The sequence below is a fragment of the Rhipicephalus microplus genome, chromosome 2 (assembly GCF_043290135.1).
Source record: "Rhipicephalus microplus isolate Deutch F79 chromosome 2, USDA_Rmic, whole genome shotgun sequence".
NCBI lineage: Eukaryota > Metazoa > Arthropoda > Arachnida > Ixodida > Ixodidae > Rhipicephalus > Rhipicephalus microplus.
The window spans coordinates 164,749,573-164,821,661 of record NC_134701.1 but is presented as its reverse complement, the minus strand read 5'-3'; positions in this window follow the sequence as shown (position 1 = coordinate 164,821,661).

Below are 72,089 nucleotides of genomic sequence, written 5' to 3'. Positions count from 1 at the left end.
TTAAGTATTCCTTTTTCCCCGCACTATAACCGACTAGAATAACCTCTCGCATGAAATTCTTTCATCTGAAAATGTGCTGAAATCTATTGATCAAATGTTTGACTTGTAAAATTTTGTATTATTATTTTACAGTGTTTTCAAAATATTGTGTATTGTCCTGTTTATTGTTTTTACCTCGCTAAAGATTGTATAATTGTTCTAACGGCTCTGTAACACCCCCACTCCTGCTTGGGCCCATTTGTGGCCTGCAGTATTGTATAAATAAATAATAAAATATCTTGCTGGGCCACGAAAGAGGCTCAAGTGGCCTCTCGTTATATAGGCATAGGGCAGACGATGCCACACACAAAAAAAAAAACGAACATCGTTCAAACTGCTTCCGATTAGTATTTTAAATGCGAAGCATTTCTTAGCGCGCTTCGGCGACTTTGAGCGTATCTATCTATCTATCTATCTATCTATCTATCTATCTATCTATCTATCTATCTATCTATCTATCTATCTATCTATCTATCTATCTAGCCGCCTACGACTTTTAGCTGTCCTGGCCGTTTAGTTAATGGTATCAATACCAAATCGGGTGCGGCATAACGTGACTGTATGACGAGCATAATTGACTAGCCATAACATGACTATTATGACATGTATGTCATTATTGCAATGATTTATATTTCAAGGTCTTGCTGCTCTTGCGGTGGTTTCATTCACATGGCATGTTGCAAAACTGTCATGGTATGACATGACTGCATGGCGAACACAAGTGACAGACTCTAACGTAGAAATAATGACATGCGTGTCATGTGTCATGATTCATGACTACGCACCACGCTGATGGTACACTCACAGTCGTTTCGCTAGCTTCACATATACCAAATTTGGTGTTACGGATTGTGAATGGATGACGAAGGTATGTGACTGTGCAAACATGTTAATCATGAGATTTGTGTCATGTAACAACATGACTACCTGCCACGCTCATGATGCGCTTGTGGCTGTTTAGCTAGCTTCACATGCACCAAATTCGGTATTATTACGTGACGCGAACGGGTGACGTATGTAAATGACGCGTGCAAACATGATAATCATGACATGCGTGTCATGTAACAAGCCTACATGCCAGTCATGATGCACTCGCGGCCGTTTCGCTAGCTTCACATATGCCAAACCTGGTATTACGTCCCGTGAATGGGTGGGGAAGGTACGTGACTGGTGCAAACATGGTAATCTGGTAATCATGAGATGCGTGTCATGTAAGGACATGACTACGTGCCACACTCAAGGCGCCAAAACACTTCGACAGAACCCGGAGCATGAGAGTTCGTTTTGTCGCATCACGCTGGCGATGCCACGCCAGGCGCCGATTTGCCTGGCATATACTCGCCGGCGCACGCCGTAGTGCGTTGCCATGACGCATGCGCGTTTCAGCGCGCCCTGCGTCCTTTTGTCACGAAGCTATGCAGATGCTGTACTGTCTAGGTGACATTGTCGGCGCGAAATGAAGCATGTCGCATTTTGAGACGGTTGCCATCGGGCCTCGCTGACAGACGCTGGTCGCGCCTAGTGTCAGAATAAAGAGTGCTCGAGTTTTGCTAGCGTAGCGTCGCTGCGCCCAGCGTGAGCGCGCGTGAATGTTCCGTGCGATCGCCGCCGTTTCGCTAGCTTCACATATACCAAGTTTGGCATTACGAGACGTGAATGGACAACGAAGGTATGTCACACGTCCCAACATGATAATCATGTTATTCGTGTCGTATAAAACATTACTACATGCTACGTTCATAGCGTGCTGGCGGCCGTTTCGCTAGCTGCATATACCAAATTCGATATCACGTGACGTGAATAGATGACGAAGGTAAATGACACGTCCAAACATGATAGTCATGACATGAAAGTAACGAACGGCATCATTTACTTCCGCCTCGTATTGTTGTGCTGATTTTAGAGTTGCATATCAAGCTTCCTCTTTCGTGCTTCGCATATCGGCGATTGCCACACATGTGGGATCTGCCAGTTTTTTTTTTAACAGTGAGTGCTCTAATTCAGAAAATATGTCCATATTTATAAGAAACTAAGCACGCAATGTACACAAACATCGTCCAGATGTTTACGGCTTCTATCCGTTAGCTTTTTCAGCTAGGGAACAACTTTGCATAGCAAAATTTAGAGAGCGTGCGTGTGCGTTTTACTACGTGGTTTTCATAACTTATTATTCGTTTTGTATATTGTGATCACAACTATTCTGCTAGAGAAAATAAGTAGCCAGTGCCATGCTCTGGCGCCGACCTCTCTTTATAGACAATAAGCAAAAGAAAAACTCTGCAATGTAGCTTTCAAGCGTTTTTCTGAGCACTTTGCGCCCAATATACTACCGTATATGGCTGTTAGGGAGCACTCAGCTTCGCTTCTCAGAATAATAGCACCGCTTTACAGGCACACTCCTTCTTTTGCCCTGACGATAATTAGGAAACTACGCATTAGCCGAAACGATTCTGTGTAGGAGCACGAAACTCGTCCAGGACCTCTAAACGTTGAAATTAAAATCAATTCTCTGTTATATATATATATATATATATATATATATATATATATATATATATATATATATATATATATATATATATATATATATATATATATATATATATATTGTTACGGTGCATCATCGACAGGAGCAAGCGTGGCACTTAGCGAAGATGAAGAAGACGCCTGTGCGTTAGGCGCTTGCACGAGAGGCAACTCAGACATCTTGTTCGGCTGCCGACTCTCGGTGGACGCTGTCCTGTAAGCCAAGACCTCGCTCCGTCACATTTGGTGGAAGTGCTGGGCAACCGACTCGCAACGAAACTTCGCAGCGGCCGACGTTTGAAGGGTCATTCCACAACAATAACGGAGAGTACGGCGTCTGCATCTGCTCCTGGTGTTCCTGCGGCCGGAGATGATGCGGTAACTACATCTCCTTCTGCGACCACAACCTTTGTGCTCGAACCCCCGCGGGATCCTGGCACGTTCAGCGGTTGCGGCGATCCAGATGAAGTTGACGTTGAAGATTGGCTGGCAGAGTACGAACGTGTGAGTACTCGATACCGATGGGGCCCGACTCTTATGCTGGCAAACCTGTTATTCTATCTTAGGGGAACCGCCAAATCGTGGTATGAGAACCATGAAACAGAACTTGTGAGTTGGGCAGTGTGCAGGGAGAAAATGCTAGACCCGTTCGGAAAGCCGATTGGAAGAAAAATGGCCGCGAACAAAATGCTCACGTCTCGGGCGCAGACCTCGACCGAGTCTTACGTCTCCTATATAGAAGATGTGTTGTCGTTTTGTCGCAAAGCCAATGCCGATATGCCGGAGGCTGACAAGGTCGGGCATATTCTTAAGGTGATTGCGGATGACGCATTCAACCTCCTCATCTGCAAAAAATTTTCTACCGTGGACGCCATTATAAAAGAATGTCGGCGCTTTGAGCAAGCGAAGAGCCGGCGGATTAACAGCGTGTTCACCCGCCTTCCGAATACGGCCGCAACGTCATCTTGCGAAGACCGTGCAAGAACACAGCCACCACCTCTAGATGCATCGGATCAGGTGACCCGAATTGTACGGCGCGAACTTGAAGCCATTGCCTCTGCTCCGGCTCACACCGCTGCAAGTGACACCACCCACCTCACTGCTAACATGGTTCAAGCCATCGTCCGCCAAGAACTCGCCAGCATAGGTATTCCCTCGGTGTGCGCTTTGCCCAGCCCGCAGCGAGCTTCATGGCGTCCACCCTCGTCCTATCGCGAGCAGCAGTTCACGGCCCGATCTCGTGACCCTGCGGCGTGGAGAACCGTCGACAATCGACCAATTTGTTTTCATTGCCACCGTATCGGTCATGTCGTCCGTTACTGCAATTACCGCTGGTCCTCGCCACCTCGGACTTCATCTCAACCTCACTACCGACAGGACAGCACCCGCTTCGCGTCTGCCGTGCAGCCTTCTCCGCAAAACAACTACAGAAGGTTCAACAGCCGATCTCCGTCACCGCATGGTCATCAGTCGCGTTCGCCTCCAGGACGTCGCCAGTCGTCTCGCTCACCGCAGACTCGCAGGCCGTCATCTCCATTCAACCCCGCTCCTGCCTACCCGGAAAACTAAACGGTGCAGCGCCCGGAAGTGACGCTGCATCTTCGACTCCCTCCACAAATCCTCTCTTGACGCTTCCGACGAGACAAAATTTGTTAGACGTTGCCGTTGACGGTGTGCCTATTTCTGCCCTTATAGATACTGGAGCGTACATTTCTGTAATGAGTGCGAACCTTCGCCGACGCCTACATAAAGTGCTCACGCCTGCCGCTTCCCACAAACTTCGTGTCGCTGATGGGAGGACCCCTGATGTTCAAGGGATGTGCACGGCCCGTGTGTCCATTGCTGGTCATCCTACATTAGTTCAGTTTGCCGTCATTGAAATGTGTCCTCATGACCTAATACTTGGTTTGGACTTCCTGTCACGTCATTCTGCGCTCATATATTGTGCCACTGGTGCTGTTCAGCTTGAACTGCCGCAGTTTGCCGATTTTCCAGCAGACTATTCTCCCCGTTTACGCTCTCGTCACCACGTTCGCTTGCCTCCGCAAGCTGCTACATATGTCACTTTGTCGTGCTCACGTCATGTGCCCGACGGTGACTACCTCGTCACTCCTATAGTCGACGTACTGATGGCCCGAGACGTCGCCCTTGCTCACACTGTTGTCGCCGTCGCTAATAATACAGTGGTTATACCACTACTCAACGTGAGTATCTTGACTCAAGTTATTCCGCAAGACATGTCTTTGGCCACTCTATCTCCACTTGACAGCTGCAACGTTACTGGTTTGGACACCGATACTACATCCCCCTGTCTTGGCCGCAATTACACTCTGCCTGCAGATGACAATAACAAGATGATTGCTCCCGACCTCACTGCAGTGCAAGCTGCCAGGCTCCGTAGTCTGCTAACATCATATAGAGACGTTTTCGACTTTGACCACCGCCCTCTCAGCCAAACAACTGCAGTGACTCACCGGATCAACACTGGTAATGCCAGTCCTATACGGCGGCGTCCATATCGCGTATCTCACAAGGAACGCCAAGTAATTCAAAATGAAGTGGATAAAATGATTACTAAAGACGTAATAGAACCCTCATTCAGCCCCTGGGCCTCCCCAGTCGTGCTCGTTCAGAAGAAAGATGGCAGCTGGCGCTTTTGCGTGGACTATCGCCATTTAAACAAAGTGACCCACAAAGATGTCTACCCTTTGCCTCGGATTGATGACGCCCTCGATTGCCTCCATGGTGCCCAATACTTTTCGTCTATCGACCTTCGATCCAGCTATTGGCAAATTTCCGTCGACCCCATGGATCGTGAAAAAACCGCTTTCGTTACGCCCGACGGCCTCTACCAGTTCAAAGTCATGCCGTTTGGACTGTGTAATGCGCCGGCAACTTTCGAGCGCATGATGGACTCCCTTCTCCGAGGATATAAGTGGTCCATCTGCTTATGTTATTTAGACGATGTCATCGTCTTTTCGCCCACCTTTGACAGCCATATAACACGTCTGTCAGCTGTTCTGGGTGTTTTTCGGAGAGGTGCTCTCCAGCTCAATTCTGCAAAATGCCATTTCGCACGTCGCCAAATCACCATACTCGGCCACCTTGTCAGTGCCGATGGTGTTCAACCAGATCCCGAAAAGGTGCGAGCAGTACAACAATTTACTGAACCACGCTCAACCAAGGACGTCCGAAGTTTTGTAGGGCTATGTTCCTATTTTCGTCGATTTGTCCGCAACTTCGCCGACATCGCTCGACCGCTTACTGATCTCTTAAAGAAGGACGTTCCCTTCGCATGGGGTATAGAGCAAGCGGACGCCTTTTCGGCTCTTATCCATCTGCTGACTACGCCACCAGTACTGGCCCATTTCGACCCAGCATCACCTACAGAGCTTCGGACCGATGCCAGTGGCCATGGAAATGGAGCGGTCCTTGGCCAACGACAGCACGGGAAGGACCGCGTGATTGCTTACGCCAGTCGTCTTCTTTCACCTGCCGAACGGAAGTTCTCTATCACTGAGCGTGAATGCCTAGCTTTAGTGTGGGCCGTGGCGAAATTCAGGCCTTACCTGTATGGCCGAACTTTTTCCGTTGTTACGGACCATCACGCTCTTTGCTGGCTGTCATCGCTAAAGGACCCATCTGGACGTCTTGGTCGCTGGGCGCTCCGTCTGCAAGAATACACATTTGTGGTCCACTACAAGTCGGGACGCCTCCACACAGACGCAGGCTGTTTGTCACGTTATCCGGTTGAAACGCCCGACTTGACAGACCTTGATTCAGACCCCTGCGTTCTCTCCATCCACGCTTTGGGTGATATCTCCACCGAACAACGACGTGACCCGTCGTTACTCTCCATTATCGAGCGTCTGACCTCTGCTCCGACAGACCCTTCCGTTCGCCTGTTCGAACTGCACGACAACATTCTGTACCGTCGCAGCTTCAACGCTGATGGCCCGGAATTACTACTCGTGCTTCCCCATCACCTGCGTACCAGCGTTCTCGAACAACTACATGACGTACCTACAGCCGGTCACCTAGGCGTCTCTCGTACCTACGATCGTGTGCGACGTCGCTTTTTCTGGCCCGGACTGTATCGTTCTGTGGTTCGCTACGTCACTGCTTGCGACCGCTGCCAACGCCGCAAGCGCCCCTCTGTGCTACCATCTGGCCTCCTACAGCCCATTGACATACCAACGGAACCATTCTTCCGTGTTGGCCTTGACCTGTTGGGCCCGTTTCCTACGTCCACCTCCGGAAATAAATGGGTTGCAGTCGCCACAGACTACGCCACACGCTTTGCCATCACTAAAGCACTGCCGACAAGCTGTTCCACTGACATCGCTGACTTTCTCTTGTATGAAGTCATTCTTCATCACGGCGCTCCGCGGCAGCTGCTTACTGATCGAGGAAGGTACTTTCTTTCACGTGTTGTGGATGATATTCTCCGCGCCTGCTCCACTGAGCACAAGCTTACCACCGCTTATCATCCACAGACAAATGGATTGACCGAGCGTCTGAACCGAACGCTGACGCAGATGCTGTCAATGTACGTTTCGCCAGATCACCGTGACTGGGACAAAGCACTCCCCTTTGTCACGTTCGCGTAAAATTCTTCACGGCATGACACAGCTAGTTATTCGCCGTTTTATTTGCTATTTGGCCGACATCCAGCATTACCATGTGACACGCTCCTTCCTTCGGCTGCCCCCTTGTCTACTGAGTACGCCAGCGATGTCGTTTCTCGAGCCCATGCAGCCCGTCAGCTTGCCCGTGATCGGCTGCACTTGTCGCAAGCGCAGCAAAAAGACCGCTATGACAGTCGCCACCAAAGCGTGCACTTCTCGCCGGGGTCTCTGGTACTTCTCTGGACACCAAACCGCCAAGTCGGCTTATCAGAGAAGCTACTATCGCACTACCATGGCCCCTACAAAGTGTTACGACAACTTAGTGACGTGAGCTACGAGATCGCACCCCTAAACAATGCCTTTTCGACCACCTCACTCCAGACAGACGTTGAACACGTTTCCAGACTGAAACCGTATCACCCTCCTCGTTCGTCGCCGCCGTACTAAGCGCCGTGACGGCGCTTCCGCCGCAGGGGAGTGATGTTACGGTGCATCATCGACAGGAGCAAGCGTGGCACTTAGCGAAGATGAAGAAGACGCCTGTGCGTTAGGCGCTTGCACGAGAGGCAACTCAGACATCTTGTTCGGCTGCCGACTCTCGGTGGACGCTGTCCTGTAAGCCAAGACCTCGCTCCGTCACAATATATATATATATATATATATATATATTTATATATATATATATATATGCTTTTGTTGTGTTGCTAGCCTGGTTAGTCTCTCTTTATTACTCCTGTATACAAAACAAACAAGCAAATCAATAACTACATTACTGGCGCTTCCATGAAGAGCAACTGAGGTACCAACCGAGGGACCTGCTGACCTCTTCGCGGTTGCTTAGCTCGTTTCGCGAGCACAAAACCAATTACGTCAGGCGCTCCTGTCACGATCAGTTTGCTCTTCCATCACCTGTAGTGAAACCTCGTTAGCGATTTATTGCGGTCCTTCACTACTGTAGTTTCCATTCCGTTCCAGGCTGTCAAGCATGGTCGTATATACTTCCTCGCTGTTAATATGGTGGTGGCCTATCACATACGTGCCAATGCTTTGCGTCGTGTCACCGCAAAATGGACCGACCTTCCGAAAGCTACCGCGTGAATCTGGACAGATATGTATGCGATACCCATTCTCAATTTTATAGACGACTGCCAACGACGAAAGGAGAGAGAGAGAGAGAGAGCCAGAGCAAATAGAGGGTTGGTAACCACTCTGTACCTACCCAGTGTGCTACACTACACGTGAGGAGGGGGAAAGGTGAGGAAAAGAATAATAAAAAAAGAGGAACGAATGAGAGAGCAAGTGCTACGCCGGCACACATATCAACTAGAATTCACGTGTGAAATAAACGACACTCCGAGATCATCAGTGCTGAGCCTGTCTAGCGGATTTGCCACAGTAGTAGGCCACTAGTAAGTAGCGCTGTCGCAGCTGCACAGGACCGAATGTTTAACGTAGCGATGGTTCGCAAACATATTACGCTTTGTCATTACTTGCGCTGTAAGCACCGTGCAGCTGCTTCTTCAATGGAACACAAGAATTTAACTTCCCATTAAGTAGCGTTTTTGTCCCAGCCATGATCAGTCTAGCAGTGCGCAATTTCCTGCACTCGGATGTCGCAGGCTCGATCAGGCAATCGAAACAAGGATATGGACACGGGTACGCTTTTCACAACGTCGAAATTGAGAAAATTTGTGAAACAATAACGTCGTTCGGACAGCACCGGTGAAGTTCAGGAGAAGTTAGCGTGGACTGTAGTCGTAACTGCATATCTCATTGCTCTAACCATTTCACTTCGCTGGTCGTGCTCAAGCGTGTTGGCGGCATGCGGCGCTTAGTAATATCCACTTTAATTGGAATACATTCAATGCACCAGAAAAAGTATGCTTTTATTTTGAGCTCACTGAAGGATGTTATACAATAAATACAATCAAAGTGACTTGCGAGCGTGAAAAAAGATTAACGCATGACGGGACCTGAAGTGCAACTCTCTGCTTGTGAGCTAGCAGCTGCAATCGTTCATCGTCGCTGTCACTCTCAGCGCGTTGACAACCATCTACGTTCAGTAAAAAAAAACCTCGACCTCAAGATGGTCTCTTTGAACAACAGTGCTTAAAGTAATCTGAGGAATTCTCTCCGCCGAACGACTTCGATAACACCAACAACGCATCATTCACCACGCACAACCCCACCACGGCGTCACTCGTGGACGTTTACCTGGGCGCGGAAAACATTTCGCTCCAATACCCGGCAAAAAAGGAAACACCTGCAGTGTGCTCCCATCTGTCAATGAACGTAAAAGACAAGCAGCGCAACGTAGGCCAAAGTTTACCCCTGTATTCACAAACACTCCTTCACTCAAGGGCTCTCCTCGACTTGGGCAAGTCGATGGGAGCGCCGCCTCTTGGCGGACCAACTCACTGCAAATCGGCAATATTCTGCAGCAATTCTTGAGAAGTGCAATGTCAATTTCAGTGTAGCAGTGGCGCAGTGCTCAACTCAGTCAAGTGAAGGATGGAATTCGAGTCGAGGAGCGTTTCTGAATACGGGGGTTAGAAACGCAAATCGTGAGCCTGCGCTACTTTCCGCGTACAATCATTGTTACGGGATTCATGCACTATAAAAGCACTGATTGATGCTATAAGCACGTAAAACAAGGTGAGTTTTAACTAAAATGGTCCAACGTTAACATTTAACTATCCAAAGTGGTGCAGAAAATCTCGCGAAGCTGATATGTGGACTCTGCGCGCTATAATCGAAGGCGCGAGTTGCCACGTAGTTTCCGGAAAACTTCGCGTCTCGCAAGAACGAATCAGATTTATCGCGTCACGGACGGTCCGGTATATTCACTCATGCACGAAACATACAAAGTGGTTTGTGCTCGTTTCTTGCTAACGCGTTAACACTGAGTCAAGCACCGCCGAACAAGCGAGCATTGGGAGCGTCTGCCGACTGATCATCCTTGAGAGGACGCTCCTGAATTCCGCCAGGCGGCGTGACAGTCTGCGTACATTGCGAATACTATCATATATGCACACTAGCACGCACACACGCTTAACAGCCTCTCCGAGATGTAAAATCTCCCATTAGCCGGAATAGTATCCCTGCTTACTAACACTACGCTTCATCCATGTGTGGTATTTGTACTGCAGAGGTGCAGTCCTTTATGATTGTCGGTCATCTGCTCTTTGAGTAGTTTATATGCTTTATCAGTTCTCCAATGCGCAACAGTTTCGTGATCGGCAACGGCCACTGTTCTCTCTTCCTCTCTAGCGACAACACTTAATAAAACGATTGCGCAATCTCAGAAGTCGTTGAAGCGTTATCATAAAGACAAGGACAAAGAATGACTTTTTTTCTTGAGAATTTAAAAAGCATACGCACAGGCATATCCGAATGATTCTAGATACACGAAAAACATGTGTGCCAAAGTGTAAGCGCTATGATAGCTTGCCCATTACACTTGATGCAAATGCAAACAATCAGGCGCAGTAGAGAACAGGGACCAGAGAAGAGTACGATGATACAAGCGAAATTTCTGTAGTCTCTGTTCTGTACTGCGTCCAATTATTTACATTTGAAATGAACTGTTACCTAGATGGCCGTTTTGCTATAATGCCATCTGTTACGATTGCCCTGCTTAATTTCCAGCCATAGCGAGCACACTTACGCGTGGCACCGAAATGCAAGAAAAGCCATGTACGTTTAAATGCAGTTACTCGTTGCAGAAGCCAAGGAGGTCAGAATATAGGGTGAGCCTCAACACTGCCCGCTTCTTGCTGGGAAAGTTCGGGGAATTGTACGGAATACGAAAGAGAAAATCAAGTAGCGATTTTGGCACGCCACAGACCAGAATGCAAACGTGTCAAAATCTACGGCATTTCTTATTTAAGCACGAGCTCACAAGTTGCGTCTTAGTAGTATTAGTTGTGACGACCGCATTCCGATTGATCTAGCAAAAGCTCTCGCTCACATAGTTCCTTAATTCAATTGCAATTTCCGCAGGCAAGAGTCAATTCCCTATTTTATATTGGAAATCTTTGGAAGAGATAACCTCTTTTCTCCCCTTCATCCCTTCCCCAGTGCAGGGTAGCAAACCGGATGTGCGTCTGGTTAACCTCCCTGCCTTTCTTTGCATATTTATCTCTCTCTCTCTCTCTCTCTCTTTGGAAATAAATAAAAATTGACGAAAACACAAAGTGGCAGAAACTTAGTCACCTAAAATAGCACTAGCCCAAATACAGTGAAATTTTTTTTCTAAATCGCAGACATTATTCCCTACTTCGTACTAGATAATAAAAAAATCACAGCATATTCACGAAGTGAATCATGATGAGTGAGGTGAAGCTTCGAAGAGTTTCATCGGCAAACCGTGAATCATCTGCTGGCCGCGTCCGTCCCCCAGTCCGTCTGTCTCACTGTTCATCCATCCGTCCATCTGTCTATCCATCTATTTGTCTCTCTGTCTGTCTGTCTATTCCCATGTTTGCTTGTCTGTCCATCCGCCCATCCATCCATTTATTCATCTAGTGAACGCTCCAAATACCACCATCTCGCATTTTTTTCATCACTTATTCATCATTTACAAGCACGGCTATCCAACGAACATTCCAAGGACTAAAACGTGTAGTGGCTACTACATACAGGGAATGCACGACTCACGCCATTAGGAGCTTCGCCGCAAAAACGCTGTAGCTTTTCGAAGGCGCGTATTATTTTGTGCTGGAAAAGCTTGCGCTATGCCATCAGTCGAAGTTGTATGCACAATTTCTTTAGGGCACAATTTATTAATTTATCCCGTAGAACTTTATCGCATCACAAATGCAGAATGTCTCTGATGAATTCTCAACCAGCGTGCGAATGTCTCTGATGAATTTTCAACCAGCGGCAGTGACTGCAATAATTAATGTCAACAAGTTTGCTCGCTTCCCCGCAAGTTTCTCAGTTACGTAAGAAATGTTTATCGAGATAATTGCGCACTAACCTAACAGTGACAGTGGAAACTGCTGAATTGAACTGTGCCACAAGAAAAAAAAACTGAAGAATGGCGTTAAGAAGATTACGTAATGCAGTTCGTCGTGAATAAGGCTGTAAGCATGTCGCAACACAGCACGCACAATCACGGCCAAAGTTGTAGAACTACATTTCCCCCATCAACATTTTGTGTATGACTTCCTTTGAAAGCATCTTGTTGTTTAATAAACAAGCGACACCACCTATACAGTTCTGAGTACGTACGTACATCGTAAGAAAGACAGGCTTTACAAAAGAGCCCTAATTTTCATCTCACGTATCGTCTTTCTCGTAACAATCCTTTTTATGGAACCAATGCTCGAATCGATTTAAGTACTGCGTCATACGTGCGGGAATAAGTAGACATGCTGGTCATTGTTACAGCAGCGTCTCATTTAAATGTGTTTTGCTTTTCGACACAAACGTCTGTAACCGTTAATAAAAGAAATCTTATTTATTTTGAGACGCGAAAAAAAAAAGAAATTCTAGCAGAGGACACGGGACAGAGCTCCTAACAGGGATTTCTGGAAGGGTTCTTTGTTCTTTAGTAGCACGTTCTTTCACTCATTTCTGAAAAGTTCTGAAAAGTCAATATTCTTCACGCCATATCACACAGGCAAAAATACAAGATAGGAAAATAAAGCACGGAAAAGGTGAATTTCAGGTTTAACAGTTGTGCGTACTCTACGAAAAATTCGTGAAAGATGAAATGTGTCACTGAAGGTCATTCTAGGCATCCCTCTATTAGCCACCTGGTGCTTCTTTTCCTTTATCTATTGCGCTTATGTGTTCTTGTTTTGTTCGTTTTTTTTCTATCCTATCTCCTTTTTTCTTCCTTCCTGCCTTCCTTTCCTCTATGTATCTCCTTCCCGAAGAACCAGGCAGGCGTAGTGCCCCTATAAGTGGCAGTCGTCAGCCTGATTTCTCCCTATGTTTTCTGTGTCTTGTGTTTTGTGTGTCGAATAACAATATTGCTCTAGATTTTACAACGGCACTGTGTTTTGGTGCTAACTCTCGTCACTTAGGTAGCCTGACATTGCGGACTTGGCAGAGGAAGCAAAATATATGTGCTACGTAGATCTGTTGCTGTCTTACTAAGCGAGTACATAAATACCAGATTAAAATGAAAAAAGGGTGAGAGAGGGAGAAAGCCCTTATACGTATACATTACGCGTGACCTATGGGGTGGTGCAGAGCGTTGAGCATGCAACGAAGAGCCTGAATGCGTCGGCAGCTGGTTCTGGTATAGACGCCAGCCGGTTTCATGCAACCGATAGCACCTTTTCTGGTTTCTAATGCGTGTCAAGCTAATAGAACACACATGCCTTCACTGCAAACCGAAAAAAGTAGATTTCACACAACCTCACAACTATGGGGACAGATAATTGTTTTATATTGCGGCAGTCAGTGATTGACTAAGAGTGCGAAAAGTTGTGGGCTTTTAATACTTGTTAGGAATGTCGGCGTTATTAATTGTTCGCCTGGGGAAACAAGTAGCATACTAGTCACCGAATGCCGATAGATATTGTGCAAGCTCTCATACATCAATATGCAACAGGCAAATAGTTTTAATTCCTGTGAAGCCACTAGTGAGTTCCGTGTTGAACTGATTTCCATCACTAAGGGATCAACTATATTTTTTTTCTCCGTTGGTTTTATGTCTACAGTCGAACATGTACATGAATAGAACACTAGAGTAAACGCGTTATATTCCAGAAGAACACAAATATACCTGAAATAGAATATCATTCCTAAAACCCAGAAGACACATAAAATTATTATTGTTTAAACACCTTCCTTCTATGTTTCAGGTAATCGTTTACCCAGCGGATGATTACTTTTCCCCAAAAGACGTAAAATAACATCTTCGACCTAGCAGAAGCACAGCACTTAGTTTTGAGCTTGAGGTTCTTGAGTTTCAGATAACATACTTTCCCGATCACTTTCACCTCAAAACTTCAACCTTGCATTCTTTTTGTATGTTTTAACTCAATTCCGAACTTTCCAAAGCATTTCAAGAATGGCGCATGATGAATGGGAACTGCCCAGCAAATAACAATTCCAAATGAAAATTAAAGGTGTGTGGGTATCGAAGTGAAAGAGAGGTAATGACAGGTGGTGGGATACGGATTGACCAAAACGAAGACTACCTGTTTTCCAACTTTTTTTTTGCAGCTTACTAAGAAAAGGCTTCAGCACATCTGTTTGGGCAGCCGATGTAAAAGAAGAAAGTAAAGAACGGTTCCACCTGAAATTACAGTCTTTCTTTCTCTCATCCTTCCTTTGACGCATACGCGCAGTCTACGCTTCCGAATGTGAAGTGGGCTCCACGTCAATGCACTGATGGACGACACACGCTAAGCTTCTCGGCCGCCACGCTGTCCTATTTTGATCGTGAAAAACGACGTCCGCGTCGGGAAGCAAGTTAGCGACCGAAAGCGAGGAGTGATCGACCATGCTCGGGGGCTATAATAACGCATAAAGCACTGGTTGAACTGAGCGTAGGCGTGCACAATTTTTCCCATTCGCGAAGGGGAGGGGGGGGGAAGGGGGCTTGGGGGCGGGTAACGGGTAAAGTTTTCTCTCAACTCCATCTCCGCCCCCTGTTGGTCTAGTGCAGAAGACAACATGCCTCCCAACAAATAAAAAAATGATGCGATGAAGTTCTGCCTTTGGTTCGTGGATTTCTCGAAGATGGGAACATAGTCTAATAAACCTTTTTCCTTGGCTAGTTGGTGCACAGCTATAGTGAAAAAAAGTGGCCCAACATGGTACAAGGACGATTGTGAGTGAACAAATACAAGCGCGCTGTGTGCAAGTACACTGCGCTTGTAGTGGTCATCTCGTCTTTGTCTCGTGTTTCGCCACTTTGGAGTATTATAAGATGCGAAGTAGTAAACAGTTGAGGGAGTGGGACATCAAACTATTTCTGTTTATGGAATCTTCAAAAGCCTCGGTGGACATAACACAGCTCTTTAGGCTCTAATTGAAAGGCTCATTTGAGCTAATATTTTTACACCACGGTTTGAGCAAGCATATGTGGGCAGACTTTGACACCTCCTTCTCCCATTTTCGTGCGCATGAATTTACCACTGAGTACCCATTGCCATCGAAAAACCCAGTAAGACTGTAAAACCCAGTAAAACCAGGAAAAAAACAAGCGGCCTGTTTGTCCCCTCCCTTATTCATCCTCTCCCTCTTATTTAACAGTGACGGCTTTTTATAACTATCAGCACATCACGTGAGATGTAAAAAAGTTCGATAGCCTGCGTTCGCCAGTGACCACAATTCAGTCGCTGAAACAACCGGGGGGGGGGGGGGGGGGTCTCGAAGTTGGGTAAATAAATAAACAAAAACAATATGAATGAGTTCAACGGACCTCAGCTGTTCTACTCGATTCGGCAAGGATTTTCATTTAAATGTAGCGGTTCACAGCGTGCGGTATACAGCGTAAAGACACTTATATATAGAGAAAAAACTAAAACAGGTATTGTGAGGAACCGGTTTATTCAGCCAGGCTCGAGCTAAATCACGCTGGTGATGATATTTTCAGATGAAGAAGATGTACAGGTGATGATGATATCAAAGAGAATAAAGAGTCATTCGCTTGTCGCGCTCACACTAATTGCCCCGCGCGGTGAAAGCGGCCGCCTGTTCGCTTGACAGTATTATGAAATGCGTGGCGCATAAGGCTTTAAACGAGATACGTGCACTATCTCTGTTCCTCGGCAACGATGATCAGGACAAGCGCTAAGAGGAGAAACGCGGTAATTGACAGGAGATGTCTGTTCGACCACCGTGTACGGCCCAATGAAGCGACTGATGAATTTGTCGCATAGGCCGGGGACGCGTAGTGGGGTCCATAGAAGAACTTCGTCACCACGGGAAAAACTCACAACACGGCGAGACGAGTCGTAGCGAGATTCTCGAGTGTCTTGAGAGTGGCCGGTGTTAACACGGGCCTGGTGACGGCAGTGTGCGAGACGAGATAGGAATTCTTCAGAGAAAGGAGCCGTCGAGGGTGTAGGGGCCGAAAGGAAAGAGACATCCAGAGCGAAACTCGGCGAGCGACCATGGACGAGAAAAAAATGGAGAAAAGCCGGTAGTGCGTTGAGCAGCCGTTTTATAGGCGAATGTCACGAAGGGTAGAATTACATCCCAGATCATGAGGTTGGGGTGAATGTACATGGTGATCATGTCCGATAGGGTCCGATGAAACCGTTCAGTCAATCCGTTGGTCTGCGGGTGGTAGCTAGAAGTGGTCTTGTGAACAGTGTTCGAGGCACGCAAAACTTGCTCGACAATAGAAGATAGGAAGCCTTGGCCACGATCACTGAGGAGAATGCGTGGAGCTCCATGACGCAAAAACATGTGGCGAAGAAAGAAATCGGCGATCTCAGTGGCAGTCCCAGATGGTATAGAAGCTGTTTCTGCGTAACGGGTAAGGTGGTCGACGGCCGTGACAATCCAGCGATTCCCATTTGATGATATAAGAAGAGGGCCATACAAGTCGATTCCAACGACTTCAAAAGGCGAGGCGGGACAAGGAAGAGGTTGCATTAAGCCAGGCGGAGCAGTTGTCGGTCGTTTTCGCCGTTGGCAATGGACACAGGAGGCGACGTACTTAGCGACGGCTGAAGAGAGGCCAGGCCAAAAACAACGACTTCGTATTTTGTCGTAAGTCTTGTGGTAGCCTAGATGAGCGGCGGTTGGATCATCATGAAAGGCTTCCAGAACTTCACGTTGCAGAGAACGTGGGATGACGGGTACCCACTTGTTGCCATCGATGTGGTAAACGTAGCGACATAAAGCATCACCGACAAGCTTAAATTGTTTAAGTTGTCGACGGAGTCTGGCGTTTGGAGGAGTAGTAGAGCCGGTCAAGTGGTCAACAATGGTACGGCAGTATGGGTCGACACGTTGTTGTGAAACAAGGACGGATAGGGTGGCAGGTGATGAACTTAGCGCTGCAATTGGAGAGGTGCTGTCGTTTTGGAGTATCAATGGTGAGTGGCTTCCGCTGGACAAAGGACAGCGTGATAGAGCATCAGCATCTTGATGCTTCTTCCCAGATCTGTAGGCGACGTCGAAATCATACTCTTGCAAGTGAAGCGCCCAGCGACCGAGGTGACCCGATAAGTTTTTCAGCGATGAAAGCCAGCATGGGGCTTTATGGTCGGTCACGACGGTAAAATGACGGCCGTGAAGATATGGTCGGAATCTTTGCACTGCGTAAACAACATCAAAGCACTCCTGCTCGGTGATAGTGTAGTTCTTTTCTAGAGCGGTAAGAGCACGACTTGCATAAGCAACGACGCGTTCACGTGAGTTTTTGTCACGCTGCAAGAGTACCGCACCAAGACCATGACTACTTGAGTTGGTGTGAAGGATGGTGAGTGCGATGGAATCGAAGTGGCACAGTACCGGATCTGCCGTGAGGGCTTGCTTCAATGCCGTGAGAGCGCTTTCGCTATCTTCGGAACAAATGAAGGGGACGTTCTTTGCGAGGAGTTGATGGAGCGGAGACGCAAGTTCCGCGAAACCACGTATGAAGCACCGGAAGTAAGAAGATAAACCAAGAAAGCTGCGCAAGTCCTTTTGACGTAGTGGACGAGGAAAATCGAGCACAGCGGCAAGCTTCTCGGGGTCGGGCCAAATTCCTTCTTTGCTGACAAGGTGGCCGAGAACCTTGATTTTCTTGCTAGCAAAGGTACATTTCTTGGTGTTAAGCTGTAGACCGGCTTTTGTATGGCATGTGATGACTTCGTCAAGACGTTGTAGATGCTGCGAAAACGTGGATGAAAACGTGGATGAAAGTATGAATAATACTTCTCTGTACTACTGTCGGCTTTATCGTATACAGATGATTTATCTTTCCGCGTTTGTGGTCAGACTGGCTTTTGGACGTATTTTCCTGCTTGTAGCATGCACGCTGTATAGTAGCCATCTACATGCTTGCTTTGGGGTATGGTTGAAGGTTCAGGGAAGAAGAGACGAAGAGGGGAGAGAATTTAACGCGAGCCCACGCACTCTGTACATGCTACCGTTGCAGCGGTTACAATCTTCATCATGTAGCACAGTCTTCTTTTTTTTAAGTGTCTTCCCGAGAAGCATTCTGCTGCTCATATTATATCCGTGACGGCCATCTTCTGTTCTAACAATACGAAAGAACGACTCCGCAGTGATACGTTTTGGCGAGTAGACGCAAGCAATAACAAAACTAAGAAGAATTTTGAAATATCGCTATAGTACAACACGTTAGATTGGCTCTAATGAGGCTCAGTTTCTCGTGCGACGCTTCACGTTATATTTAGTTCATCACAGCACAAGAAGCATGAACTAAGAAGCAAACACAACGAATATCGCTGTAACCTCAATTGAACCCCACTAACTATAGCCCAGTTGTCGACATTGTTTTGGTTAGTTTCAATGTTCTCGAAAGTGCTGGAAAGCAGGATTGAAATCGGGGAATAATGTAATAACGACAAAACACGTGACTTGGGCCGTACACTTTTTGCGGAATTTTTGTTTCTAAAAAGCAATGCAGAATCAACGGTGTTTGCCAAAATCATACTTCGTAACGCCTCGCATGCGACTCACTGTAGAGCGTTCATTGCTGGCCAACGCGAATAGTTTAAAAAAAACAGGGTCACTTCTGCATTCAATAAGGTGTCACTTCTATTAAGATGGGTAGGCGACCTACTAAAAGTGTTGTATATTACCGGTATTTCCATTACGTAGTACTTTGAAGATGCCATATTCTATTTTTTTATTTTTCCTTCTCTTCCTGTTCTTACCCCTTTTTTTAATATCTCTTTCCTGTCATCTTTCACTCCCCTTACCCCTCTTCCCAGCAAAGGGTAGCCAGCTGGTCCAAGAACTGGCGAACCTCCCTGTGCTTCCGCTTATTTCTTCCTCTCATGCGTAGGGGTTCGGGCAGTCATAAGCTGTCATCGTCCTGTGCTGTTGTAGCTTGGTTTACCACAGGCAATACCATAGAGCATGACCACCTGTAGCATATTGAGAGCGTGCTCTCACGAGGGAGATGTTTTTACAGGCGAAGCTCCTTATTGTCGAGCCATGTACCCTGTCCGTCGGCGTGACCTGCTACGTATATCCATATAAATATCTATATCCATGTGGATTGCCATATCCATATGACTATTGACATTCATATGAATATCCGTATGATATTCATAGAAGTACCCATATGATCATTCATATGACATTCATATGAGAAAGAGAATTATTTTAAGTGGGAGCTGGACATGACTTCCATATGGACATCTGACGAACGAACACGTATTGTGATTAATAAACAACTTTGTATATGGTGTAGACAAGTGTTGTTACGTTTTTTTTATAATCCAGGGGGCAATGTACGCGAGTTATTGATCCCCTTGGGGCTTAGCCCACTCGTCATTATTCACAACGTGGATGTGCTGCGATCCCTTTTTCTTCTTGTTCTTCGAGCACCCTGATCACGTTAAGGGAGAAGCACTTTACGGGCAGGTGCGGTCGTTCACTGTCGCTTGCTGTCTTCGCTCTTCGGATAGCGGAAGCAACATTGAATAAAAAATGATGGAGGAAGCGACACGTAGCACGAGATAGAATAAAAGAGCAAAAATACGAAGAGATATAGATATACATTGAAATAAAGAGCGGAAACAAATGACACAGGAAACCAGACAATCGAAAAAGAAAAAAAGGAGTTAAAAAAAGAGAAAACCAAAAAAACAAAGAATGTTGTGTAGCTCCGCATTACCTTCTGGTTTGCCAACACCAGTGTGAAGCTGCATTGATTTTTTTTCTATACTTACGGATGCAGTAGGATTCGACAGAGATTCCACGAGACTTAACGAAAACGACCCTAACAGATACGACAACAACAATCAAAAGTGACTCTCTTCACACACTTACGTATACGAAGGGACATCAACGTGCTTTATGGCTACCAAACTTAGCGACGCACTCAACGACCATTTGCTCGCAGAAAACGAGTGGGCTATTATAGCTTTCTTTTGTAAACAATACTGACGCCGGTCTTCTTCACACTTTAGAACTGAGAGCTCATCAACTTTCTCGCGGCGTACCGCACTTTGTCTCAAGAATTCTCGCACTGCACTGCGCTGAGGTGTACGACACCACTTCCACGCTTCAGTACAAAAAAAATGAAAGTAAAGAACTCCTCTGCATAAGAAGCAACGATGCGCCTTTCGCTTCTGCGCTGTCTCGGCGCTAAGTGAATCTCGCACCCGTTTATGTCGACGAAGGGAGCTTTCAGAACCACCGCCGTTACGTCCGCGACGACCGCGCACCATAACGGCTAAGCTGGCTCTGGCGCTCGCAGTACGTGCCACTTATGGCTGAGGACTTCCTTTAGAAGATGAGGCTTGGCTTGAGTACTTTAGTACTTTGGTATGAAGGATCGGTGCCAAGGGAAAGAAAAGTCCTTGTACGAGAGTCCTAGGATGGCGGTAGAGATAATACTTCGGCGGAAGTTCGGAGAAAAACTTAGGCACACTACGGCGAGGAAGCATTTATGTCGATTATGCCTGATAGAACAAAAATCAGAACAAGATACCGAATCATTCATCGTCACGTTCTTCCACGACTCTCTATAGACAGGAGACCACTTATGCAAATAGAGTGAAAGGCTGGCATTGTTTATTAGGGGCGAGAAAAAGTCACCCCTAAAAAGACAATGGGAAACCAGCGGCATCCACGTCCACTAACTAGGCAACATTTTCGCTGACGTCAGTCTGACAAGAGTAGATCCCGCAAGAACGATTATCCTGGAAAAGCGTCCGTGTGCGATATACTTATCGAGGCTTTGCCTCGATAAGCGTCCGTGCATGTGTACTACTTTTAGGCTGACGTAACCTAGCCATTGTGTGGTTGCTGGCGCATCAGAGCTACATTTCATGGCTACTTCAAGTAAATAACACTTTGCTAACACACGTTATTAAAAAAGAAGGGTGGCGGTGTTCATGTTTTTTTCCGTCAGAATCGCAGACACTATACAGGCAAAGCAGTCACAGTGATTGTCACCTGGCGTTGTAACTGATTAACAGAAAGAGTTAGTAGTCCCGCTTTCTAGTGTCAAGGCACTGCGATAGACACGCGTAAACCACACAGAGAATAGGTTGGACTGAGGGCGAATCGAAAAGCGCTTCAGAAGGAGTGATTATAAAAATAGCTGAAAAAGATTCGCACGTTTTACCCCAGTATTTTGTCTGATACGAGAACGAGAGGCAATAGAACAAATGCAATTGGTTGTTGCTAACGCTCATTACTGCGCATATTAAAACGTCTACACACTGAAGATGTCTCCATCATTTTGCACGACAGCGCAGTCATGTCACATGTCCGTGAACCACGTATTGGTCGGTTTGCGATACAACATGCAAAACAGGCGCAGAAGGACAAAGAGGAAAGGCCAGGAGGTTAACCACACTAGTTTCCGCTCTGCTACCGTATACTGTTACTGAGCTTGATGAACAGATGAAAAAGAAAAAAGATGTACGATCCTAGAAGGCGCTTTCACTTTGCCTTCAAAAGTAGAATGCGATAGTGCAGTCGGGCCCTCTTAGCCTCACCTTCTCGAACCGCCCTTGCTTGCCTCTGACGCGCATGCGCGGCTCCCTGACGACGTTTTTTAGAAACGATCTGTGCAGTGCCGCTACCAACCCCGCCTCTTTTTTTCTGGCGGCATGGGTGGTGCCAGTGGCACAACCATATACATTTATCTATAAATCTGGTTCTGATAGCTCGTTGCCAGCAACTAGTACAGCTTATAGATGCACTTCAAAAGGCGCACCCAGGAGCAGCATTTTTTTTTAAAAAACGATAGTCTTTTTTGGGGCCCTTCGACGCAAAAATTTTTGTCTGCCTGTCTATCTATTTGTGTGTACGTTTGTCTGTTTGTTCACCCTTAACGATACCATACACGGCACCAAAGCAGCCAAACGATATTCTAAACAGCGGACCCCATCCGCAGAGCCCACAAATATTGCTCAAGGTTCAGCGTTCATACTTGTGCGATTGTCAATTAAAAAGCAATTATTACGCATATCGGAGGCACCATAACAACACCTCAATATTCTATATGTGTATGTTTTTACTAGAAAAGGCATACATAAGTAATTCTAAGGACCGTAGCGTTATCACCCTGCGCTGACCATGCAACGCTTGCACGATAGGGCAAGTGTTTCCGACGCTTCGCTAGGACGACACGGTGGTGGCATTTATCCATCGCCTTGCGTTCTACACCTTATCACCTCAGAGACAGGCGCGCACGCCACAGGCTTCGTTTTCCAGGATAACTGCTACATAGCGCTGATGTCTCACGTGTGACGTCACTTGATGAGCTCGTTCGCCTCCACTCTACGCTCAAGGCACTCTAACGAGTGCCTCCGGAATACCATTCACCGATTTTCTTGCGCAAAACATACAATAAACGCTTTGTTCGCTCTATCCAGACGCAGGATCTTTTGACGACATTTGCAGTGTAACATGCAGATCCAAGACCATTTTTTTTACTGCCCATCGATGATACGCGACTATCAGCACTTCTGTGCATGTGTCAGGCAGTGAGGTGTTAAAACAAAGGCGGCAATGTGTGTTAGATTTCAATTCTGCAACGCACTGTGAAAAGAATTTGATTAAAGGTGTGGGTGTGTGCTAACTGAATGGACTTGTCACGTTTCCTGCAGGGTGCGAGACAAGTGTGCGCTTTGTGTCTGCAGTGCAGTAGTGACGACGCTTGAGCTACGGTTTTCTTTGTACGATATGTTCTCTTCATCTGTTTTGGAATAACAAGAACAGTAGATGGTTAAGTGCGCCTTGGTTTACTTCGGTGTCAATGTAACTATCCGCTGTACAATTTGGCGTCTTCTATATATCGGAATAGAGTCACTGTATATTGTCAGCTTGAACAAAATAAATTCGAAACTGATGCAGTTTCGTCACTTGTCAATCACAGACTTCAGTGGTTCATTTCAGATATCCACGCACATTCCTTCTTCGGTGGAAAAGTAAAAAAAATGGTCATCAACATGTGTTGACGTGACCGCCGAATGCAGATTCGAAAATCGTGGGAAATGGCAACGTGCGTGCCTTTTCTTGTCACCGCAGTGTGATGTTCACGTATATTTCACGTTCGCCGTCCAACTCACCCAGGCACGTCTGTTTCGGTTGAACGACACTTGAAAATACGTAGATAGCTCTACACAGGTTCAGCGTGCCGTGTTTGATCGGCGTCAGATGTTCTGCTGTTCTAAAATCATGCAACCGACGTGTCGTACGATCGTCTCCGTTGAATTGCAATGTGCACGCCAGTAAACACCGTGACCCCTAGACGCGAGGTACGTACGCCGTGCGCATCAAAGCACGCCATTCAGTAAAATCATTGCTCCATGCTCCCATAGTCAACGCTGGTGAAAGAGCAGGGCGAGGAAGGGGCCGAGCAGTTCATTACATTAGTATGAATATCACAATAAATAAAAATTATACTTACCCGACCATGCTAGTAGTAGGCCACTTCATCATCTTCAGCCTTCGCGACGACTGTATGCACTGTGCACAATGTAATCTTTCGTATCAACGGGAGGCAAGTGTTTCTCGGAAGTACACACGTGGAAGTGACATGAACCTATTTATAATAAGGTTGCGCACGCACCTCTCATCGCAGCATATCTGCCTTAGTGGTTTGCCTCGTGAACCGGTTGCGAACCACTTGCGGCTATGACGGCAATCAACTTATTCTTGCACGGCATTTTCATTGATGCTGGTCTATTCTTCCATCCGTGGGTCACATAAAAGAAGCCGCTAAGCGTGTGAATACTTCCAGGTGGTTCTGTATACCCCAACTCAACTCTGAGACGGAGCGATCAGCAGATGTACCACCGGCACGACTCGTGCTAAGGAGTGCCAGAAGCAGCATAATCTCGCCGCGATGCCCCACGGTTCCTTTATGGAAGTCACCATTAGAGGTCGCCACACAAACGTGTAAAAGGGACAAACTTGGAAAGCTAAACACGTCTGCGATAGAAGCAAGCAAGAGATGGTTAGAGTTTCCGTGGCAGAGAAGTAGAGATAAAAGGCAAAAATGATGGGATAATGAGGTCATTCTGCCTGAAGAAGCAGATAGATGCAACCTAAATATATATTTTTCTCTGTTTTAATGAGATCTATTTATTCAAAATAGATAAGGCATTATGTCAACATAAGAAAGAAAGATTTCTTTTCGATTTTTTTTCTAACTAGCCTGGTCGCACACATGTCAACGACCCTATATAAAGGGGACGCTCATAGCATCCATTCATCCAAACTCAGATTGCTAGCCGGTCTTCGATTTTCGGTGAATGCCTCAACCGTTCTGCAAGGAAGCGAACATCTGTGCGCCTAACACAGACTATCCTGGAACGCCTACTTCAAAAGCGAAAGTGGCTGACTCCCTACGTTTTGACCAGAACACACACTTTTATTTTCTCGGTTACCTCTGATATCTTTCCGCGCATCATCGCGAAACTGGTCTGCTCTACAACAATAGGCTGGTGAAGTAACTCTGTAGTCAAGTCCCTCAGACTCGGATCAAACCTGACCCTGGGTCAGAGTTTTTCTGGATGAGCAATATGTCGGTGCGTCTGGGTCCAAACTGAAGAACATGAATTTGAGTCCGAGGGAGTCTGGTAGATTCAGTGAGTGAGTGAGTGAGTGAGTGAGTGAGTGAGTGAGTGAGTGAGTGAGTGAGTGAGTGAGTGAGTGAGTGAGTGAGTGAGTGAGTAAAACAACTTCATTGGGTCCACAATAGACGCAAGTTAATTCAGCGTCACCTAGCTAGGCCCAATCTGGGGCGCTCAGGTCAAACTGACCGCCCTCTCGTAGAGTCTGGTAGAGGAACATTTTTGCCAGTCAGAGTCCGAGTGAATCCAAAGTACAATGTGTACTTTGTGAGTAAGTCTGAGTGAGCTCGACAGGTTTTTTCGACCTATACTTGGAACCACCAAGTTTGAAATCGAAAAATAATGACACTCAAGTAGAGTGCTCTGGAGGAAGGACGTGGCGGTTGGTAAGTCACGGTTGCTGAAACAAAACTGCACAAAAAATGCAACACGTGTAAAATATCAGTCCTGCCTACTTCTACTTGCGTCCAATTTCCTGCTCACTTTCCACATAATGACAATACGATCGGAATGACGAGGATATGCAGATGGCTAGAAAAGACCCTCATTCGCTGTGCGACAATAAATAGATTAGTATGTGCCTTCATTTTTTAAGTGAGTGATTGATTGAGTACAACTAATTTATTGTTGATCCGACGGCATAAAAAGGGAAGAGATTGGGGAATGCGAAGCGTTTCTTTGCGTACTGCAACCACTTTTGGTATCTATCTATCTATCTATCTATCTATCTATCTATCTATCTATCTATCTTCATATCTATCTATCTACCTATCTATCCACTTACGTCTGGGTGCTCTCGTGATCACCCCCTTGGCGTGAACCGAAATTCGTATTGGAGGGTAATTGGTGTGACGAATAAGACGTGCTGGTCAAGATATGAATACTGTCCCAATCCGGTCACTTACGCCGGCAAACGCAACACTTCCCGCCAAACAGTGGCACATACCCACAAGCGGGCATGTGCCATTGGTATTAGAGAATGTGTCTCAAGGGATTCACACTTGACATCTACACAGGAACGACGAGAACACACGTAGGCAATTTTAACGAGGTAGCGTTAGGAAAAAACAAAACATCTGCATCGCTGATCCGACGAATGCAAAGAATAAATGTCCGGGTCCCAGCACGAATTAAATCCAAGCATTCTGCGTGGCAATCAAGCACTTTACCACAAAGCCACACCAGATCAGTCAGTGAAGAACTATAAAAAGGTTTTAAAGAATTTAGGCCCCCATGGTGTCCACGAAGGACATTCTAGCAGGCGCTACTGTAGGCGACGCCCGAGTCGGGGCGTGAACTATAGGTGGTGTTCCGCCAGTTTTTGGGCACTCTGAACTGCCTTTACTTGGCGTTGGATCTCGGGGCTCCTGAGTATATCTTATCAGTCAGACTAACTGGTGAGAGGTCCCTAAAGTAACGCGGGACATTGCCAGAGCATGTGAGCCAGTGAACAGAAAACTTCTGTGCAGCTTGGGCATTGTGTATTTATGTCCGAGTTGTAACGGCCGAGTCAGCCCCATGATCGGTACGATCTCGCTTGTAGCATGCGAAAAGGTATACCTTTTGCACGCGTTCAAGCTTTGCATGTGGTAAAGAGTCTCGCCCTTGGTCGTTTCGGTAGTGTGAGCAAATTCCGTGGAAGCTGAGCAAAGGGTCATTAAATTGTACCCATGGGGTGATTGATCGTCGCGGCTGGTCAGTTCTCGTGCTAGATCATGAGCCGTTTTGTTGAGGATGGGTTGTTGTGAGTAGGACGTCTTCATTTATGTGGGCAGGGAACCAAGAGAGGCAGCGCAAGCCCGTGTATTTGCGTGTTTGTAAAATGTCTGGGAACTACTTTTCCAACAGACCCTAATTTTCGTGTTTGTCGTTTTTTGTAGACATTGTCTATCTACTTCTAGAATACAATCGTGACGCCACGTTAACGTCTATTGTAGTTAGGTGCCATGCGCTGAAGTTGATCAATGTAGCAGCGTGCAGGGTAAGTTTTTCTGGCCATTCTCGAGAGCACCAGCGTTTCATATCAGCTTATCGGTTCTGGTGTAGCTAATACTCATGTTCCTGTTGGCATTGTTGCGCAAGTGAAAACAAGTGGCTCAATGAACATCTGCAACGCGCAACATTTGCACATACATTTAGGTCATTTCATGACGTGTCGCTAAATAAAAATTACAACGGTGACCTTCCTCCACATGCTTCGCATAAGGTCGATTTTCAAGGTGCGTGAGATCTACCGAATTTTTGTCTTTCTATTTTTTCCTTAAGCCGCCCACTTCTTTTTAGGCAATTTTAGTATCGCTTGCCCACAAAAAAATTAAGCGAATAAGCAAGCGAAACGAATATGCTTTCGATTTCCCCATTTGATTTTAAAGATGAATGTGCCCTCTTTGGAAGTGAGAAACAGCTAAAGCTTCTGATAATAACTGTTCTAAACCTCTTCCTCAAGATCATAAACGTTTAGCACAGAAGGTGAAAATTTGGAAGAAACCATCTCGTTAGCAAAGCCAACGCTACTCGCACTGGGGCAACATAAATCCTGTTTGGTGGATTGATTTATTCATTAAATTATTGATTGATTTATTGATTGATTGAGACGCACCTTCTATGTACCACCCAAACGTGCGCCAAATATAAGGCGTATGCTATGGTCTTCCTGTTCTCTTTCGCTTGCCTGATAAAGTCACTGGAACGGTGAAAGTACCGCACTGACTGCCCCGCCGCCATATATGGTCCAGTGCCGCGGTAGCTGTGGCAGATACGGGTTGAGTTTACGCTCGTTAACGCATGTTTTACACATTTCCTGCTCTTCTGAAGCCCCGATGAAGTATGCCATAGTTCTTCTCCAGTCTAAAAAAATACAGTCAATTTTATATGCCAAAACGTGCGTGGATGCGTACTAACACGATAAAAAATTCGCACTGTGCCACGTTTCATCACTCGGCTGTCGGTATATATATATATATATATATATATATATATATATATTCAAACGGGGTTTATTGGCACAAGTAGTACTTGCACAGCAGGTCTATTGATGCGGAAAGCGGGCGGCAGCAACGGACCCAGGAATCACAGCACTCGGGGCAAACGCTCGCGCTTGGCTCCTCTCGCTAAAGGCGTGACCCACTGCGGCACATAATCTTCTTCCTCTCTACAATACCCCGGCGACGAAGACGAGCCATCCTGGCAAGTTAAGGTGACGAGAGTAAGAGTGGGTCGTGGTAGTGCTTGAGACGACTCACGTGGACAGTCTCACGACCAAGGCATCGCCTGTCTGTAGATGGCGTGACCGGCTCGATCACGTATGCTACATGAGATCGACGTTCGACCACGCGATAAGGACCGTGAAACTTGGGGCCAAACTTATAGGACAGACCTAGGGAGTGAAAGGGCAGTTGGAGGCAGACGAGCGAGCCCACGGCAAATGTCTCGACTTGCTGGTCGCGGTCGTGGCGGTCTTTTTTGAGTGCTTTCTTGTCCGAGGTGAATGATCGAGCCAACTGACGACACTCTTCAGCGTGGTGCACAATTTGAGAGAGAGGGTTGAACTCTGGGACGTCGGGACGATACGGCAAAATGGTGTCAAGGGTGGAGCATGGCTCACGCCCATATAGAAGAAAGAAAGGCGAGAAGCCTGTGGTTGACTGCGTCGCGATGTTGTACGCATAAGTCACAAATGCAAGAATAACATCACCAGTTCGATTGGTCGGAATTGACATACATGGCGAGCATGTCTCCTAGCGTTCGGTTGAACCGCTCAGTTAGACCGTTGGTCTGCGGGTGGTAGGCTGTAGAGGTGCGGTGCACCGTGCGGCATGCCCGAAGGAGTTGTTGTACAACTTCGGATAAAAAAACACGCCCTCGATCACTCAGCAGTTCACGTAGTGCCCCGTGATGCCGTACGAAGCGTCGCAAGACAAAATTGGCTACGTCACACGTGCACCAGCCGTATGTAGTGGAGCTGTTTCAGCATACCTCGTTAGATGGTCGACCGCGATAATCTTCTTCCTCTCTACAATATACATATATATATATATATATATATATATATATATATATATATATATATATATATATATATATATATATATATATATATATATATATATATATATTCACCTTGCTCTTCTTTTTCGTCCCTGTAGGATTGTACCAAAATTTGAATGGCACAACATAACCGCGTAGTGAATATAGGTTGCAGGTCACAACGTGAAAAATCATAGCATGAATGTGATGAACTGCATCGTTTACACGCTACTTGCTTGGTACTGTTTCAGCCGTTTGGATGACTTTATATATGCCCTATGTGTACCACGCCACAAGAATGAAGAACGTAAAATTAACGTGCAAATCGAGGCATGCGTGACGTGCGCAACATCATTCATATTACGTGGTCTCCGCTTTGTCATGGTCCTTTAAATAAAAAAATTAATGTATGCCGTAATTTCTACGACGAGATATATGCGTAAAATGGATGTAAGTTATAGGTAGTAGCAAGACAATAATGAGTCACATATGTCACGTAGAGACTTATATGTCTATACGTAGAGACATAATGGCACCGAGGCGATACTCAGACGTTAGACTAGTCAACATCCCCCAGTTACCGGGAACATATCACTCACTTACGCCTTCCATCCGTGGCAGATAAGTGTACTGACGCCTGAAATGAGTAGCAAAACGTGAAATCTAACACTAAATATTTATCTAAAAAGTGTTTATTTTATAGTATGATGGGTTTATATGATGCATATTGATCTCAATAACACGTGACACAAAGTAGCCACACAGTGTACGTCGTGGTGTCCCCGTTTCGTTGTCGTTGCATTTGATTTTTTTTAAGAGACGCCGGCGACTGGGCTCTCAAATGTGTGAACAAATGACTCATCGCCTGTCTTTTTGCCGGTAATTAACATCGCCGCATTCTAGCTAATTTATCTTTTGGGTGTGAACATGGACTGCAGGTTTAGGTAGGTTCAAATTGAAAGTTAGATTCATGAATAGGTTATTCGTGAGTAGACCATAATAGTTCGCGCGACCCTGCAGTCGCAGTTGACGTCATCCCATCAGAATCTTTTATAATTTCTCAGTCACACGAACACTTCGGATCATGAGTGGTTCTGATCACCGCTGATCTCTTTCAAAAGTGCCTGGTGTGATACAGGGGCAGAAATAAGTGTTCTAACCCAAGCTGGGTGCTTGGACGAAAAAACAAATATGTCTTGGGTTCAGCAGGAGGAAATCTCGCAGTTCTAGTCAAAAAGCTCAATTGAACAACTTCACTATAGCCCGTATTCACAAACCAACCTCATACTTTTCTCAAGTTTTCTTTATTGGTCTTAAACCTTAATTGCGCATGATAAACAAATGGGACCTTTATACATGAACCAGTCTTGTCCTTATCTTTCAGCCTGTTACCATATTTGTCTGTTTATAACGCATGTAGAGAGTACAGGAAGTTGATGGAAACGTGAAGCAAGGTCGAGGTTGGTTTGTGAATACGAGCCTATGAATCGAGCAACTCTTTTCCTGCACATTCATGACGTGGGTGCGCTTCGAAGACGCGGACAGGGAAAAGACAGGTGTGCGCTGTCAATTCCCGGTCTGCGTCTTCAAAGCGCATCTACATCGTCGGCATGCAGAGCCAACTTGCCCAATTAAGTTTGCTTACAAACATCTCAAGCAATTTATGCATTTTCTGTTTTTGTAGGTGCGACCACTCTCAAAGGTAACACGGAGCAGGGAGCCGTGCTCATCGGAACGCCACGACGGATATTTTGCGCGACGCCCGTCGGCCACGCGAGCCGTGTTACCTGCAGCAGTGGCCGCACCTGTACCTCTCTTGCGCTACGTCGAGCCCCTTCGTGTAGCCGCTAGACGTCGCTATAAATGCATCCTGAGGAATGCGCCAGAAATTATGGGGCAGCAAACTCAAACACACCACACCGCCAGAAACATTAAAAAGCATTGCCAGAAGTGCCGCACCGGAAGTCTGCTGTGGTGGGCCGTTCGGTGCGAGCCAGTTCGTTTACAAACCCCGAAACCGTCTATACACCAAAATTGATATTGCATATATTGACACTATCACTAACACAATTAACAGATGCAAACATAAAAATCATATCATGCATGTTTTGTACTGCATGGTCTAAACGCTTTACCCACGTTGTGCTCGTGGCCCCGCCACAGGGGTCTCGTGGTTAAGGCACTTGGCTGCTGACCCACGGGTCGCGGGGTCGAATCCCGGCTGCAGCGGCTGCATTTTCTTTGGAAGCGAAAATGCTGTAAGCCCGTGTGCTCAGATTTGGGTGCACGTTAAAAAACCCCAGGTAATCGAAAGTTCTGGAGTTGTCCACAACGGCGTCTCTCATAATCATATGGTGATTTTGGGACGTTAAACCTCACATACCAATCAATCAACGGCGTGCTCATGGCTGGTTCGCAGTCTGGATATGTCGGGTCACTGTATTACATGAAAAAAAGGTGATGACTTGAAAACACTGGCATGCGTGCATCGCTTACACGCCACCCACGGGGTATGCTCGCGGTTGTTTCTCTAACTTGGTATATACCAAGATTACTATTGAGGAAGATATCTGTATGGCGAACACGAAGGACTGGAGAGGACACGAAACGTGTCATATTTGTTTTACAACCTATCATTCATGTTCGTCAGTCAGTACGTCACACCGTGCCAACTTTTAGTGTATATCGAGATATATAAACGACTGCGAATCCACCATAAGCACGACATGAAAATCATGGCTTACATGCACGCATGTGATAAAATTCTTGTTACAACCTATCGTTTAGGTTACGTCATGCATTTACGTCATGCATTACAAATATAGGTCTATATCTAGCAAGCAAACTGGTCGTGAGCCCACGAACATCGTGGCATGTAAATCACGCCGACACCGACCTGCATGTTATGATTTTTATGTTAGCAGTTACTATTTGTGTTCGTCATACAGTAACCGGGCGCATAGCCATTTTTGGCGAATATCAAGCGAGCCAAGCGGCCTCCAGCACACGATGAGTCGGCCTGTAAATTATGTACCTAAAAATAACCTGATGATTCTCATATTTCAACTTTTACTCGTGTTCGTCGTACAGTCACGTCACAGAATACCGATTCAGGTTAAAAATCAAGCACGCCAGTCGGCCGTGACGGCACCAGGAGGGCGACATGTCAATCATGCCGTACATGAAATGCACGACATGATTTCATGTTACCACCGGTCATTCATATCCGTGATACAGATACACGCGGCCGTTTGAATATATATCCACTTAATCAAACGGCCACGAGCACGCCAATACAGTAGCGAGGCAATCGAGCAGGACTTTTTCTGTGGTGAAGCCCACCGAGAGCACGTGGTGGCGAGAGAAGATGAACGCGGTACGTTCCCCGTTTCAGTCTCTACATCACCTGTGGAATCACTGCGCCATCTAGAGAAGCCGCGCGAAGCACCAGCGAGTGCCTGGGTGAGTATATTGAGCCAGACTGAATTTTGCTTTTATGAAAAAACGTGTACTGTAGGAGGGAATAACTTGGAAATATAGTACTACAACTACCATCTGTTATTCTAAAATATATGAAATACGATTTCAAAATTCTTATTAATAAGTAAAGATTCACTTCTCTAAACCAAGCTTTCATTATGTGACACGCCGTGGTGGGCTTTCCCTAAAGTAATTCAGCCTGATCGAGTTCTTGAACCCTCACCTATATCAAGAGCACTGATGAACTTGAATTTAAATTCCCGTACTACAATCTTACAGCGTTTGGCTGGATCGCGAACGGAGCGCGTGGATCAGAGCGTAACTGTTATTGGAAAATTTGCGATCGGAACGCGTGTGCCTCGACGGGAGCAGTGGATACACGGGAATTTCGTGAGCAGGCATTGGGGGAGGGGGGCAAAGCGTTTTCTTACTCGGCTTTGGCTGCCCGCGACTTCAAACATTCAGCGGTGACGGTGTGAAACGCGGGCGCACAGGCTACGTCAGACGAACTTCCGGTAAAATGCGCTGATTCATGCAGAGCAAGAATTCTTACTCCACGGAGCATTCCATGATAAGCGGTTGCTGCCATTGGAACACACAAGGCGTGCTCCCAGTATGCCATTGGAATACGATTGTTCCACTGAGAGCAAACAAAATGGATCTGGATCTGCCATTGAAATTCAACATAGTTCTTGTTCTGAAAAATCCTATGGTGACTTGCTAACACTCCCATCTCTAAGTGCAGCCTTGTGTTCGGCTTGTGTTATAAGTCTTGTTGTTTCACATTTGCTTCTGGCTGTTATCTTGGTGTCTTCAAATGATTGATTGATATGTGGGGTTTAACGTCCCAAAGCCACCATATGATTATGAGAGACGCCGTAGTGGAGGGCTCCGGAAATTTCGACCACCTGGGCTTCTTTAACGTGCACCCAAATCTGAGCACACGGGCCTACAACATTTCCACCTCCATCGGAAATGCAGCCGCCGCAGTTGGGATACAAACCCGCGACCTGCAGGTCAGCAGCCGAGTACCTTAGCCACTAGACCACCACGGCGGGGCCGTCTTCAAAGATAGCGCAACATTGATGCAGATTACAATCTTTACTGTGACTACAGTGAACGTGTGTGACTACAGTGAACGACGAATAATAGAAATGATTTGATATGTGGGGTTTAACGTCCCAAAACCACCATATGATTATGAGAGACGCCGTAGTGGAGGGCTCCGGAAATTGACGAATAATTGAAGGCGAGCAGATTGCTGCACTCGAGGATATATCTGAAAGCCAGCCACCGTTGACACTGTAAGAAAAAGAATTAGCGCATCTGCGCATGCCTTGAGATTGTCAATGTATTTTGCCGCTTTCTTCACTACGATCACGTGAATGTGACTCGTCAGAAAAGTGTATAGGTGTACCCTGGTTTCCTAGAATAAACTATGTTAGAAGTCAACACCTTTATTTTGTCTCGTCTTTTATGTGCGCTAAAAGAAAACTAACTGAAGATTTCCTACCAACAAGACCGCATCCGCATCGCCTCCTTCGTGACTCGTGAGCAGTTTCTTTCAAACGGGAGAAAATATGAAACTTACTTTTGGCAGAGCAAAGTCGTCACATAGAGCCACATGCTGAGTGACCAAAGCTGGCCTGTTGATTCTTCAAACCCGCTTCTGTCAACGCAGTAGTGATGTATGTGTGTGTGTGTGTGTGTGTGTGTGTGTGTGTGTGTGTGTGTGTGTGTGTGTGTGTGTGCGTGTGCGTGTGCATGTGCGTGTGCGCGCGCGCGCGCGCGCGCGCGCGTGTGTGTGTGTGTGTGTGTGTGTGTGTGTGTGTGTGTGTGTGTGTGTGTGTGTGTGTGTGTGTGTGTGTTTTCATAAGACAATACGCGGCCCAGTTGACAGCACTGGAAGTCCGGAGGTATTGCACAGAATGATTCGGTGTGAACGCATAACAATGCAGTAAAATGAGTGAAATTTTAAAGGAATGATAGTAGGCTGAAGGAAAGGTGGGTGCACGTGACGTAGACATATCCTTCATCTAACGTTAAAGCCACGTATGTAGCCAAACAGTCATTTCATACCGGCATTAGGAGCCCGAAAACTATCAGCAAATCACAAAAAAGTAGGCATGAAAGGGAAACGACACCTGTGCCATTTTAAGACTGGAAAAGTATGTTTTGAAAGCTTATGAAAGCGTAAATCCTGTTTCTTTTTCTTCTTTTCTTTTTTCTAATCCCCAGAGAACAAAATCGCGTGCTGCACAACCTGCTCTGTGAACCAAAGGCTAATTCAACGAAACGATATTTTCTTTTTTGAACCTCTTCGGTTGACCTGTACGCTTCTTTTTTCATTCTTATCACAAAGGTGTGAAAGCGAATTCTAAAGAAAGAAAAAATGCTTGGCGTAGGTAACATATAGGAAGATAAAAAAAACAAAATCAAATCGAAAAAAAATCAATAAAAATAAAACACATAAACCGCCACAGTTACAGCCTTCACACAATTCCATTCCGATAACATTCTTATTCTATGGGCCGGCATTACGGTCACCTTTGTGAAAAAAGAAAAATATATTTTGTTGGAGCCTTAAGTGCCCTTAATTCACCTTTTATGTTTGTTCGCTGAGAGGTAGAGGGGTGGTTTTCCGTTTCAGAGAAAAACGGATACACTTGTTTGTTTTCTCCTTTCTTTTTCCTCCCGAGGCAATATCAATGGTCCGACGTATTCACATTTTCAAGCCTTCCATTTTCGAAGTCGTTCCAGCCTCGAATAAAGGCACACAGTGAATATGAAGCTTTATATTCGATTAAATAACACAAAATAAGACAAAACCAAGATTCAACGAAAATAAAACATGAGTGCTTATGAATCGTCCTGTAAATTCATTGAAAACTTAGTATAGCTTCACGTTTAAAATAATGTCAAGCAAAACCTCTGTAACTTCAGAACCCATTAGTATTTCTAGGGTTATCTTTATTTATGAATATAAAGCGAGAATTCTCGGCACCCCACTCTAAATAATAGCAACTGGATGAAAAAAAAAAATGGCACCATATTCACGGAGTGAATGATGGAGAGTGGGGCGAAGAATTTGTCCGTCCATTCGTTCTTGCTTCCGTCTGTCCATGCGTCCGCCAGTGTGACCGTCCATGCGTCCATCAGCCCATCCGTGCGTGCGTCTGTTCATGCGTCCGTCCCTGCGTTCGTCCATGCAGCCGCCCCTGCGTCCGTTCATGCGTCCATCTATGCATCTGTCTATGTGTCCGTTCGTTCATCTATTCAACACTCCAAGTACCACCATCTCGCATCTTTTCATCATATATTCCCCATAGAGAAGCACCGCCATCCAGCGGACATTCCAAGGACTAAACGAGAGGTGGCACACGCACACTTTCTTACGGCTTGCGCTTCGGGTCCACTTCCCACCTTTAACCACCTCGAGTTCATGGTATATACTAGTTCATTGTATTCATGACACTGCGGCTGAACGCTCGCTAAACCTTTCGAAAACCAAGGAGGTTACGCCTAGCGAGTACGACGTAGCAAACTTTTTCAGTCAGATAGTGCTCAATGTACATGCCAATGGCTGCTAATGGGAAATGAGAGGCGGAGAATTCGGCTTTTACTTTCTTACGGCTTGCGCTTCGTATCTACTTCCCATTTTTAACCACCTCGAGTTCATTCATGATATATACAAGCTCATTGTATTCATGACACTGCGGCTCAACACTCACTAAACCTTTCTAAAGCTAAGGAGGTTACACCCAGCGAGTATAACGTAGCAACCCTTTCTTGTCAGGTAGTGCTCAATGTACATGCCAATGGCTGCTAATGGTGATCGCAGCCTGCGCGTTAACTAAAAACCGAATGCTCCTGTCTCTCATTCCCCATTTGCAGCCATTGACATGTACATTGCGCACTATTTTTTATCGTTCAACAACGCACCGAAGAAGTCTCTCACCGGCACCGCCTTGGAAGTCAAAATGGTATACTTGTTACATACTACGGAGGAAAAATACAAAAAATACAAGGTTAAATACAAGTGAAAAATACAAAGTTACTGTAACGACAGTGTCGACATCTTGTGACACTTCGTGCAACCGCAGTCATGAACACGTTAGCTTACGCGTAATGTTTTTTAGGTGAAAATGACTAAAAAGGTTACTCATTTGTAATATTGTCGCTGCGCATTTTTTGCACCAGATGGACAATGCACAATGTTTCTACAATAACAAAGTTGTGGTTGTCTGTTTCACTAAGGCCGCGCTAGATGGCGCCACCTATTCGGCTGGTCGGGGGCTGGCATATGTTTTTTAGTTTCTATGTTCCAGGCCATTATAGCTTTGGAAATCTGGCTGAAACCGTGTAATCGCTATAAGTGCTCGCACTTTGGCTTATTTTAACTCGACGGCTAGAGTATTCGCAGTGCGTATACCGTGAGTTCTTGCGAAGGTGGACCACGCGGACGCATGGCCCCATCGCCCCAGCGATCTTGCGACGCATCTGTTTGGGGTTTTGCGCATGCGCAATACTGCCGCCCCAACGTCCTGCGTACGCAAGCCGCTTGGGTACCCAGCACTAAAACTCCCTAATGCCTGGGTGTACGTGAACACGGAATATTTGTTGCATAAAATAAGTGTTTACTGTAGGAGACATTATCATTCAAATTTGACACGGCATTTCTGCGCTAGTTCTTCAAATATAGCTTAATTATGGGGCGAAACTTGAAATTCGATTGTCGATATTTATGACACAAAACCATCCTCTGAGTACGAGAGACACCATGGTGGGGGGATGAACTCAGAAATAATTCCGCCTGTGCTTGTTCTTAAACGCGTAGCTATATCCAACTAGGCTGACGTTCTTGCATTATTCCCCACTGAAGTCTGACTGCCTTGACCACCGGAAACCAAACCCGTGACATCGAGCTAAGCAGAGCGGCCGCATACCATGACCAACCATGGCAGATGATTTATATTGCCAGAAAGGCCCGAGGATTTATCACGTTATTTCATTCCAACAAAATTGTATTTAAAAAGGTATCTTTCTCAGGGAATACTTGCCACATAAGTAGTGTCACATAAAAGGTGGCACAAGGTGGCACGAGGGTTTGTTTCAAACCCGGTTAGCTCGATACAGTAGCACAATTTTCATTCAGTACAAAATCCACTGCCAAATTGTCTAAACTAGGAGCGGAAAACGTTTCGCACTGAAAGAATGGGTTTAAATGAAAAACTGTGTCGTAAAATGAGGGTAGTTTTGGTAGAATGTTATTCGGCTTTACAAAAAGATTGTGTTCATTTCAGGTCGTGAATTTGAGGAGTCGTTTTTTTTTTCAAATGTGAAGCATATCTATCTATCTATCTATCTATCTATCTATCTATCTATCTATCTATCTATCTATCAATCTATCTATCTATCTACATGTCTGTCTAGCCGCCTACGACTTTTAGCTTTCCTGGTCATTTCGATGATGGTAATCATAACATGAAAATCATCACATGTATGCTACGAATGTCATGATTTACATTGCACGGTCTTGCTGCTCTTACGATGGTGTCGTTCACATGACATATTGGAAGACTTGTATGGTATGACCTGACTGCATGGCGAACATAAGTGACCCTAAGGTGGAAATCACAACATGCATGTCATGTAAGAACAAGACTACATGCCACGTTCATTATGCGCTCGCGGTCGTTTCACTAGTTCACGTATACCAAATTTTGTATCGCGTGACAATAATAGACGACGAAGGTAAATGACACGCCCTAACATGCTAATCTTGATATGGGTGTCAGGTAAAACTTGACTACATGCTACGCTCATAGTGTGCTCGCGGCCGTTTCGCTAGCTCAACTAATACCAACTTTGGTGTCACGTTACGTGAATAGACGAAGAATGTAAATGACACGTCGAAACATGATAGTCATGAATTGCGTGTCATGTAAAACATGACTAAGGCTACGCTCATGGCGTGCTTGCGGCCATTTTGTTATCTCCACATATACAAAATTTGGTATGACGCGGCGATAATTGACGACACAGGTAAACGACACGTCCAGACATGATAATTATCACATGAAAGTCTTGTACGGCAAAATTTACGTCCACCTCATAACGTTGTGCTGATTTTAAAGTGACATATCAAATTTATTCAGTCATGTTTCGCACATCATCGATTCTCACTGTACGTAGGATCTGCCAATCATTTTATATCTAGCTTTTTCAGCTGATACGATTTTTTCACCTGTTTTCTATTTAGCTAAAGCAAGCCACTGCTGTGGCCTACGAGAGATGGCGCTACGTGCACAAGTCCCCTAATCCTGTACATGAGAGCCTTCATTTCACGTACAAGCTGTCTATTTGGCACCATTGTGAATCCACCGGCATCGTAAACTCGAAAACTAGCAACAAAACAAAAATCAAAAGCCAAGGATGTGCCAATGGTAAGCGTGGAAAACTAACTTCTGATGATCTTTAAAACGAGAAGTTGTTCTATTTTTACGGACCAGCAAAGAACGAATTCTGGCGCTGCACTACACGCTACGGCAAGCTAGAGTTCGTTCAACCTGACGTTGGCCCTTTCGAATAAAACATGAAAGCTGGAAATCAGAAGTGATTGGAGTAGATTGTTTGGTCCCCTAAAGAGGACTTTGATAATATATAAATAATATTTAATGATAAAAAATACAAAAGCCATACGCCTCTTTTTCGATAACATTTGTTTTCGACGATCCTGAGTTATACAGCCACTCACATATAAAACATAAGAAATCAATATTCACCAACTTTCAAATGCCTATATTCACATTTATTTGCGTCCATACGAAGATAAAGAGATGGTTTTCTAATTCACAAAAAAGCGGATCAACATTCGTTTTTCTTTTATTTCCTCCCACCGCGATGCCAACGATCAAACAAAATCACACTTTTATAAGCCTGGAATTCCCAAAGTAAAGGCACATAACGAATTCAAGATAAGGCTTCATATTCGCTGAAAAGAAGCACAAGATACAGCGCTGGAAAGAATGAATGGGGGTTAAACCATGAATATTTACGCATCGGTCTGTAAAATCATATAAAGTATAGTCGAGCGTCAAAGTAAAATTGATGTTGAATAAGTTCTCTGTAACGAGAAGCGATTAGAGTTTCCTGTATTATTTTTATAGGAATAAGATACAGACGATGTCTGCAGCGTTTCTCTTTCTTTTAGCTAACTTGTGTGTACAGTGCGAAGATAATTGTTGATCTATAAGGCCAACTGAAAGCCTTCCAAGTTGCTTCATATTTTTGCATAACAGTCGACTTAATCAATGCGAGAAAAAATTACGCGATCCCCAACTTAAGAGAACCATGTGTGGATGCGAAGCAGCGGGCTTACACACGGATGCGGTGTTCATGGTGGCTCTCTCCACGGCGTTGCGCAAGAGAGACACTTCGGGAAGTGCAAAGCACGCAGTGATGGGCCGGTTTTCTCTACTGGAGCATGTAAATAGCTGCTAATTGTAAATGAGAGACAGAGGACTCGAACTGTACACAGATATCCGCAGTTAGTTAGCCTGTACGATGTGAGTTTTTATTGTTCAGCAAAGCACAAGAAAAATCTCTCGCTGGCTCTACCTTGGAAGCGAAGATCCTGTGCTTGCATATACGGGGTGGCCAGTGAACGATTGGGAAGCGCGAGCAATCAGTTTATCGGGGCGAAGCTCCTTATACCACCTCCTCGCCGGTCATCCTTTCATTCTGCGCGGCCAGCATATCCACGGAAGGAATGATAAGAGGTGCGAAGCGTCCGTCAGTTTGATGCGTTTTCTAGTGTGGTAGGAGTGGACCGACGGATGGACAGACGGACGGATGCGCGGAAGCATGAGCAGATGGACGGATGCATGAAAGGATGCACGGATGGACGGAAGCATGGATGGACGGAAGCACGGATGGACTGACCCACTTATCATCCGTAATCACAGCATAACCACTCTGTACTTTGCACATGCTCAAAAGTTGTGTAAACGCTGTGGGGAGGGATGCCTAGATCAGGCCTAGAGGAGAGAGATGGGAGGGTGTGAGCGTAGGCTATGGGTGACGCGGCCTGCGTAGGCGTTGTGAGGTGAGAGAGGGGTCGCGTAAAAAAGGACACTGAAGGGAGGGGACGCGCATGCGCAGGTAGGAACTGACGCCGCAGGACAACGGACACACAAGCCCCAGGCATGAAATCCTTTGCATCCCAAACACGTTTCTGAGAGTGTTACTTTCTTTTTCATCCAGTGGCCATGGTGTTACTCTGTTCAGTCAACCCATGTATGAAAAAAAAAAATCACAGCATATCTACGGGGTAAATGAAGATGAGTTCTTGAAGCTTCGGAGGTTTATTGGTAAACCGTGAATCATCCGTGAATAATCAAGACGTGAAAACACTATAAAATTTTGCCACACCCACTAGTGAATGATGACGAAGGAACATTGTCCGTCTGCCTGAGCGTCCGCCGTCTGTCTGTCTGTCCTTCAGTCCGTCCATTCGCCTGCCTGCCAGCCTCTCTGTCTGTCTGTTCGTCCATCCACCCGTACATTGGTCTGTCTATCTGTCCATCCACCCGCACGTCTATCTGCTGTCGTCTGTCTGTCTGTCTGTCTGTCTGTCTGTCTGTCTGTCTGTCTGTCTGTCTGTCCGTTTCTCCCTCCGTCCATCCGTCTGACTGTCCGCATGCCTGGCCGTTCATTCATCTGTCCATCTGTCTGTCCGGCCTGACCGTGCATGCGTCTGTCCATCTGTCCGACAGTCCGGAGGTCTCTCTATCTGCCTGCCTCTCTTTCTTTCTGTCTGTCCCCTATCACACTAAAGCACGCGTCTCCTACGCAGCCGTGTGGAGCGAGTGCCGCAGCGCCATCTAGTGAGCACTCAGAGTACTAGGGGTGGCCACGATGGACAATGATGGACTAGCCTACACCCTAAGAAGCTTCGCCCTTAAAAAAATTCTTAGCATTCGCTCTTCGTGGACCTGCCATGATATACGTTGCGTGAGTTAAGCATGGACAAACAGGCAAACAGAAGGTCAGATGGATGGACGAATAGACGGAATAGTGATCGAGCTTAAGTGAGTCAAGCGCCAGCCCACTAGTGACACGTTAGTGTCACTAACCTCGAACCTGGAGCTTCCAGGTTCTCCTGTGCGCTAGCGGTCCGTGTGTGACGACCTCACTGCTTCTCGGGCGTGCGCAGCACGGCTCTCAATAAACCACGAGAACTAACCTGTGTAGCTTACGCTACAAAATATTGCTGAGATTTATGTCATCTCTCATTGGTTGTTTCGGAGCGCTCTAGAGTGCTCTCCTGAAAGAGAGAGAGAGAGAGAGAGATTTGATTGATTGATATGTGGGGTTTAACGTCCCAAAACCACTATATGATTGTGAGAGACACCGTAGTGGAGGGCTCTGGAAATTTAGACCTTCTTGGGTTCTTTAACGTGCACCCAAATCTGAGCACACGGGCCTACAACATTTCCGCCTCCATCGGAAATGCAGCCGCCGCAGCCGGGATTTGAACCCGCGCCCTGCGGGTCAGCAGCAGAGTACCTTAGCCACTAGACCACCGCGGCGGGGCGAGAGAGAGAGAACGGCTGATGAAAGAAAAAGATGCAACCTCTCTTTTCTCTTAGGAGAGAGCTCTGAAACGAGCAGTAAAGATGGCATTAAGGGCCATTGACTCATAGCATGTGGTTTTCAACTCCTTGCATGCTTTTGCAGTCTGTGCATTTTTTTAACATGAAAGTGTTTAAGGCCGGGGTTCACCAAGATTTATGTGACGTATTTTCGTTAACGATACGCACAATCAGAAGATAAAGAAAAAGTTCCGTCAGCGATAGTCGAACCCTTGGCCTCTGGGTCCACTGCAACACATGCCGGGAACGCTATCCACTGCGCCCCAGTATTTATTCTTTGTTTTCACTTTACTGTCTGAACCCACTGCGCCATGGTAGCATAATTCATACGCTTTAAAAGTACTCCTTTTTATGCCTACCACTGCCCTCTCTTAGCGTTCCTGGTAAAGTGCATTAATGCATCATAGCCGTGACATCCCTGATTAGTTCCTTCAACGCGTCGTTTGTAGGGGTCCATCCTAATCGGAGCGTTTCCCCTAGGAGAAGTGCAGTTTTGTTAACGCCGTAACACAACCACAGGTGCCGACCTTATCTCTCACGTCATCCCCGCTCATAATATTTATCCTTGCAAACAAAAGTTCTGCGAAGCCTTCCGGTCGACTTTGCGTTCTCCACTCGCCAGGCGGATAATCGCAGCTGACCCAGGGGATGACTATATTACACGCGTTGCTGTTCCCTCTGGTAGAACAGTGATGTTCTCTGCAACATGCCATGAGTAGGCGACCTTAGCCCATGTTTGGTGTCCAATATTATTAGTCACGCTATTCTGCCAGTCACATCAAATTGGCTGGTTGTGCTCTCACCATTAACAATTACAGCTACTCTAAGAACTTGTGTCCAGAGGGGTTTGTTCATTCAATAATAATTCTCAGTGGTCGTCAGGATGGAGATGCATGACTAAGCGTCAACGTTGATTCCTCTACGGTAAGCGGTGAGACAACAACGGATATTGCGCAAGCTGAACCATATTTGTTCGGGCGAAGCTCCTTAGGGTGTGGGAGTTCTCTCGTAATAATAGTTTATGTTGTAGTAGTAGCCACTTCTAGTAAGTTTTAAGAAGTTAATTATGATGAGTGGGGTGAAGCGTCCGTCTGGCCCCCCTTCCGTCCATCTGTCCGTCACAGACAGACAGATATACGGACGTACAGACAGATGGACGTCCAGATAAATGAACGCTTCGCCACACTTACTCACTCCGGGGATATGCTGTGAATGTTTTTTTTTGTTTCTATTTGCCAGCCACACACACAAAAAAACCTAGGATGATTGCATACGCAAGTAATTGCAAACGCAAGCCCGTTGGAATGGCCCGGTATAATTACTTTCTGTTCGAGAGTTTCGGTACCAGGGACTCAAAGTGTCTTGATTACGCAAGCCTTTTCGTTCCTTTGTATTCTATGTGGGTGCGGTTAGAGGACTAAAGGCATATGTACGCAAACAATTTATGGTCATCATCATCATCAGCCTGACTACGTCCACTGCAGGACAAAAGCCTCTCCCAAATTCCGCCAGTTAACCCGGTCCTGTGCTTGCTGCTGCCAATTTATACCCGCAAACTTCTAAATCTCATCTGCTCACCTAACCTTCTGTCTCCCCCTAACCCGCCTGTCTTCTCTGAGAATCCAGTTGGTTATCCTTAATGACCAGCGGTTATCCTATCTACGCGCTACATGCCCGGCCCATGTCCATTTCTTCTTCTTGATTTCAGCTATGATATCCTTAACCCCCGTTTGTTTTCTAATCCACTCTGCTCTCTTCTTGTATCTTAAGGTTACACCTACGATTTTTCTTTCCATTGCTCACTGCGTCGTCCTCAATTTAAGCTGAACCCTCTTTGTAAGTCTCCAGGTTTCTGCTCTTTAGCTAAGTACCTGCAAGATACAGCTGTTATATACCTTCCTCTTGAGGGGTAGTGGCAATCTACCTGTCATAATTCGAGAGTGTTTGCCAAATGTGCTCTACCCGATTCTTATTCTTCTAGTTACGTCAGTCTCGTGGTTAGGCTCCGTGGTTATTACCTGCCCTAAGTAGACATAGTCTTTTACAACTTGAAGTGCACTATTACCTATCTCGAAGCGCTGCTCTATGGTTTATGGTATCTGGCACTAAAAATATCTGTTATCGTGATCTCTCTCAAAGATATACTGAGAGTCTGCTTCCACTTATTTCTTAAAAGCTTCAAATAAACGTATATTGCCAAGCATGAACTACCGTTCGTGTTTGGCGTGAACTACCTGAACAATAAGAAAGAAAAAAATCATAGAAAATCATAGAAAGAAAAAAATCATATACTGCTATAGTTTCATTAGTTACATGTAAGTATTGCGTAGAAATTACGTATAATGCACTCATTTGTGCGCTTCGTTTTCTCAACCACGGTTATAGTACGCAATAAATAACCCCTGTTTAGCCTAAAGTATACCACCACCAGCTGGTTAGAATCAGCCCCGCCGCGGTGGTCTAGTGGCTAAGGTACTCGGCTGCTGACCTGCAGGTCATGGGATCAAATCCCGGCACCGGCGGTTGCATTTTTGATGGAGGCGCAAATGCTGTGGGCCCGTGTGCTCAGATTTGGGTGCACGTTAAAGAACCCCAAATGGTAGAAATTTCCGGAGCCCTCCACTACGGCTTCTCTCATAATCGTATGGTGGTTTTGGGACGTTAAGCGCCCCACAAATAAATCAAATCAGCTGGTTAGAATTGTCGTTTCGCGTGTCTTTGTGTTGTTGACTTATCGACTTCCTGTTCCATTTCTATGGCCAGCCACAAAACCAGAAGGTGCCACATGAATTTATTTTCAGAATCTAATGCTTACTGTGCGCAAACACCCACTGCAACTCTAGAAAAAAAACTAGAAAACGAAGACATAACGTTACATTGACCTTCGAAAGCATTGCCAACCACGAGCTAACACTATGCACAACGAGCTTCAACCGGTGGGGCACGCACTTGGGGCGGTCTATCGCGAGAAGAACGGTGGCCCGCGTATTCGCGGCTGCCACTTGATGTATCACCTTTCCTCTACCTCTCCCTCCACACTGCGGCATCCAGGTGGAAGGAGCTAAGTGCACTCTACGGTTCGACGGCATTTGCATGTTTGATATGGGATAAAACGAGGCTGTGTTTATAGGGAGGGCTCCGCTTCACATGCCCGCGGAATCTGTATTGCCTACACGAGCGCCAGTGTGGATCTTGTTTTCGGTTGCCGCAGGTCCCACCGCGCTCACTAATGTCCTCGACGTGGCGAGCTGTGAAAGGTGTGGCTCATCTGTACTCCTGTACAGACGAGCCACATGTATACGTGGATGAGTGCTGCCTGGAAAAGGCGTCGATGTTTATAATAGATTTGATGGCGGTTTCATTGAGGGTTTTTTTTTTCTGATCGTATTAGTGGCAGAAGGTGTCGGCGTTACTGGAAACGCGGGCTGCTTCCCATTTGTGTTTAGGCTCTCGAGATAAACCTTTTAATCAGTACGAGAACAGCAAAATGTGACAGGGGATGCCGACTACGCCTTCCCTAGACCAAGCGAATGGCAACGTATAGAAATGCAAGCAGTCATTAAAACGGTTAATGGACCAGTGAAATACAGTGTTTGTTTTTCTAATATTGCCAGACAGAGGCAGACAAAAAGGCAAAGGATACCCTGAGAGGCTAACCAGGTTGAACTGGGTACCATGGAGGAGAGGAATTGATGAATGAAGGGCAGAAGTAAAGGTTGTACAACTGATTCTCGGGCACACATAGCACCTAGTGCTCTAAATCGTTAACTACTTTCTCTAAACACATCAGTAGTAGAGTACCAGGTACTCTAAGTTGTTAACAACTTTCATGTTGTAGGCCCGTGTACTCAGATTTGGGTGCACGTTAAAGAACCCCAGGTGGTCCGAATTTCCGGAGCCCTCCACTACGGCGTCTCTCATAATCAAATGGTGGTTTTGGTACGTTCAACCCCACAAATCAATCAATTAAGTTGTTAACAACTTTTTCCAAACACACATAGAGCAGTGTTCACTGCACATATCACGAAGGTATCAAACCTGCATAAAATATAGCATAATAATTTTGGTCAGTTTACACAAAGCATTGAATGATGGCCGTCATAGTACACAAAGAAGAAGGATGCACTTTTGCGCGACTTGGTGGGTGTATATCTTGCGGAGGCTCGTGAACGTGACGCTAATATTCTTCGGCATCCCAGCGGCTGATATCGGTGACGTTGAGCCAGTGAGAGTTACAGAGTGCCGCTTGAAAAGTAGGCATGTTTCGTGGTGCCCGCCTTTCCTTGCCCAGCCAATGAGGGTGCATTGAAGACGATATCACGGCGATATTTCCAAGAGAGATTGTCTCAGACTAGGATCCTTGACCGAGTTCTGACGTTTTGGATTTCCTTCTTACACTTCCAATCTCTTTCGCTCTTTCTTTTGCTGGTGCGTTGATTGCTCTTGCTCCTTGTTTTTCTAGACTGTCTGTTCACTAGAGAGCCTTCTTCCTCATATCTCAAATACGCCACATTTACATTCGCCCGACGTTCTCGTTAGCACTTTTACTGACCAAAATTTCCTACATCTGCGGAAAGCAGTCAGCGATTCCATCCACCACTGCTCCTGCTTCGCAAAATCTGTCGCAACCATTTTCGCCGGCTGGCACACACGTGGATGGCGCGTATTGTGTTCCCCACCGAGAAGCTGCATTGTTTGCACTCGTATACAATGGGACGTGAACGAGCGCTGGCTGCTTATGTCCGACGAGCCACCTGCCACCTTTTGTTTGCCCGCTTACTTCGAACATTCCGGCTCGGAAACAAAGCACGCTCTATGGAATGGTAATTAGTACGCACAACAGGCACAATAAGAGCAGTGATAATACAGGTGTTGTTAATACGATGCATACCTTGTATCTATTTATTTACGCCACGTCTAGTGTTGCTATGTGTTGCCCCTGTGTATGGCTGTCGTCACATTTGTGCACAGATTATTAAAGGGTTTCAACCACTTATGCCCTTTAACTTGCTGGAGAAGTCGTGTGAACCCGTTTAAGTACGTACAGCGTTTTTCCTTTACATCACAGACGTTCGTCATATTCGCTGAGGTCTTGAGGCTCCTCAGACATTCCCATCTTTAGGAGTTCGTGATTCCTTCTGTTAAGGGATGAATCACCACAGGGTTTCGACGTGTCCGCATGCTCATCGTCTGCTGCTTGCTCCTGTAGGCGTGATGGTAGTACTGTCCGGATGCAATAGAGGCCGCCATCATCTCAGCGCCCGCCGCTTGGCAAGATCACAGTGCCTAGAATAAAAAGAGGTTAATAAAAGAGCAAGGCATAAAAAATCAAAGCATATCCCAGGAAAGAATTATGATGTCTGTCTGTCTGTCTGTCTGTCTGTCTGTCTGTCTGTCTGTCTGTCTGTCTGTCTGTCTGTCTGTCTGTCTGTCTGTCTGTCTGTCTGTCCGCCTGTCTGTCTGTCTGTCTGATACGGCCAGTTACACCTGACGCAGAACAAGGTTAGGCTAAGAGGAGCTTCACCCTTATCACCCTTATAAAGGACGCTATTTTCTGCTTTCCATCGCAGGGTACAGCTAAGCGCCTAGAATAGTGAGTGGGAGTGAAAGTGCGCGTTGACTATGACAACAGTCTTTCAGTGCGGCTGAACTACCAGCTCGCAAGACGACCTCGAGATGTCGCCTGCGAGATACAACGCCGACGCGGACAGCGTCTATCTGCTTACCAGTTTGCTGATTGAAAAAAAAAATGGCCCCGGATCTGCATGTTACACTGCAAATGTCACCGAAAGACGATAGTCTTGCGTCTGCAGAGAGTCAACAAAACATTTATTTGATGTTCTGGGCAAGAAAATTGGTGAATGGTATTCTGGAGGCAATGCGTTAATGCCTCAAGCGTTCAGTGGAGCAAAACGAGCACATCAAGTCACATCACACGTGACACATGAGTGCTATCTGGAAAACAAAGCTTGTGGTGCGCGCGCCCGTCTCGGAGGTGATGAGGTTTAGAACGCAAGGTGACGGGTAAAGACCACCACCGCGTCATCTTAGCAAAGCGTTGGAAACACTTGGGTTTTTGTGCAAGCGTTCCATGGTCAGCGCAGCGCGATAAACGCTACTGTTCTTAGAATTACTTATGTATGCCTTTTCCGGTAAAAAGACACACATACATTGATTGATATGTGGGGTTTAACGTCCCAAAACCACCATATGATTATGAGAGACGCCGTAGTGGAGGGCTCCGGAAATTTTGACCACCTGGGGTTCTTTAACGTGCGCCCAAATCTGAGCACACGAGCCTACAGTATTTCCGCCTCCATCGGAAATGCAGCTGCCGCAGTCGGAATTCGATCCCGCGACCTGCGGGTCAGCAGCCGAGTACCTTAGTCACTATACCACCGAGGCCGGGCAAGGCACACATTCAGAATATGGACGTGTTGTTATTGTGCCTCATATATGCGCAATAATTACTTTAAAATTGACTATGACACAAGTATGAACGCTGAATATTGAGCATTATTGGTGGGTGCTCCAGATGGGGTCGGCCGTTCAGGGCATCGTTTAAAGCGAACCAACAGACAAACTTACAGACAGACAGACAGACAGACAGACAGACAGACAGACAGACAGACAGACGGACAAAAATGTTTACGTCGCTGGTCCCCAAGAAAGATGATTGCCTTTAAAAAATGCTGGCAGTTCACGCTGCACAACCACTCACCGGCTACGCCGAATATATAGGCACTGCATCTTGACCTCTAATGTAGTGCCAAGAGAGAGAATATAAAATGAGGGAAAGCCTGGGAGGTTAAAAAAAAATTGGAGCATCCGGTTTGCTAGCCTGAACTAAGGAAAAGGGGAATGACGAAAACGACGACCAAGAAAGCAAAGAGGAAAATTTCTTTTTCAATGTGTGAACAGAATTGACCAGCCTCACTGATTGCAGGAACACCGTATATAGAATTATCACCTAAACTAAACGGAAAAAGTCACAGCTTTGCGGCAAAGGCGAATCAATGAAAGCGACAGCAACGAATTGGAAGGTCACGCACAGAATGACAAGCATATCGAAACGTGCCCCGCGTTTCTCACGCCCGAAATGTACCCACAAGTGTAGACGAACATGAATAAGCGTCTCAGTTGTTACTTCGCCGTGTCTGAAAAGCGCGCTCTTTTTGCAAGCAGAGACTGTACAACGATGGCAGTGACCTTTGTGCTCCCGCCAACTACAACACGATTGTTCTGCTGCAACACAGAGGCTAGCTAAGACGTACGATCCTCCCCACTGCAAGATAAGGGCGTGCGATCGAGCGTACACCCCCTTATTCTCTACGCGGGACAAATTACGCATGGGAGATGAGCGCGCGCCGCTGCGTCGTGACTATGTGACGACACGTGCTCATGGTGCCATGTACCCACTCACAACCAGCCGCCGCTGATTGATTGATTTGTGGGGTTTAACGTCCCAAAACCACCATATGATTATGACAGACGCCGTAGTGGAGGGCTCCGGAAATTTTGATCACCTGGGGTAACCAGCCGCCGCGATGTATAGACTGCGAGAACAAACGTGGCAAAAAAAAATAGCCGTTATGATGTCATCACAACTTGTTTTATGTATGGACTGCCACGTGGTGGCGAGAGGAAAGTAGGGGTTCCCGAAGGGGTCTTTTTCGAGGGCGGTAATGACACGATGAAGTCGAATGCTCACGCAAACTTCAAAATTAACTTAAAATACATTCCAAGCTATATTCGTTGTTGATATGTTGCAGATGATATAGTAATGTTCACGGGAATCGAACCTGCTGGCTATCATGGCCACGAATTGTTTGTGTCTGCACCCCTTTCAGCTGCTTCGCCCTTCAAATTTTCAGGAGCCATCCTCCCTCCCTCTCCCACGCAGGAATGAAGGCAAGCGTTGCTTGGGTGTGCCTTACCTTCTTTCTCACAATACACACCACGCCCCACCCTTCATGCTCTTGACGCTTCATATCGTACGTTTTTTTTTTTTTTTCGCTTTGCGCAAGGCTCCAGCAAAATATAGCAGCCATCCCCGCAAAACTGTTTTTTTTTTAACTGTATAAACATTGCGTTCTTTCCAGCCGACCGGATGTCTTTCTGGTTAACCTCCCTGCCTTCTCCCTTTCGTTGCTTCCTCCTCCTCCAGCGTTCTTCAGTACCAGATTAATGGCCTCAACGAGAGGACCATCACGCAATTATAGAAACCCAAATGTGGAATTCAAGTCTGTTTTCTCAAACGTGGAACAATTTAGTCATTAAGCTCATTAAGCTACCTTGGTGGGTTACTGATTTATCGAGGAATATATCATTACTCGTTATTCTCTACGACCATCAAATATATTGAAGTACAAGGATGCTTTCATGTTTCTTTTCTTGTTTCAATTTGATTGTTTGCTTTCTTCTCAGTGTGTTCATTTAGTTTCAAACAGTCATGCACAAAGCAATCCACATGCAGTTTTCAGTGCACTCGTTCTTTTTACAAGCATTTTAGACGAAGTGATTCTGGCGTAGAACACTGCTGTCACTATCTGTATTTTTTCAAAGTTTTTCTGCGACTCTGTGGAAGACACCGTTCCAGTGACTGCGGCGATGGACGTGGATTCGCCTGGGCTTCCACCGCAGCAATTGACGTCGCCCGCAGCTACCACGAGAAAGCGTACGGGCCACCCGAGTGATGCCGACAGCGAAGACACGGTGATTTACTATACGGCCAGCGACGAAAGCTCCGATGAAGGCGACTTCGTGCCTGTGACAAGGCGGCAGCGAAAAAGAAGACTAGTGATGCCGTCTCCAACAACAAGTAAGAATGTGACGACGACGCAAGAGCCCTCGACATACACAATTCTGTTTGTGCTGCTCGAGGTGGCTCATAGTCTCAGCCGGCTCAATCGTCAAGCCACGTCTAGGTCTCTTGAGGAACTCACCTAGGGACAGATCGTGGACGTGCAGATCAATGGCCGTAAGAATATCCTCGCCGTAGACGTCACTCAACGAAGCACATTGGAAGTGCTGAGCAACGTCAAGATGTTGGATAGCATATGTTCGCTCATATATACCTGATGGCCGCAACTCTACGGCAGGCGTCATTTACGACGTCGACATTTCCATCAGCGCAAGCGATTTTGCTACTCTCATCAAACCGGTGTCTGCAAAACTTACTATACTGCAAGCTCGTCGCCTTGGCAAATCACGCTGCGTGAAGCTCGTGTTCAAGGGTGACAGCCTTCTATTGCAAGTCAAGGTCGGCCATTTTCGACACACAGTGCGACCCTTTGTACCGAAGCCCCTTCAATGCCCGAAATGTTATAGATTGGGACATGTCAGTGCTGTTTGTACAAACCTGGCGGTGCGCTCGCTATTCTCGGAATCACATAGCGCAGACGCTTGCCAGGCAGAACTTCGAAAATGTCGAAACTGTCATGGCCCTCACGAAGCATCGTCAAAAGAATGCCCAATCATGAAAAAGGAAATGCTGAGGCAAATGGTCAGGGATGGCTCAACACACCGGGAGGCCGCTGCCCAAGTACGACGCCGGCGGTCTCGTCGCCGGAGCCCCTGAGGAGACCCAGTGCTGAAGCAAGGACTGAACCTCACCAAACGACCGCCGGCATACCACCTCAAGCGTCCAGACACGCCGACAACAAATCCTCCAAGCAAGACAAGAGCATCACCGGCTCGCCTAAAGCATGGCCAGCGCTGCCAACGATAGACCCACCGTTTGAGCCACCGCATCGCTCGTCTACAATCACTTTGGAACAAGAATGCGGTGATAGTCGCGACAAAGAAATCGTAGCCATGGTAAAGGCCCTTATGAATACCATTCGTATGCTCCTCACTAGCATTGACAGTCCGGCTGCAAAGAGTGCACTTCAGTTAGTGGATGCGCTGAAGCCGGTGCTATCAAGTCTGGAAAGGCACCATGGCTCCGCCCCTGCAAGCCTTTCGTAAAGAGGTCAAAGGAGCTTCGATATTTCAGTGGAATGCCCGAGGCCTCAAGCCCCGCATTTCTGATATCCGACAATTTGTGTTTAAAAACCAGTTTCCAATTATTGTTATCTGTGAGCCAAGGCTACACAATGCAATACGACTATCCAGGTACGAAGCCTTCAAGTCCGCTACCTGCAACGAACAGAGTAAAGTCATTGTATATATCAGATGTGACCTTACCTATATCGAGCACCGAGCAGCACCTCACGATGACAACCAGTATGTCTGCTTGACAGTTAAACGTATAGACCTCAATTTCACGCTTGTAGGCGCATATATATCACCTTCAAACCGTTTTGAACCTGAAAGACTACGTGCACTGTTAACAGCCACACCTGGACCATGGATCATCACCGGAGATTTCAACGCTCACCACCCACTATGGGGAAGTCAGAAGACAGACAGTCGCGGAAGGCAAGTATTCTCCTTTGCTCTGGAGCAGCAGCTGCTTTGTGTAAACGACGGAAGCCCAACTTTTCTACGGGGAACGACATACAGCAGCTGCCTTGACTTGACATTAGTGTCACGAAGCCTAAATGGAAAGGTCAAGTGGTTCGCACACTATGAAACTCATGGAAGCGACCACATACCAACTTATTTGAAGATCAAGGGCCTGGAAAAATCGCCAAACTACGACACTTCGACTCGCATCGACTGGACAAAGTTCAGGTCACTGACGGAAAAAAGGTGTCAAGAAAATAAAGCGCCTCCTCTTGACACCCTCGAGGATATGATTAGAGGTGCTACTCAAGAAGCGACCTATCATATTCAACATACTTCCGAATATTGTCAACATCAAGCGGAATTGGAACGGCTCAGAGCGATCCGTCGTCGCGCAGAAAGAAGATATAGGCGCACTAAGTCCATTCACGACTTGAGGGAGGCAAGGTGCCTATAGAAAAAAAATTCAGCGGCGAATCATTTCACTTCAATCCTTTCGCTGGAAATATCTGTGCGAATCTTTGGATCCACACAAGCCTTTGACGCAGACATGGAGGATTGTCCGTGGCCTACGAACATCGCCACAGCAACATCGCCCCTTCAAGTGTCTTTCTCTCCACCAAGGCCACACCGAAATTGAGGTAGCAGAAGATTTCTGCATAAAAGTTGCCGGTCATGCGTCCGCGTGCACCACGCGCCACCTAGAAAAAGCTCCAGTTTCCAGAGATTCAAGAATGGACATCCTTTTCTCTCTAGAGGGACTACAAGCGGCCTTTACGGCATGCAAACGATCTTCATCGCCTGGTCCGGATGGGATCACGTACACGGCTCTTTGCAACCTCGGAGAAGCAGCTCGACGAGCCCTTCTATCCGTGTACAACGACTCGTGGAGCAGCGGATTTATCCCTCATTCATGGAAATCCAGCCGCCTCGTCCCTGTGCTTAAACCAGGTAAATCACCGCTGCACTTGACCTCTTATCGCCCCATCGCGCTTACCAGCTGTTTCGTGAAAGTGAGGGAGAGGATGATTTTGACTCGCCTAGAGTGGTACCTGGAGCGCCACGAGGTATACCCTCATGCTATGACGGGCTTTCGGCGTGGGCGGTCCGCAGTTGATAATGTTATAGACCTGGTCTCATCTGTTCAGCATCAAAAAAGACTGAAACGTTTATCTGCGGCGTTGTTCTTGGATGTGAAAGGTGCATACGATAACGTATCACATGAAGCCATTCTGGATGTCATGGAAAATGTTGGATTAGGGGGTCGGGTTTACCAATGGATCCACAGCTATCTGAAAGGCAGAACTTTTTTTGTACAGACGGAGAATGGCACAACAACGCACCATTGCAACCGTCGAGGTGTGCCTCAAGGCGGTGTTCTTAGCCCCACACTTTTCAATCTAGCGCTACTCGGCCTGGTTGACGCACTTCCAGAATCTGTCCATCTATCAATATATGCAGATGACATCTGCATCTGGGCGTAAGGCGTAACACGCCTTCATTTGCGTGACCGGCTTCAGAGAACGGCTACAATAGCGACAAAGTACCTAGAAGAACGGGGACTAGAGCTGTCATCAGAGAAATGCTCGCTTATAGCATTCACGCATAAGGCTATGAGCCCATATGTTATTAAAACCAACGGACACACGATCAACTACGTGAAGACCCACCGATTCCTCGGAGTCATAGTTGATCGCGACCTCTCCTGGAACCCTCACATCGCCCACATGAAAACTAAACTCACCATGATCACCCACGTACTGAGGTTTCTTGCTGGAAAAACGTGGGGTGCATCGGTACGAGCAATGCTCCAACTCTACACTGTTCTGTTCCTCGGTTATATGCGATACAGCTTACCCGTGCTTTGCGGGATCCGAAGAACAAACTTGCGCGTCCTCCAGTCGATCCAAGCCCAAGCCCTGAGAATATGGCTTGGTCTCCCGAGATGCGCGTCTACAGCAGCGACAGTCATCATTGCGCGTGATTATCCAGTCAACGCATACATCTACGTAGACGCTTTGAGAATGCACATAAGACATTTCGCTCGGCTTCCATCTCATCACCTCGCCTCACTTCGAACTTCCAGGCCCCACTCAGCGTTCAGCGCAAATGTAGCTCAGCATTGCGCAGTGCTTCCATTGCGCTTCACGCAAGCAGCACAGCCACCGATACCATTATGGTGCCTACACCCACTCAAAGCCCTTCTTACAATTCCTGGCATCTAAAATAAGAAAAAGTCGTCGCATCTAGCCCTGAAACAGGCCACATTACTTTTCCTGCAAGAGAAGCACAACGGACGCCTTCACATTTACATGGACGGCTCGGTGTCTTCAGTAAGCTCTGCAGGGGCGGTGGTTATTCCCGCGAGGCACATCACAATTAAATTCATGACATCGCATTGGACGTCTTCGACAGCTGCAGAACTTGCAGCCATACGTGCAGCTCTGGAGTTTATAGTGAAAGAACCTTCGGGAATTTGGTCTATCTTCTCGGACTTGAAGGCATCTCTTCAATGTCTTATGTCACGCTTTCGCCATGGACCTAATGAACAGTTAGTAGCTGCAATAAGGCTTCTTCATCACAAAGCAATCGAAAAACAGCACAGCATAGTGTATCAGCGGATACCAGGTCATTGCGGTATATATGGCAATGACCGCGCAGATGAGGCCGCTAGATCTGCACACGATGGTACCCGATACACAGCCATCCCGTTCTCAAGAACCGACGCAGCTACAAGACTTCGTTCGCTTGCACGTGACCTCACACTGGGGCAGTGGAACTCAACAGACTTCACAAACGCGCGCCTGCATAACTTGGATCCCGATCTGCAGCTTCGTCTTCCCCCAAGGATATCTCGAGCTGAGGAGACTCTTCTATGCCGCCTGTGGCTTGGAGTGGCCTTCACGAACGCATACTCTTATCTCATTGGAATGGCCAGCTCTCCTACATGCACCTACTGCAGCTGCGAAGAAACCATCGTGCACCTTCTGTGTGAGTGCACCCATTTCAACGCGCAAAGACAAGAACTCACTGCAGCTCTGGATAGACTAGACGATCGGCCTTTGTCGGAACAAAGGATTTCGGGTCATTGGCCGAGCCCATCCTCAGCCCAGAAGACTTTGAAAGCTTTGCTACGCTTTTTTGCGAACAACTGGCCTCAGAGACAGACTTTAGTGTCTTAAACTCTTTGATGATGCCTTTCCTCTGTCGCAATTTTTTTTGTAATTTCTCCCTCTCTTCGCAACATTTCTTTTTAACATCTTTCATTCCCCTCACCCCTTTTCCCAGCACAGGGTAGCGAGCCGGTCTAAGAACTGGCTAACCTCCCTGTCTTTCCGCTTAAACTTTCTTCCTCCTCCTTTAAGCGAAAACGTGCAATCGAGCAGCAGAATTCGACAGTATGGCAAGCACACGCGGCTGATCGCGAAGTGTTGAAAGGATGCCGCGGCCTTTCCGGTAAACAATGTCTTCCGCATTTACGAGAACACAGCGGTGGAAAAAAAACGCACCATACACTGTGTCACTTCAAAAAGGCTTAGTATTTGCCACACGCCTTCTTTTACTATTTGTACTGTTCCCACAGTGGCCGTATTTCTAGCTGTCAACAACAGCAAACCGGCGTTCGCTTGTTGTACGTACTCGGCTTTCCGGCAAACCCACCACGTTGGTTTTTTTTTTATTATTGAAGAAAAGTACACAATCCTTCATTCTTCTTAGATAACGTAACAAATGAGCGCCGCTATACAGGCTTATAAAAATTGCTAGGTTGTCCCTTCAAGTGTGGTAAACAGCGTATCCGATTTGCAATTACGGCACGCTCGTCTTTTTCGACGCTAGCTATAGAACAAAAAATACGAACTGGCGAATGCTCTTAAGATTCATGTGTCCGAAAGACTACCCGGCCACGAGAGACTTCCCAATGCACATGGGGTGTATGTTGCCGCAGTAAACGTTCAAGCGTTGCACTGCCTAGCTAGCAGACGTGGGCTAGACTCCTGGTCACGGAATGGGAGCATTATCCAATTGTGCCGAACCTAAATGCACCGCAATGTACTTATATTTAGGCACAAATTAACGAACGTCAGGGTGTCAGGTTTCACGCCAGGTAGCCCTACCAAAGGGCTGGTCCTATATGTAGCCGTAACGTATACGTACACAATGCGTGGCGTCTTGGACGATGTGCATGGCTGTATGTAAAAAACAAAGATTTCCTGATTCACGTGACGGTGTCGCTGCATTGAAATACAGGATACCAGAACTTACATCATGAGGATAAGACGAAACTAAAAGCTGGGAACAGGTGTGTTTCTTTTTTCTTTTCTGCCATATCTATTTAACATTTCGGTCACTTGAAGGCCGAGAAGGTAGGATGTTTGGTAAGGTACAAGTCATAGAGATGTAAAGTGAAGAAAAAAAATGAGAGAATTGCGAGAAACCGCGAGATTGTTTTTTTTTTTTGTTTCGGCGTGGTAGGAACAATTGGTCAAAACTTCCACACGGTAAAACGTACAGAAATATAGCTTAACCAACAGCCAGCCTTCAACGTGAAAGTAAAATGTCGCACATGATACTAAAACAGCAAACGATGGCTGAGCACTCGCCACCTACATCACATAAGTCAGGAAACATCCATAAAGTCAGCTCCAGCGTCAGCGTAGCTACAGTTACGAGGCTTCATCGTTTTGGTGCGGCAATGGTGGGGGCGGTTACTGATGTTTTGGTACCCGTTATGGTTCCATTTTCACTTTTCCCGTACACTTCTGCGACCTAAGGAATAGGTCCACGTATAAAGCCGGGTGGAAGCAGATACTGCAATGGCAGGGCGAGTTTCCGACGATTAGATGTGCATCACTGTCGAGGAGTCCATTACTGGTGAACGGAAATCGGCTGTCTCTGTTTATGCACTGCAACAGCAGCTATACTTTTTCCTATGCGGCATCTCAACATAAAGCATGCTACAGATGAAGCCAGTGGCACTGACTCTGAATAAGAGGTAGAACTTTATCTGTTTACTATCGAGATCAATATTTCCGTATTTGAAGCCATTATGAGATTAACATTTCTGTGTTTTTTTTCAACTGTCGTAAAAATTCCAGGAAGCCACACGCATTCACATCAGACCATAAGCGTGATCGCGAACTGAATGAGTTCACGATCACGCTTCTGGCATGCCTTCAATCCGTTAAAAGCTGAATTCATTTGCAAAAAGACAGAAAGCATTTCAGTTGTGTTATTTACGTAACAAAGGCCATTGCTTTGAGCATTCGGCGATAAACGATTGCCATATGCCAAAGAAAATCTGTTCTTTTTCATATTGCCACAAAATTTTCCCCAAAAAACAGGTTCTTTTCGATTGCTCGAAATTTGTGTAAATTTTGTGTCTCTATAAAGATGCAAAATTAGTTGTTCGTCTTATAGAAAGAAAGACTACAATGAAGGTCAATTTTGTGCTTATCGCACTCGCTTACCGCGAATGAATGCTTATCATCAACTGTGATGTCATAATTTTCACAATGAGGGCCACGCTGACGGGTGGTAACCTGAATCATGATCACATATGCTACCCCTATGCACAGGTTCGAAAGTGAATAGGCCTGGTTCATTAGTGTCATAGGAGCTTGCTTAGCATTGTAAACGAAAAGGCACAGTAAAAACTTTATCTGCTATATACAAAAACGCGAGTACGAACAAAATGAATTATTCAATTGTCAAAAACGAAGAACTCTGGCTGCGCTTAATTATTGCTCAGAAAAAAACAAATAAAACAAGAACTTGCAACTTGCTGGAAAATTCATTTGGTGTCTCCTCAATAAGGTGCACTCTTAGCGCGTATCAGGTAGGGTACATCGGCGATAGTGTCTGATATGTACATATTTTGGAATAGTAACAACAAAGCCTAAGATGTTTGAGATTCTTACAGTCAGATAACTGAAACTCCATACAATCTTAAATTCAACGCTGTGAAACACTGGCCTGCTTTCAACAGTTAAAACGCCCGACCATTAGACCCAAAAAGTAAACGGCAGCCACCTGCATCTATTCTATTTGATGTATTCCACTTCTGTGAACCGTAGCACCTGCTAAATATTGATGTGCTGAAAGCTGTCAGATTAAAGAATGAACTGATCGAAGTAAGAACAACGAACTTCGCTTCTGTGCTGCTGCCAATATATGTTATGTATATGACGCAGTTGACTATCATTCAGTAAAATACAGCTTTAGGTGGCACAATAACAATAATCAAAGATAGAGTGCGATATGGCTGCTCTAAAAAACGAAAACTACGCAACGATAAGAAAGCGGCACAGTTGGCACATTGCTTTCTCACATGTCAACGCTGAAAGGATGGCGTAAAAGGGTTTTTCTTGATGCGCATTTTTGTTGTTTGTTTGTTTTGACTTTTTGAAACGGCAAAACTTGGTGTACACGGTATACCTTTTTTCTTGATCTAACTTTGTGGGTAGGGGAAAAATCGAACATTTCCTGAGCGCTTAGTGTGGAGCTGGGGCTGGAGAAATAGAATTGTGATCGGGAAAATTATACGCTCGACTGTTGGGCCGCAGTTTTTCTAGGATCCTGCCTGTCAAGCGTGGAGAAGTAGTTCCCTCACAAATTCAGACCTGATCACATGCTGAAAAACGTTTTCTTACAATGCTCGGAATTAGGCCACCACATATATAAAAGTTCATTCTCTGGGTTGAAATGAAATGACGCATCGAAAGTGTGTAAAAGTATAAACAGGCGAAAAATGTTGGTATCAAAGATGAAGAAATGGTCTTTCTAAGGAGGTATTTGCCAATAAATGTTCAAATACGGACATTTCGCAAACATCTAGTAGACATGCAAAGCTTTAAATGTACGTGAAACTATATATGTGTTGCGACTACGACATAACTTGGACTTGTTGTGGATGCCGTTTATAGAATAGTCCTTTCAGAGTGCCGGAATTGGCGAATAGTGGCCCGATTATTAACGCTCGCTCTGTGCTTTGCTTCTTTTCCGCTTGTTTTTCTGAGGGCTATCAAATAAAAAAGTTATTCGTATCATTGAGTTACACGTCTCCCAAGCCCGTCTTAAAAACTAACCTTTATTGTGACCTAACAGTGAAAATGGGGCAGCCTTACACGCACTATATTGATTGAGCGTACTGAATAACACCTCCTTTTAACTTTACCCAATTTCATGTCCCCAATTCGACAAAACTGAAAGGGTGACTGAAGCTTCGATGTATACCTTTGAATGAAACGACACAATGCACTTGTCTGTCTGTCTGTCTGTCTGTCTGTCTGTCTGTCTGTCTGTCTGTCCGTCCGTCCGTCCGTCCGTCCGTCCGTCCGTCCGTTCGTCTGTCTGTCTGTCAGTATTTTTCTTTCTCTGTTCGTTTCTTTCGAAATTTCTTTCTTTGTTTCGATTTCATTTCCCGTTGTTGAGTATATTAATTAAAAAGATGTTTATCAGGTCAACATTACACTCCGCTAGGTTCTCTCCCTCTCCAAATGGCTATATTGACCCAAGAACACTTCTTGACGTGAGAACCAAACTTGGCGGGTGTATAACACCTGAGGAGTGAATCTGGCTGAGGCCAAGCGCCACGCACAAGTCATTGTTTATTTACAGGTACCTTACAGGCCCTTGGTTAGGGCATTGAGTAAGGGGGGCTAACAAAGACATGTACAACAGGTAAAAGGGCGAAAGGTGCCAAAACGTAAGCTCGAGACATGAGTAACAAATAAACAAGAAATAAGTAAGTATAAATTGACATCAAACATCGTTACCAAAAAACAAGAAAGATGCAGTTCATGGCACGCAGCAGTTGGGAAGTGTACAATACGTGTAAGTTAAATTGGCACAGATTGTGGTATAATACACTGGGAAAATCATGAAAGCGCTTACAGGAAGGGTGAACAGTTCGTCCTAAGCAAACAAAAATAAAGCACAAAAAATAGGGGGGCAATAAGCGCATTAGAAAAAAAACTTTTTGCACAGCATTATGAATGTCATATACATACAGGAACGAGTGAGTGAGTAACAACTTTATTAGTCGAAGGGGTGAGGGGTAAGGGAGGCTAAGCCACGAAGGCTGCCAGGCTGTGCTTCTCGATGACTTCTTCCGCTCGTTTCAGGACCCGTGTCTGGATGTCTATGTCGTTGCTGGAGAGAAGGGCCTCCCATTGTCCCTCGGTGGGGGGTGAGCAAAGGAGGTCGGCGGGCGGGGGATCCTCCGGGCAGCCCCAGAGGATGTGGTTCAACGAGGCAACGTTGCCGCACAGGCAGCAGCGTGGATCGATGGCACCTGGGTGCATGTATGAAAACACGAGGGGGCACGGGAAGGTGCGGGTCTGTAGGCGACGCCAGGCGATCTCGGACCGCTTGGGAAGGCTGCTGTGAGGATGTGAATAGAAATATCGCTCGAGGCGATAGTGCTGAGTGATGTCGTGGTAGGTGACCAGGGGCTCCGGCACCAGGGCGTCCGACTCTGAGTGGCCCACCGCTCGGTCGACGAATCCTCGAGCGCGTTGGTGAGCTGTCTCGTTGCCGGGGTGACCCGAGTGGGCGGGGACCCAGATCAGTTCTATGCGGCACTGCTCATCTTGCTGCAGTAGGGGCCGAAGTAGCCGTAAGGTGGTAGGCGAGACGAGACCTCGCGCGAAATTCGAGATGGCTTGTTTCGAGTCGCTGATTATGACGCTTGCGTCAGCCGAGGTCGCGGCCAAAGCAATGGCCACTTCCTCCGCCTCGACGGCGTAAGGCGTTCTGACGGTGCCAGCCGTGATGGTCGGCCCCAAAGGAGCTGAGGAGGGCGACACGGAAACGACTACGAAGGCGTCCCTGCGTGCATTGTATCGGGCCGCATCTACGTAGGCGACGGCCGGGTGGTCGGCGTACTTTGCGTGAAGCATGGCGGCACGGGCTTGGCGGCGAGCGTCGTGGTGGCCCGCCAGCATATTCTTAGGTAGCGGCTTGATGTAGAACGCCGCTCGAATAGCATGGGGTAATGAGACCAGATCCGGAGGGTGGGAGGAGGTGTCGTGGCCGATGGAGGAAAGGATGTGGCGACCGGTCGGCGAACGGTAAAGGCGTTGCACTTGAGCGGAGCGGTGAGCCTCAATCAACTCGTCGAGCGTGTTGTGTACACCCAAACGGAGAAGACGATCGGTGGACGTGTTGGGGGGAAGGCCGAGGGCAGTCTTGTATGCCCGGCGGATGAGGACGTCAATTTTATCGCGTTCCGATTTTAGGAGACGTGTATAAGGAAGGCCGTACGTGAGGCGGGAAACGACGAAAGCGTCGACAAGGCGAAGTAGATCGTGTTCTCGCATGCCCTCACGCCGCGCACGGACACGGGCGAGCATACGTGCGGTCTGCTGCACCGAGAGCGAGAGCTTGTCTATGGTGTGTGTATTATGGCGGTTGGACTGTAGGATCAGCCCGAGCACGCGGAGATGCGAAACGACGGGGACAGGAGTAGAGTTGGCATGAACCGTGATGGTGGGGTGGGGAGTTTTGTAGCGACGCCGGTCGGGAGGCCGCATGAGAAGAAGGGCCGATTTGGCCGCTGAGCAAGTAAGACCGGCCGCGTGCACGTGGGACGTGACGACGTCGGTTGCGCGTTGCAACGTCTGCTCGATATGGCCGTCAGAGCCCGACGTGACCCAGAGAGCAATATCGTCCGCGTACAGGGTGTGTTTAAGACCGGGGATACGGTCCAGCTTGCCAGGAAGCGAGCGGAGGACAAGATTGAATAGAAAAGGCGACAAGACGGCGCCCTGAGGGGTGCCACGAGGGCCAAGCTCGTACGTGGGAGACGGGAGGTCCCCTATGATGATTTCGGCCGTGCGGGCGGTGAGGAACGCGCGAATGTAGTTGTAGGTGCGGGTGCCGGGATTGAGGGCTGCGAGTTCGGCAAGGATAGCCGAATGGGAGACGTGGTCGAACGCCTTGTGAAGGTCCAGGCTAAGGAGAGCCTTTGTGTCTGAAAATGTGGGTGGGTCGAGGAGATCATGGTGGAGTTGTAAGAGGACATCTTGCGTGGATAGGTGGGGGCGGAAACCAAGCATGGTGTGGGGAAGGAGATGGTGTGCGTCCGTGTACGTTTGCAAGCGAGCGAGAACGACATGTTCTAGAAGCTTGCCGACGCACGAGGTGAGTGAAATGGGCCTGAGATTCTCGATTGTGAGTTTCTTGCCCGGCTTGGGGATGAAAGCCACGCGAGCGTGTTTCCATGATTGGGGGAGGTTGCCGGAGCGCCAGCACTCGTTGAGGAACGAAGTGAGGGTAGCAGCCGAAGGGGCGTCGAGGTTTCGGAGGAGCTTGTTGGGGATGCGATCTGGGCCGGGGGCGGAAGTGGTGCGGAGCTTCTGTAATGCCGCGTAGACCTCCGCTTCCGTGATATCGGCGTCCAGTACTGGGTTGGGGGCCCCAGAGTAGGACGCGAGAGGGGGAGGAGGTGTGCCAGGAGGCAGAAGCTGAAGGTATTTGGCGGACAGGTCTGCCATCAGCGACGGAGTGTCGCCGGGGTAAGCCCGGACCACTCGTTGTAACTGCTGCCGAGCGACCAACTTGGCAGAAGCAGGGTCGAGGAGGTGGCGGAGGAGATGCCAGGACTGTCTGCAGCCCAACTGACCAGAGAGACCCGAGCAGAGCTGCTCCCACTGTTGGCGGGCGAGCGCGGTGGTGTGTTGCTCGATCGTACGATCGAGGTGCGCAATGCGGCGGCGTAAGCGACGGTTGTGACGTTGCTTCTGCCAACGGTTGCAAAGGCCGGTGCGGGCGGCCCACAGGTGGGCAAGACGGGCGTCAGTTGCCGGATAGTCCTTCGTGGTGGGGATCGAGGCGGTGACTGCGTCGAGGTCCTCTAGCAGCTGGTCGGTCCACGTCGAGAGGTCCTCGATGTTGGAAGTGGCGGAGTGCAACCGGCGTTCTCGGAAAGCGTCCCAGTCTGTATAGCGGGCCGTGTGTGGGCGCGGCTTGCTGGGGGAGGTGAGAACTTGAATGGTGAGGACATAGTGGTCACTGCCGAGGGACTGATGCGTGTTATACCAGCGCGCGTCGGGCACGCTGCGGCAGAAGCTGAGGTCCGGGGTGGTATCGCGGCACACACTGTTGCCGATGCGCGTTGGTTGCGTGGGGTCGGTGAGCAGGGAGAGGTTGAGATCGTGAGCGAGCTGCCACAGCCTCCTTCCGGGGCCATCTGCCTTCGAGTAACCCCAGTCCGGATGCTTGACGTTGAAGTCGCCGAGAATAAGAAGGGGTGATTTGGCTGCTTTCGCTGCAGCGGCACGGAGCAAGGCTAGGAGAGACGCGTCTTCAGTGGAGCGAGGGGGGTTGTACACGTTGAGAATAAACAGAGAGGGCTGTTCACGTTGCTGAGGTAGTGTCTCGAGAAAGACGTGATGGACTGCAGGGAAGGGTAGATCGTGTCGATTGACAGCGAGCGTCCGCCGGGTGAGGACGGCCGTCACGGGATGGGGCAAAGGATGGTGAGTTACTTGGTTGTAGGCGACGTAACCCGAGAGGGAGACGTCGGCGTGAGTTTCCTGTAGTACGATGATATCAGGCGCGTCCGAGGGGTCTAGTTGTTGTAGGTGGAGAAGGAGGTGGTTACGCTTGGGACGAAAACCACGGCAGTTCCACTGCCAAATGGTGACGATGGATCGGTCAGCCATTTTTAACAGCGGAAGATGTTGCCTCGACCGGTGTTTGCGAGGTTCGGGCGGCGCCGGAGGAGGTGGTGGTGCGGGCATGGAGGGGTAGCTTTGCTCGGATGCTTCCAAGCATGGCAGTTTGTAGGCTATCAACTGTTGACTGTAGAGATTGGAAGGACGTGGCGGGGGGGTAGGCGGCGAAGTCTGTGCGCAGGGAATTTAGAGCTTCGTGCTGTGCAGTGAGAAGCTGGTGGACGGAGTTGAAGCGGCTATCCAACCGCTCTTCAAGATCCACCAAGGCCGTCTTGATGGATACCTGGACCTCTTCAGAAAAGTGAAGAGATTCAAGGGGAGTGTTGGGTCGACGGCGCTTGCCAGTGCATCCTTCGGGAGTCTGAACGTCCATGTCGGAGGAGGAGCAAATGGTAGAGGGCAGAGAGGATTTCACTGTGATGGCTGATTCCAGCTTCTCTTCAAGAGCTTGCAGTTTCGCTTGGAGGGAATCAATTTGGGTCTTCTGGGCTGCAATTTGAGCGCTTTGTGCAGTGACCTGCTGTCGGAGGGAGGCGTTTTCTTGCTGCAGTGCAACAACCTGCGGCTCCGAGGGCAAGCCGGGGGCGCCGCGGGGCCATGTCGAATTCATGGGCTGTGATGTGGGTTTAGGCACCGCTGGTACGGGGGGCGGAGAGGCAGTAACCGACTTGGGCGGTGGAGCTGGTGAGGGACCACTTGCTGCTTGCTGGGAAGAGCGCACTACCGCTGCGGGCGGAACAGGCTGTTGTGGCGGGGGGTGTGTGTCAGGTGCCGGGGCCTTCTGGCGTTGAGGGCGCTGCACGTAGCGGTGTTTACAGTTGGAACTGTACGTGGAGTGATTCCCATTGCAGACGATGCAGCGGGGGTTGCAAGTGGGTGGCGATCCTTCGGGCGGTGTGGGGTGAGCAGCGCCGCACCGATGGCACCGCTCCTGCCGCGGCTTGGGGCACACGTCGGTCCGGTGGCCGGTCGAGCGGCAATTGTAGCAGGCTTCCACCTTGTTGCGGAACGGAAGGAGGCGAAGCTGGACACCGTGGTAGAAGATCCACCGCGGTAGTTTCGGCTCCATGAGGGTGACCAAGATGTGAGGGGCCTTGCCCATGCGGCGGCCGCCCACAACAGAGAGGGTAGGATTGCTTGCCTGAAGGTCTTCAAGGATGGCTTGGTCCGTGAAGTCGTCGAAGGCGTGGTACAGTATGCCCCTGAGGGCATCGTCTGGCGGTGGGGCGTAAAGGTGGACGGTGAAAGTGTTGCCGGAAACCGTGAGGGAGGTGATGCGGAGGTATGCTTGTGCACGAGCCGAGTCCGCGACGCTGAGCGTAAAAGTGTTGTTGACGGGGTGGATCCGCACCGTGTCGCGAGATGCGGGCGGGAGGTCTTGCAGGAACGCTGCTTGCAGCAAGGCGGTGTACAAGTGCCAAGGCTGTAGCTTGGTGAGTTCTACGGGGCTTTTTGGGCGGCCGACGATGTGAATCGTGTCCGCCGGGAGACGAGGGAGCGGAGCGCGGCGGCGGTGCTGCGGAGGCGATGTATTTACCCGCTTCGACGAGGGCAGGTAGCCGGCGTGGTGGTGGGCTTAGTTGCGGCGGTGGCAAGGCGCAAGGCTGCGCGGCGTTGCTCTTGGGCGCGGAGGCCTGGCGACTGCCAGGATTCGTCCGAGAGTTCCTCGGGGGACACGTCCTGTCCTTCGATAATATACTCCATAGCGGTGGACAGCTAGGAGATGGGCGACGAGGCAGCGGCGGGCGGCCGGGCGGTCGCTCCGTCTGTCAGCTGATGTGCAGGCGGCCGCACTCGAGCTAGGCCTAAGAGGCCTAGGTCGGTGCACGGCGTGGTCGAAGGCTTTCGAAAGCTCTCCCGGGCCAATCCGGGCGAGTTTCGCAATAAAGTGGGTGTCGAAGAAATCCAGACAATGTGCTCCAGCCACCCGTGAAGAAATTATCCGGATAGGGTCGAAAGGACCGACGCGAGGGCCGAAAATTGGCGGAGCCGAAGTGAGGTGCGACTGCTCTCCTACAGGAACGAAGCTATGAACATGAAATTATCAACCAAAATGTAAGACCAATTTGTTGCGGAAGGAAACAGGGTTAGTGTCAGATACCAAGTTATCGGGAAGATCATTCCACAACGTGATGGCACGAGGCAAAGCGGATGCGTTAAAAGAGTTTGTTTTGCCGTACATGCGCGAGAAACTAAGCCGGTTGTGTAGTCTAGTTGATAAATAGGAGGGTCGTTCAATTGGAAGTCTGGTCATTTTAGTGCTATTGACGTATTTATGAAAGAGGCATAAAAGAGAAATGTTGCGGCGAGTGGATAATAATTGAAGTGAATAATCCATTTTAAGTTGTGTTACGCTGCAGCAGAAATTATAATTACGAGAAATGAATCGGACTGCCCTATTTTGAACTGCCTCGATCATGTTGGTTAAGTAATTTTGGTGGGGGGACCAGATTGGTGAGGCAAATTCAAGTTGAGGTCGAACAAAAGTTTCGTAAGCTAGTTTTCGGACGTTAGCGGGGGAGGAATGTAAGTTACGGCGTAGGTATCCCAGTGATCTCGAGGCATTTGCGCAGATGTTAGTGATGTGAGAGGACCATGAAAAATTTTGTGTGAAGTGTAGGCCCAAATATTTGTATGTGGAAACATGCGAGAGTGGGTCATTATTTATACGGTATGAAAAAATGGAGGGGTCATGTTTACGGCTAAATGAGATAGTTTTGCATTTTGATGCGTTTAGAACCATTTGCCACGTCTCACACCATTTCATAATTGCATCAAGGTTTTTCTGTAGTGCGTAATGATCGTTAACATTTTTGATAGGGTGGTAGATTATGCAGTCATCGGCAAATATTCGTATGAATGATGTGACGCCATCAGGCAAGTCGTTTATAAATATAAGAAATAGCAGCGGGGCGAGCACGCTGCCCTGTGGCACCCCGGAAGTTACATCGCATATTGACAATGAATCGTTATGGATGACAGTGAACTGTTTCCGGAGAGAAAGAAAATTTCGAAGCCATGATAAGGTTAGTGAGTCTAATTGAAGAGCAGATAGCTTTGAGATATTGCTGAGCATAGGCTCCATCAATATTATCACATGGAACACGCTGACAGAAGAATATATGCGGAGTATATGCGGGTACATTTAAAAGTATATACGACGCACTACCTCTAAATAACAGCCAGTTTAACCAGCGTCAGCTTCAAAATTGTTGCTTCCTTTTCAGCCGCAGCTGGTTCCTTCCATATCAGTGGTGCAGAACCATACCATCATCAACCCCCCCCCCCTCCCACCAGGACCATCCTAATCATCGTCATCATTACTTTAATCCCGGTGGAAGAAGTGCCATCCAAGAGCAGCTAAAGAATAGGGTCGGAAGCAGAGTGGCACACCATGAGCATGTGAATGTGGACGACGCCGGAAAACTTCAAGTTCAAATGTAGCGCAGAATTGATGAGTGCACGCGATATTGAACATTAATGGCGTCAAATGGTGCGCACGTCATTGGGGTCCATGGGGCAGAAATGGTCATGCTATTCCCTCCTTGTTTCTTTTTCTTTTAACTTTGTGAACTAACGAAACATCAAGCTTAGATAACTAGAGCGCATTAGGACATTAGTTCACACGCACGTAAGTGCTTGAAGCTCTGTTTGCAATAACTTTCTGCTTAATTTTGTTAGGCTAGAGCGTGCTTAATTTGGAAGCTCTGCTCCTTGTGCATTCTGGGTTGACAGCTAGCACTCCTTCTGTTCAATTTTTTGATGTCATTAGTTATTTCATGCCAGGAAATAAGGGCAATGGAGGCTGCCGCTGTCCACTGCGCACATCTTTATTCATTCCGTAAGACGGAGCTGAGCCTAAAGCAGCGTTTACCTGCCGGCATTGTCATGCCTTGATCGCTGCAATGTATATTATTCTACGGATAGTGTCGACGGGGATAAAGTGGTTATTTATACATTATACCGCATTGTCATTCAGACCAAAGATCACTTGTGTGCACTCGAAGCAGCCGCTATAGATACTGTAGTTCTTGGCGCAAAAAAAAAGAGAGCGAACCAACACACATTAAAGAATTTACGCGTCATTCCCGCAGGGAAAAAACAAAAGGAAAAGGGTACGCACGTTCAATGCCAGGGATTAGTGCAGATAGTTTGTCCACTGCGGGGCATGTGTCACCTTCGTATTCCACTAATCCTTCCAAATTCAGCAGGGTGACACTGTGGTCGATGTAATCCAGGGTGCTTACTGTGCAGGATTGAGACGGGGTGCACAAAACAAAGTGTTGCTCATTAGCTCTTCCACATGTAGCCAGATGTTGCAATGCCCAGGTAGACCGCTTGAGCTCTGCCTAATTGAACTAGCATTGAAATTTTTAAGGGTGTATCTTCAAATTGCGGCCAGTTAGCCTTCGAAGCATTTATTATGCAGAAGTCCTAATGCTTGCATTACAGATAGATGCTCACACCACCACCGTGCTCTAGTGGCTAAGGTACTCGGCTGCTGATCCGCAGGTCGCGGGATCAAATCCCGGCTGCGGCGGCTGTATTTCCGATGGAGGCGGAAATATTGTAGGCCCGTGTGCTCAGATTTGAGTGCACGTTAAAGAACCCCAGGTGGTCGAAATTTCCGGCGCCCTCCACTTTCGCGTCTCTCATAATCACAGGGTGCTTTTGGGACGTTGAACCCTACATATAAAATCATAGATAGGCGCTCAGCAACGTGAATGGACACGCGACATAAGCAGAACTATTGTTGCGTCGGGCGCAAAATACATAAGGCATGTTTTCTTCAAAACCAAAGGATCGCGACCGACGCAAAGATACTCTACATCTTTGAACTGGCACAAGGTTTCAAGATAAACTTATATTCATGCAAATGCAATCAAGGACGTGTGTACGCATAGATGTGAAGTAAATTGTTATCAATATTACTATGATTTCAGAGTTGACTGCATGTTTGGGGCTTATCACTGCTGTTCATTATTTCATTATCCCTGAAATAGATGATCCAGATAGTCGGTTATAATAAGACAGCAAACCTAATCGATGTAAGTAGTACTGCGGTATGTGGAACCCGGAAGTGATATCAGAAATCGTTCAGCTAGGATTGTCGTTCAAACGATAGATCGTGTTCAACAATTTGTCATTCCTAACGTACACTCGTATATCACGTCAACTCCAGGGAATAGAGCCCATAACCTGTGACAGAAACAAACGGCGTCATGTCCCAGAGCCCCCATGCGTACGTCGATGCGATACCTTACGCAAAACAAAATTGAACAAAGGAAGTGAAAACGCGAAGCAAGCACAGAACGAGAAAACGTGGGTTCCGCGCCGCAGAGGCGAATAGCAAATGTTCTTGTGACGTCTTTTCTGAGAAAATGTTGGTCGCACGCCAAGTAAAAATATACCAGGCGACGACGAGCAGATTGTCAGCGCTTATGCACTCAGAGTGCGAATGCATCTTTGTCATGCAACCGTCTGAGGGCTAGGCAGAAGTGCATTACACAGTCGAGAAGCACTGATAATCGGGCCTGAGCGTGTTCCACTCTGCCACCATCATTATACATAGGCAGCGGACCGGCGGTGCTGACTATTTTATTGGTGCCCACGTGCGCAGCACAATGAATGTCGCTAATAAACTCGATAAATACCACACAGAAGGAATCCATTACATGGACGAAAGCTTCACTCATTCATGTATAAAACGAATTGCATCCAGAGAGCCATTTGTTTTATACATACGAGTATAAGGAGATATCTACGCCCTGCCCTGATGCAGAGTGTTCACCGCGTTGCCTTGTGGCAAATCAAACTAGAAAGCTATTCCTAAATGGCGGGACTGGGGCTGCTGTTAAATACTAAATCGTTACTATTGTTACATGAAATGGCTTACTATTGAACTTTAGCAAAGACCTTTTGACGGAAATACCAAAAAACTATCTCGGGACGCTCCTTTATGGTCCCAGGCGTCAGCTCTAGTTTGCTTCGTGGAACTTCCCCCCACATGCTGGGATTCTCGAAGGGATTGGCTGCGACGACTTCTCTGAAGAGGCACAGATTCTTGTGTGTCTTGAAGCGCCGTCGGTGTTTGCGTGTTTGCTGAGCAACCACTCCGTTTCCCGAGCGGCGTGGACTCGCGGCACAGGAGGCTGCCATTTTGGCCGTTTATCCTCGCGTCACGTGATCTTTCGCTCGCTACGACGGTTCGTTCACACGCAAATGAGTTCGCAGCACTTCTGAGAGACTCCAGGAAGATGAGTCTATTTGCAATAATGTACAACAGTACAACAACTTTCTAGGTTAAAATGCTTGGGTGACGAAGGTTTTTTCACGATTACCCAATGACCAAGCATCGCGAGCACCCACCCAATTGTTTATCGATAACGCAACGCTGCATAAACAGCGGGACGTTTGACGAGTCGCAGCTTCGACGACATTGTTTTTTGGCCTCTGAAAGCATGTTACAAAAAAATACTGATTCATGACAGTCGCCTAGAAAATTGCGTTGGTTGATCGAGTTTCGAACGTCGTTGCTCGTTTCACAAAAAATGCCCGTGATGCAGATTTTTACAAGTTGGCTTCACCTCAATTATATGCTAGGTGCGACAAAGCCTACTTTAAGTGCACACTCCCTAAATGTTGCGTGCACGTGAGAAGCGAGACTGTGAGAGAGGTTGACGTGGTCGCGAAGTTGTAAGCAGTGTCTCTTCAGCAGCTCTTACACGTTTAAATAAATTGCCGTGGTGTATGTGTCTTGCAGCACTAGAGTTCATGGCCGAAAAATCTCTGTGGGTGCTAATGGCTATTTTACTTGGCCCTATTTTCATAAATCTTAAGGCACGTCTCTTATTTGCTTGTGATTTTAAATGGATGATGCTTAAAATGACCAATCGGTATCTATCTCCGACAACAAATACAAGGGAAAAACATGTGCATCACCACATCTTTTTTTTTTAATGCGGAACATTTCTTAGCGAACTTCGGCAATTTAGTGGGTATCTATCTATCTATCTATCTATCTATCTATCTATCTATCTATCTATCTATCTATCTATCTATCCATCTATCTATCTATCTATCTATCTATCCATCTATCTATCTATCTATCTATCTATCTTTCTATCTATCTATCTTTCTATCTATCCATCTATCTATCTATTTATCTATCTATCTGTCTATCTATCTATCTATCTATCTATCTATCTATCTATCTATCTATCTATCTGTCTATCTAGCCGCCTACGACTTTTAGCTCTCTTGGCCGTTTCGATAATGATATCGATACCAAACTTGGTATCATCATCATCGTCATCATCATCAGCCTGACTACGTCCACTGCCGGACGAAGGCCTCTCCCGTGTTCCGCCAGGTAACTGTGCTTGCTGCTGCCAATTTATACCCGCAAAATTTTTAATCTAATCTGCCCACCAAACCTTCTGCCTCCGCCTAACCCACTTTCTTTTGCTTGGAATCCAGTTAGTTATCCTTAATGACCAGCGGTTATCCTGTCTACGCACTACATGCCCGGCCCATGTCCATTTCATCTTCTTGATTTCAATTATGATATCCTTAACCCTCATTTGTTCCCTAATCCACTCTGCTCTCTTCTTGTCTCTTAAGGTTACACCTACCATTTTTCTTTCAATTGCCCGCTGCGTCATCCTCAATTTAAGCTGAACCCTCTTTGTAAGTCTCCAGGTTTCTGCTCCGTAGCAACCTTCCAGCAAGATACAGCTGTTATATACCTTCCTCTTGAGGGATAGTGGCAATCTATCTGTCATAATTTGACAGTGCTTGCCAAATTTGCTCCACCCCATTCTTATTCTTCTAGTTACTTCAATCTCATGGTTTGGCTCCGCGGTTATTACCTGCCCTAAGTAGACATAGTCTTTTACAACTTGAAGATTA